Genomic DNA, 72,089 nt, shown 5'->3' with positions numbered 1-72,089 from the left:
CGGGTTCCGCAGCACGCGGATGCGCAGAAGCAATCTGCGCAGCGCACGCATGCGCAGAAGCACTCTATCGGTGCTTCGCATACATGCAGAAGAGCCCCTTGGTTTACGATGAACTCAGGGAGCGACCGGCTCCCCGGAACGAATTGTGGTCGCAAACCGAGGTATGACTGTATTGTCACAGTAATCCTGACAGCAGCTCAACATGAAAGTCCTGGAATATTGTGCTTGCATTCCAGGTGGGACGTTGGGACTAAGTGAGCTGCCTAAGGCCACCTAATTCTGGCAGACTTAGGATGTGTACCATAGATTTGCTGGTTCATACAGTTCCCTCTATTAGCCATTAGACTACACTAGTTGTATTGTCAACATTGATGCCAATGAATATAGATAAGCTTGGAAAATGTAAATATGTATACAAGCCTCTGGCCTTTCAAAGGGTACAATCCACAGGAGCTTGTTCCTGAAGGTGGACAACATATTGTGAGGTTCCCAACCTTGAGTAGCAAATCAAACAATAGAGTTCTAAGACAGAAAAATGTACATGACAGTGTATGTGAGGGTTTAAAGGGATTTTAAGGATGTAGCACAGGTGTTTTGGGAGGCTCTTCCCAACTTATAGGCCAACGAGGTAGAAAAGACCACATCTTCTGAGCAGGAGAGTATTTGATGGCTGAACTTAGGGGACCTGGAGGAGCAAAGGCAGGGATGTATCACATATAGAAGCAGAGAGATGAGGGGGGAATGAGACAGTGTGTGGCTTTGAAGATTTCCATGCAAATATTTGGAAATGATATGCCCGTTAAGAGTACCAGTCTCACATCTAACTGCATTACATACATATACATTCTGACTGCATTACATATTTCCTAATGTTTCCATAAGCATGTTCTAAATGCAACAGATGGAATTAATAACAGGATCAGGCTATTCCTTTCTGCATTGTAGGGGCAGACATTAGAGGGAGGGTGCAATACATGTCAGAGGGATAAGTTGTGAGGTGCATATTGTAATCTAATTCAGAAGAACCCCTGTATATCATTCAAGCTTGAGGACCAAGCTACATATATGATGTGTATCACATAGCTTTGACTTTGAGTGCAATATTTTCCAGATCTAGTGGCAGTCTGAATTAGGATCCAGGTATGTGAGGTAGAAGGGATGCGGGTGGTGCTGTGGTCTAAACCACAGAGCCTCTCAAGCTTCCCGATCAGGAGGTCAGCGGTTCAAATCCCTGTGATGGGGTGAGCTCCCTTTGTTTGGTCCCACCTCCTGCCAACCTAGCAGTTTGAAAGCACCCCAAAAAGTGCAAGTAGATAAATAGGTACCACTCCGGCGGGAAGGTAAACAGTGTTTCTGTGCGCTGCTCTGGTTTCGCCAGAAGCAGATTACTCATGCTGGCCACATGACCCGGAAAAACTGTCTGCAGACAAACGCCAGCTTCCTCAGCCTGCAAAGCGAGATAAGCGCCGCAACCCCAGAGTCGTTCACAATCGGACTTAACTGTCAGAGGTCCTTTACCTTTACCTTTTTAGGTGAGGTAGGAGGAATTAAACTATCTGACCTCGGCTCTGGTCCCCATTGGGACCAGACTTCCTGCACCTGTGATTTGCATTGTTCCCAATTCATTCTACATGCCAACATTTTTTGCAGGTCCCATTTGGTTTTGTCCCTAACCTGATCCTACCGTGTTTCTCCTAAAATAAGACACGTCTTATATTTATTTTTCCCCCAAAAAAACACACCATGGCTTATTTTCGGGGGATGTCTTATTTTTTCGAGCGGGAGCTGGCAACCGCGCCACCGGCCGAGCAGGGAGGAAGCACACGTGCCCTCCCAGTGTTCCCCAAGGGATCTTGTAGGCCAATCCCTCCGGACCCTCTTGGCTTTGGGGTCCTTCGCTCCCTTTCGCCGCCGTCCTCCCCGCCCCCGGGCGAGCGCCTGTCTCTCCCCAGGGAATGGCATCCACACGGCGCGCATTCCTGAGCTGGCGGAGGGGCTGCTGGGACTTGTTTTGGCTCAGAGGGCCAATTCATCCATTCAATCGCCAGTGTGCAAATCTGCCCTTGCCTGCCTATAGCCTGGCCCTCTTTTGGCCCGGGACCAGGCTGGTGACTGGTGACTGCTCCCGCCAGGTGTGCGTGTGTGTGCAAGGGATGAGTAGGCGAGAGTATGCATGGGCGAGAGGCGGACCGGGTGCGGGGCTAAGATGGAGGAAGGCGAGGAGGGAGGAAAAGGGCGGGGGCGCGCCACCAAAAGACAAACGGAGCGGGGAAAGTGGACCAACTCCCCCGGCTGCTCCTTCCAGCTCAGGAGTTTGCTCCTTGGGATGCCCGATTCCACCGCGGCAAGAGGCGGCTGCACGGGAGCCGCTTCGGGGAGCACAGCGCAGCGTGAAGGGCCTGGTGAGAGGCAGCTGCGGCTGCAGGTGAAGCCCGGGATCTGCGTGGGCGACTGGGGGTGAGCGCCCTGAGCGCTGTGGCGATAGCGAAGAGGCGCCCGATCAGCCGCCTCTTCGCCACCGCCGCAGCGCTCAGGGCGTTCGCCCCCAGTCGCCCACGCAGATCCCGGGCTTCACCTGCAGCCGCAGCTGCCTCTCACCAGGCTCTTCGCGCTGCGCTGCGCTCCCCGAAGCGGCTCCCACCCCCGCAAAACACAGTGAGGCGGCTGCGGGGGAAGTGCCAAGAGCGCCCAGGAGTGCAGCTGCAGCGACGGTAATCCCAGGGGCTGCGGAGGTGGCTGTGGGCACGCGCCAAGCCCCAAAGCATGGCGGCGGTGGAGACGGACACTGCGAGTGGCATGAAAAGAAGGTCGCCAGCAAGCGCGCTGTTGCCTCTTGCCGGCTCTTCCGAAGGCGCTTAAATGCCTTCCTTTCCTTGCCAGACCTGCTCCCCACCGGCTTATTTTTGGGGTATGTCTTATATTTATTCTACTCATGAAAAGCCTGCCATGGCTTATTTTTAAGGCCCGTCTTATTTTAGGAGAAACACTGTATTCTGTTCCCCATATGTCATCCACTGTAGGTGGTGGGTATTGTCCTCCTGCTCCAGGAATGCAAACCCCAGCAACTGCCACCATTATAGCAGTACAGCTAAACTGAAGCTTAGATCTCTTTTGAGATCCCTTTGGAAGCGCCAATGAAAGTATGGGTAAGTTGCACAGTGCAGCAGAATAGAGTTGCTTACATTTTCTGAATTAAAGTGCAATCTATTTTCTAAACTCATTTATTTATTCTTTTTGCTGTCTACATGCAAGGAAAGTGCTGCAATATTGAAATGTCATGTTCATTTCTAAGCCACGCTGAGACTTCCTAAATGAACCCAAGCAGTACAAAATGATTTGTATGCAAAACATTTGTTCCCTAATCAGACTCATAAATTCAAGTGAACATTTAATCAATTAGGTTTATTTGATCCACCAGCAGTTAGAAAGTTTCTTTAATGATATCAAAGGCAGAATAAATAATGGGCCCTAGATTAGGCATTTCCAAATTAAACAGATAGGATCAGGTTAGTTTGTATTACAAATATATGAATGAGGAATTCATGCCAGAAAATAGGATTTCATACTGTTTACTCTTCATACGATAATCTAATTGTTTTTTCACACTAGGGCCACAATCCTGAAGAAGCCATTAGGCTGTTCTATTGTGGCCTCAATATACTATAAACTAGATGTAAGAGGCAAACCCGTTTGTGTCTACAATACGTTTTTGGTTGGTTAAACATTCATATTAGAGGGAGAGAAGAAAACACATCTAATTTTATTTTAATATATGTACTGATACAATATAAATACATGAAATTGCATTTTAATTATGGTGCAAGTGGTAAAGATGTTTCGATTGATAATTGATGCCTACTGTATTTATAGTAATTACATGAAAATGGGGGAAAATGCGGTGTAGGGGCAAATATAATTAAAAGTCGATATTCCTGAGTGTTTTCTTTCATCATTCTACAACATAAATTGCATTTTATAGCTGCTAAAAGCTCAGTAGAAAAGTTATCATCATTCACTCAGTTCTAGCACTTCAAACTACTAGGCTTAACTTCAAGGGACTAAATAGGATATAGGCATAGAAATAAGATAATTTCAGATGGAGACAAAAGGGTGGGTGAAACAACCAATAGAAGCTGTTCGTTTCCTACTTCGGTCTAAGAATTTGAATGGTAACACTTCTTTGTAATACAGTATTGGGTTTTTTTTCTTCAAATCAAGATCTAAAGATTGCATCAGGTGGCTAAAGAAGTGCATTTGTTCAACAAATACTTCATGTGTTACAGGGGACTGTCCCATCAACCCCAAGGGGTCAATAACAACTTCTCTGGGAAACTCTGCTCCACACCCAAGAAGAGATTGGAGGCACCACATAAATAACTCTAAAATAACTCGAAACCATTGAAAACTTCAAACCAACTTGGCTTGCTCTAGTAACAAAGCCAAACCTCCTAGTCTTCGGAGGGGAGGAGGAAGTGGGCTATTGTAACTACTACCTATGTAACTCAGAATAAACCAACTTTACTTATCAGTAAAATCCCAAATACACAGTTTTAAGCAAGGAGCTTTGGTCTGATGCTTAGGGACAGGCATTGAGTGGGGTTGGGGGGCAGGAGTTTGGATGGGTGAATATGTGGGCTGTTCAATATATATATATATATTGGGGGGAGGGGAAACCTGGTTGTATAAAAAGGAAAGTAAATGTTTTCTTCCTTTTGTGCTACTTTATATGTGGAGCTGGCTGAATTCAGCTGCCAGTTTTTCAAGAGCCCTACCTGTTCTCCTGGCTCTTTGGAATGAAAAAGTGTCCAAAAAAAGCTGCAACAGGTTCACAGTGAATGCAAAACATACTTGTAGCATGTATAATGAACTTGTGCATTTTTCCTAGTGTATCCTTTGCATACTTGGCTGATTTTGTGTTGTGTGAAAGCACAATTACTGATGATTTCATCACTGGCTGCAGAAGCCCTCTAAGAACATAGATGAGGAGCTAACTATGAATTACCTACCAACTTTGATTCTTTCACCACTTTCTGTGCCACCCATAAAACCAATAACATAAAGTCACACTGCTGTGATTTCGGACTCTGCAGAGCACATCCAGCCCCTTTTCTACAAAGCAGACCTGCAGCCTTTTCAAAAGCATTTGCAAGCATCTGTGCTTCTGATGCTGTAAGATATGTAGTGAAAAGGGAAGGAATTTTTACCCAAAAGAATGAAATAGCTATGATCATCTTGACTCAAATAAAATGGCACCGCAGAGCTCCCTACCCTCCTGGAGTGCGCTGAATTTCATATTCAAAGGGACATAATCTGCCCTGCAATAAAGCTCAGGCATCTCAAAATAGCCTAGTTTGCACACTGAAAACCAACAAATGCTTTACATGACAATATTGCTTGCTTGGAAGACACCAGTACCCATAATAATACCTTAAACTCCTGCATGCCCATGTATCAGAAATATGGGGAGCAAAGGGTTAATTAAATGTTCATAATTTTTGATCAATGTGCTATATCCAGATTCCAATGTTCCTCCCTGTGTTTGTTCCTTCTGAGGTGGCAACGGTCATGGTGCAATCACAGTTGATCTTTATTTCAATCCGTCTAATATCCGGAAGCAGTGTGACAATTTCACAGCAAAAAAAAAACACCTAGAAATGTTCAACCATATCCTATGCAGAAATTGATTTAGCCAGTAATTTTTCCTGAAGTCTATGCTGCTCGTCTGCCAGTAGGTCTGAAGGGACATCTGATTCCAGGCTCAACTATTATGCCAAAAAGGATCTTCTGAAGAGTATTTGCCAACCTCTTCAGAAGTTGCTGGGATGACATCTACAACATCTGGAGGGCACCAGGCTGGTGAAGGCTGTATTTCTGCATGTAGGAGAGAAATTACCTCCCTATTCAAGCGGCTAGGGCAATCTTAGACATTAAAACAAACCTTTTCTTCCTTATTTACCACTACTGATGAAGTGGTCAAAGGTTGCCTCCCCACCCCTCACAATGCAAACACTTTGCTGCCCTTTCAGGCAACAGGAAAGTAGTAGTTGTTATTATTATTATTATTATTATTATTATTATTATTATTATTATTAATTATTAATTATTATTATTATTATTATAGATGCCTACCTGACTGGGTTGCCCCAACCACTCTGGGAGGCTCCCCACAAAATATTATAAACACAATAAAACATCAACCATTTAAAACTTCCCTGAACAGGCCTTTCAGATGCCTGTTAAAAGTCCAACACTGTAGCTGTTTATCTGTTTGACATCTGCCGACAGTGCACACCACAGGGTGGGTGCCACTACCGAGAAAGTCCTCTGCCGAGTTCCCTGTAGCTTCACATCTCCCAGTGAGGGAACTGCCAGAAGGCCTTTGGAACTGGATCTCAGTACCCGGGCTAGACAATGGAGGTGGAGACATTCCTTCAGGTATTGTTGTTGTTTGTTGTTTAGTCATTTAGTCATGTCCGACTCTTCGTGACCCCATGGACCAGAGCACGCCAGGCACTCCTGTATTCCACTGCCTCCCGCAGTTTGGTCAAACTCATGTTGGTAGCTTTGAGAACACTGTCCAACCATCTTGTCCTCTGTCGTCCCCTTCTCCTTGTGCCCTCAATCTTTCCCAACATCAGGGGCTTTTCCAGGGAGTATTCTCTTCTCATGAGGTGGCCAAAGTATTGGAGCCTCAGCTTCAGGATCTGTCCTTCCTGTGAGCACTCAGGGCTGATTTCCTTCAGAATGGATAGGTTTGATCTTCTTGCAGTCCATGGGACTCTCAAGAGTCTCCTCCAGCACCATAATTCAAAAGCATCAATTCTTCGTCGATCATCCTTCTTTATGGTCCAGCTCTCACTTCCATACATCACTACTGGGGAAACCATAGCTTTAACTATAAGGACCTTTGTTGGCAAGGTGATGTCTCTGCTGTTTAAGATGCTGTCTAGGTTTGTCATTGCTTCCTTCAGGTATACCTATCCTTCGGGTATACAGAAGAAAATTGCTGGATCAGACCAAAGTTTTGCCTAGTCCAGCATCCATTTCCCCAAAGTGACCAAGCATGTGCCCATGGGAAGCCTACAAGCACTAGTCCTCGGTTGCTGTTGTTGACCAGTGACTGATATATAAAGACATGCCACCCTTGATCCTGGAAGTGGTATATAGCTATCGTGACTAAAAGCCATCAATTGCTACACCCTTCATGAATTTGTCTAACTCAATTTTATAGCTCTCTAAATTGATGTAGAGCTGTTTCCTGAGGCATTACTGGGGGTAAGTGGCTTCCTCTACTGGTAAAAAGAATTCACTTCTAGGAGCCACCGTATTTTGGGTGGGTAGGTAGATCAGCCATGTGACATTAAGAAGTGTCAAAAGTGTAGCCAATAAGCACTCCAGTAGTAAATATCTTTAAATGAAAAAGTATCTCTTTCTTTCTTTTTTGTTAGCAGCACTACTCTAGTAGAATTGGACTTGAGGTAATAATCAGAATATAATTCCCAGGCCAGTGCTATACAGGTCAGACCAGATGATCATGTCTCTTTCTGGCTTTAAAAATCTATGAGCCTGTGAATGTAGAAGCCATTATCTACCCAGTCACACAGATATAATTCCAAACATTATAAACGATTTTTACTGAGAAATGGAATTGATCCAACAGCTTCAGGTTATATCACCACTCTTTCTCAGAAGATGGCTTAAAGACCTCAACCTCTGTCCAGAAATCTTCAACAGCTTTTCTTTCTTTTAAAACACAAATTTGCCATACTGTTCCCTATTCCCCTACCCACACTTTCCTTTTAAACCATGTATATTTTTGCAGTCCTGTTGTGCTATTGCTACTTGGTCAAGCAGTTCATGGTCAATCAGCTTTTATCTTCCAAATGCTCGGCCACATATTACATTACACTGTTCCTCCTGTCTTTTCATTCTGTCCATAGTTTTATTTTATAGTCATTGACATCTCTGGACATTTTTGTCTTTACACCTCTCGTATGAACCTCTCTAGTCACAATCTTCCCTGGTCCAATAAGTTCAGCTGCTGGTGTTTATTTTAGCCTGCCATTTACAGATAAGTGTAAAGCTTCATTGGAGTAACCTTATACTATTTTTTTAAAATTAGCCATATGCCACCCCTTCCCTCCATTTCCATATTCTTCCTGTGTCTCATTCTACACACATTGTATTTTATCTCATTTAATAGTGTCAAGACTTTTCACAGTAGGGTTTACATTTGGATTTGGCACAAAACAGACAATTCCTACGGCAACCCATAATTCCAATCCATTAGGTTAATGCACTGCAGCTGCTGTGAACAGTGGGCATGCCATCTTTGGTATAATGAATCTTGGTATGGCACAGAATATAATACTAAATAAATTGAAAAATGGCTCTGCACTGAACTGTGAGGAGAGTTATTTTGTTTTCTTCCCTAGCAAAATCTGGTACCTAAACAGCCAGCAGATTTTGCTTATATTTTTAATAATTGATTATTAAATCATTACATTATTATTCAAACAGAACATGTCAAGATTGCAGATATCCAGTCTAAAATGCACACATTATTTGCTTAATTCAACCTTTTACTTTTTATAATGTAATTATTATGATTACTCACTGCGACAGAGATCAAAGATCATCTATAAACTTGACAAGACCGAAACCTCATGGTTCCTAATGTTTGAAGAATGAAAGTTAAATTACAAGGATAAATACAATGTTCAGGCATGCATTTTCTGAGCCTAATTCTCTGAGCCTATATATACTAGGGCATCCATGGAGATAAGAGTAATTGGGATTGCAGCCTTGATCTTGGCTGTAGTTGATAGGTCCATGTCATCTGGTCACCCACCAGAATTAATCAAAGAGCTTGTGTGTTGGTTTTAATCCAATGCTATTATTGCATGCTATTTCCACTCCTTTGAAACAAGCATGCTACATAGTGCCATGTTGCTGTTGTTTTGAACCAATGTTATTGTAATGGTCTTGGATCTGATCTGCAAGGAATCATGTCCTCAAGACAGCGTCTGGCGTGTGTATGCATATTTCCTTGCTCACTGCATGAGTACAATAGCCCTATCCCATGGTCATTTCCCTGCAACTGAATGCTTCTGGTCCTGGAAGCAGTATGTAACTATCATGACTAGTAATCATTGGTGACCTGATACTCCATGGATTTGTCTAATTCCCCTGTAAAGTCATCTGAGTTGGTGATTATTGCCATATCTTGTGAAATCACCAGCAGCTGCTGGGGATGACATCAACCTGACCTTCTGTTGCCTGCATCACTCTTGCTAACCAGAAAGTAGAGGAAGGCAAGATCAGTGTTGTGCAAACACACCAGCAGAAGTACTGGATTGGTGCATTCGTCCCATACCAAACTTGCCATTGCTTCACTCCTCCCATTAACCCAGAGGTTTCCAGACTTGGGATGTGGGCAACAGAAGATCAGGTGAGTGCTGTTGCCCTACTAACCACTACTGGCTATCACTCAGTCATATTAGACAGTCCCTCTTTGCTTTGCTTTCCCTTAAACTAGGCACAGGCTAACTCGGCCCTCCAGATGTTTTGGGACTACAACTCCCACCATCCCTAGCTAACAGGACCTGTGGTCAGGGATGATGGGAGTTGTAGTCCCAAAACATCTGGAGGGCCAGGTTTGCCTATGCCTGCCTTAAACACTAATAAAATCAGCAACTAACTATATAATGGTCTCAAATTGAAGCAACAGGAGAAGCTCCTACATTATGGTCAGTGATACACTACCAATCTTTAATAAATAAATTTTCTAGAAAAGTCTTTCGAGACGTATTTAATGAAATTGTAACATTACTGCATGTATTGAATCTCTAATTACATTGTATCATTAAGTTAATTTGGTTTGTACTTCAATTATTGAAATTCATGATTTATCTTTATGAAATTAAAATGATCAAACATGCCAGATATAGCCACTTTTAGAAATAGATTAAGTCATTTTCTTCCATTATGCAATTATATTACCACTACATTTCATTTTAATTATTCTGAACTGCAAATAAAAATGATTTTTCCATAAGTTGATAGAGGCTAGAAAGCACTAAAAGTATGCCAAGCAATATTTAGGATTCCTCCCTGACTCCTTGAAGTAGTTAAATATCGTTTTAAAAATAGGCTGATAAAATTCCATTTCAAAGCAATCTGTGACAAAACACTTTTTTGTTGGGGAAAACTTTAAAAGTTTTAGCTGTATTTTATACTGTAAAATAATTTAGATAATTACTCCAATGTAGCATGATATAACATATACTCAGAAGATTCCATTTGTTGTTTGAACTTTTTTTCTTCACTGAAAAAGAAGCAAGATTATATTTATGGAAATATATAATTGTGGTCATCATTCATCACTAAAAAAAAATCAGGAATACATTATTGTATTGGTTTGTGAAAGCTCTTTCCCTGAGTCTGTTTCTTAAAAGATCTATATGGAGAATTATAAAACAGTCTAACAGACAATTGTCTATGGGTTGACTGTAGGATTAAGGCTTAGAACAAACTCACTGAAATCAATGGGACTTAAGTTAGTGAGGATGGGAACTTAAGTTTTATTGGTTTCAGTGGGTCTACTTTAAGTATGATTGACTCTGGCTCCAGTGATAAGTTATTACAGATGAGCTTCCCTGAAAGTCAGGTTGACCACCACATCATTTTTCTCCTGAACCACAGAGCTGTAGGGGGAGATGCTCAGGGTGTTTCTTAGTTCATTTGGGGCACAGGTAAGTCTTAACAGGACTGGTCAACACCCTGCATAAATTGAGTATGTACCCCAAAACATTCTTAGATCTTCTGCATTGACTGCACATATTCTCACCGACTTGCCTGGATCTATCTAGCTATCTATTTCTCCAAATTTGCAGACCACCTTTCATTCCATCTACATGATCCCACAGTGATTTCCAACAATACATTAAAATGCAACAAGCAAATAATATAAGCGGATGCTAAAAGCAGGGCTTTTTCAGCAGGAACTCACTGGAACTCAGTTCCGGCACCTCTCAGATGGGCACCATTGCCATTACAAGAGAACAAGCGAGGTGTTCATGGTGAGTTCCAGCACCTCTTTTTCTAGAAAAAATAGCTCACTGGTTAAAAGCAATACATTTAATAAAACATTAAAACCATTGATGGCTACTAAGTTGTAAAAAGAAAGTAACATAGGAATGATTGCTGCCTTGTTCTAATGATGTCTCTCTATGTGTAGTTTTAGGAAGGAGTCGGGGATATTCTCTTTTTCTTTAGTATGCAGTTAGCACCCAGAATGCAGGCAGAGAGTTGCATGCAAGGATATCTCTTCGCCCAACTGAAGAACAGCTGGTTGGTTCTGAGTTGAGGAAGCTGTGGTGATAGAGCAAGCTGCTGACCCTCCTACATTCAAATATTTGTTTATTTAACAATTTTACTGTCTGCCATGCTTGCTTTTCAAGAAAGTCCTAAAACGTTTGTGGCTGAGGATTTCTATAACTTTGCTATTTTGATTTTTTTGTAGATGCTACTTTGCTTCAGGAATTACACCACAGTGTTTCAGTCTCCCAGGTCTATGATTCTGTTAAATTAGCCATGTTACCTGACCATGTGAGCCACTGAGTGGGGCAAAAAAGGTAAAGGTAAAGGCCCCCTGAGCATCAGGTCCAGTCGTGTCCGACTCTAGGGTTGCGGCGCTCATCTCGCTCTATAGGCCGAGGGAGCCGGCGTTTGTCCGCAGACAGCTTCCGGGTCATGTGGCCAGCATGACAAAGCTGCTTCTGGCGAACCAGAGCAGTGCAAGGAAATGCCATTTACCTTCCCGCCGGAGCGGTACCTATTTATCTACTTGCACTTTGACATGCTTTCGAACTGCTAGGTTGGCAGGAGCTGGGACCGAGCAACGGGAGCTCACCCCGTTGCAGGGATTCGAACCGCCGACCTTCTGATCAGCAAGCCCTAAACTGTGGTTTAACCCACAGCGCCACCTGGGCCCCGAGTGGGGCAAAACTTCTCTCCTAAATGTTCTTTTCTGCCTAGCACAAAAAAGATGTTCAAGTTGGTTTCCAGTGCTGTTCAAGAGTCCAGGGAAGACTATTCCTATCTATGCTTTGGATTTAGGAAATACCTTCCTGTTTCTATGTCATGTCCTTATGTGTCTGTGTGAAGACTTGTTTCAATAAATGTCCCCAAAAGCACTCTCAAATATATGTCACACTTTGCCAGTGTTCTTCTATCATTAAAATGGGATGCAGTCTACAAATTAGCCCTGATTTGCTGTTCTGTACTGCAGTGATTCCTGGGGTGAAGCCAAAAAGTAATGGAGCATGTTGAGTCAGACAGTGCTTCGCTGCTCAGTGCTCAGCTGTTGACCATTGCCACAACATTGGTTTTATCTTGAGGCCCTGGATTATATTCTTTTTTTAATGTCTTTCTCACAATGGCACTATTTGTACATCTCAAATCCAGCTTGGAACCTTTATGCAAAGTAACCATGCATAATAAATGACAGCACAAGTAAACATTGGCCTACCATCAATGGAAAGCTAAAAGAAGTACGAGACTGGGTCGTAAAGTTTTGTATGTTGCAAAGTTATTTAATACCTCTCAGAGACCCGGTATACAGGAAGGCCCTACCTGGTGCTATCTGTATGATAATATATTGCCCTGAGTGGAGGTGAATAAATGAGGCTGTTGTAAATATTTTGTTTTCCTGTGAATTCTTCTGCTTTAAATGTACTGTAGATCTTGATTGTATTTTGTGTTTGATTTTCATTTGTAATGTTTTATTGTGATATTTTGTGAAGGTTTTCAGAGGCAGCTGGTGCCCACTAGGTCTGCTGAAGCTGTTGTGGCTAGTCTGCTGTCCACATTTAACCATGGATAGGCAACTTCAAGATTCCTGCCCCGCCCCCCTTCTTATGGTTATTTATCTTAACCAGACTTGGACAGGAAAGCCCTTGAACTAGAGGACTGCTGTCTAGCAGCCCCGTAGAGGAATGTCTTAAGTAAAGTAGGACACAGGGCAAACCTATGGTCAACAATATCAAACGCTGGGGCTCTCCTTACCTGGAATTGTTTTTGGAGCACATCTGAACCCACATAGGACTCTGTTTCATGCATGATAATGTACACAGAAATCAGTGTAAAAGTAGTCAATAACTCTAATTATAAAGCTTTATTTTGTCACAAAGTACTCTCTGACAGAAAGAAGCTGCCAGTACAATTCTGTCTACTAAGGAGAAAATTCCACTGAGTTTAGTGGGGCTTACCCAAAGGTAAGTAAGCAAAGGGTTACAGCCTAAGGTTTCTAAAGGATAGTCTCTTAGCTACCACGTGCAATGGTATCTGTTGCCTTTTGTATCATCTAGACTCAGTACTGCATAAAAGGAAGCAATGCAATAAATGAATGTTTCTCCAGCTCTCTTTCCCCCAATTATTAATACACAGATAGGGGATTTATTCTGACCATGCTAGCAGGTGATTTATTATTTTGTTCCTGGAAAAGCAGACAGCTGAAAGGGGTTTTTGAAATGGAAATTGTGACATTTACTGAGTAATAATCTTACACCACCATTTACAGGAAGCAGGTGGTGGCTGTTTACCACCGTAGACAGATGGAAGTCCTGCAGTGGAGGTTTTTTCCCCCTCTTATATAAATTAGCTTAAATAATTCAGCCCTTTTTCTGCCTGATTTGTTTGCTATGCAAAGTTAAATATTAAAAGACTATTTTGCTACTGAGCAAAATGTGGCTTACTACATAATGATTTGAAACCTTCATGAACGAGAGCCATTTTTACATACAGTGATGTGCTTTAAAAAAGAAAGAAAGAAAGAAATCTGAAGGACTACAGTGATTAGGTCCACGTGAACAATGAATGCTGTTGTTAATTACAAGAAGAAACATATTCTAGTCCTCCCTCCTGTTGCTGCATCTATATGCATTGTGAACAAAACATATGAAACAGTCAAGGAGATAATATTCCCCTTAACACCACGTCATGAAGCTCAGGAAGGGACTTGCATGGGGTTGGTTGTAGCATAGAAGAATGACATTATTTTGGCATCAATCAAATAGTGCTTACTGCTCTGTGACTGAGTGGGCCGTGTGTTTTGCCCACCCAAACTATTAGAATTTTCAAGGAGCAGGTGTTCAGTTCCTGTTTAAACATATGCTCAACAACTGACAAAAAGAAAACAATGTATTATTATTATTATTATTATTATTATTAGCTATTTTTCTGGGGGGGGGGGACAGTTGCCAGAACTCACCATGAACACCTTCCTCATTCTCTTAGAATGGCAATGGCACCCACGTGAGAGTTGCTGGAACTGAGTTCTGGCGAATTCCGGCTGAAAAAAGCCCTGTTTAAGGTGATTTACATATAAAACAGATAATAACACCAAAAAATGTTGTTGTTGTTGTTGTCAAAATAGACTAAAACCCTAACAAGTGGACACTCATGGTAAACACTGACTAATCCACCTGGGAAAGCCCATCCGAACAAAATGTCTTGAATAGTTTCCAGAAACAAGTAGGTAAAGTTCAAATAGTGGGTGCCTATTGTATCTCAGCAGGAATGCTGTTTCTGCAGAGTGGGCTTCTAAGATCTTTGGAGAAGAGACTTTCCAGGCACTCTCCCATCACCAGGTTAAAGTAAGGTCTAATGGTTAGTCTGTTTAGCTATAGCATGTGGAATGGGAGAGGATCGTCTTGTCCTTCACGTCAAGCAGCAAAATGTCTTGGATGGGCACTGTATAAATTGGTATGCCCCAAGTACTTGCAAGCTCACATCGCATGTTTGCATGCACATTTCAAAGCCTGGACCTTTGTATATCTTATTAACGCCTTCTGATTGTATTTGCTATATTGTACTATTTCTATTTTAGAGAGCCAAAAACTCAACATTCTATCTGCACAGAAATGGCAAAGCAATTGTGTGCAGCAGTATATCATTTTGTAACAAACAAGTAGGCTGTTCCATAAATAATATATACAGATTAGATGTTGCATTTTGAATCCCTCTCCGTGTGTGTGATTTAAAAAATGGCAAGAAAAGCACATCAGTTCAAAGGGCTTGAAGCTTTGTGAAGATGCTTAAAAGCATTGTTAAACCTCTAAACAGGAAAATGTTCAGAACAGTCAAGATTGCATTAAATTGACCTTCAGAGCTCACTGCAAAACCCATCAATTTTCCCTGTTATGTGGAAGAAAAGGCCATTTTTAATATCATCCTAAATAAATGTCAGGAAAATAAGCTTTGATACAACCATTGCTGTTCTACACAAGAATAGCATATCACAATAATTATTGAACACTCTGGTCCTTCTCTATAGAGAGCAAATGGGGCAATCTAGAATGCAGTACAGTTTTCTGCAGAACCTCAGCTTTCCTCCCTATTAAATGTGGTTGCACAGTCCCAACTGAGTTTCTTGTAGAGTGTGTGTGTGCTACTTTGGTGACTAGGAAATGTACTCCTCATGCAAAAAAAAATTAATGCATTCATGTAAATCATGCACTGGGCAAATTGTTGTTGTTGTTGTTGTTGTTGTTGTTGTTGTTATTCCTTGCCATTTTCCCTGACAGGAACTCAAAGCAGCTAACTGATAAAAATCAGAACAGCTAAAAACATAGGGAAAAATTAATTTAATATTAAAAAACAATTAAACATTGATGGGATTAAAACACACACACTCTCTCTCTCTCTCTCTCTCTATATATATATATACATATTTATACATACAAGTAATTAAAATATGGTGCTGGAGGAGACTCTTGAGAGTCCCATGGACTGCAAGAAGATCAAACCTATCCATTCTTAAGGAAATCAGCCCTGAGTGCTCACTGGAAGGACAAATCCTGAAGCTGAGGCTCCAATACTTTGGCCACCTCATGAGAAGAGAAGACTCCCTGGAAAAGACCCTGATGTTGGGAAAGATTGAGGGCACAAGGAGAAGGGGACGACAGAGGACGAGATGGTTGGGCAGTGTTCTCGAAGCCACCAACATGAGTTTGACCAAACTGCAGGAGGCAGTGGAAGACAGGAGTGCCTGGCGTGCTCTGGTCCATGGGGTCACGAAGAGTCGGACACAACTAAACGACTAAACAACAACAATTAAAATAAAAACAGTAGTCAACTACACAAGTCCATGTAGGAGTACCAATCAGGCCATGGGCTTCAGCTTGTACAGTTCATAGATGGAGGGGATTTGGGGGGATTTGGAAGCACAAACTGTCCCCTGAGAAACCCATTTATTTGCTGCTCCCCTGTTACCATTTTTTCTTTCTCAGCCAATCAGTGAATGAGATGGCATGGCATTGCTATATAGCCAACTGGAATGGAATCACCACTAGGGGCAAATGAAGTAACATTGTCCTAATGCAGATTTATCCAATGTAGTGGCCTCCAGATGTTGTTATATTACAGCTCATAGCACCTCTGGCCATTAGCCTTGTTGCCTGGGGCTGAGTGTAACAACAACTGGAGGAACCACGTTAGCTACCCCTGCCCTAATGAATACAATTTTCAAAGGCAACTTTTCCTGTCTTCCTACATTACACTGCTTGTCCTCTCAGCATTGGAAGACTGCATACACCAATTGCCACAAGAAGGGTGGGCAACAAAACCACTGTAACACTGTACAATAAGACAGGCAACTCACCTCCTTGTTGCCTAGGCATCCAGGCAACTCTTTCTGTCTTCCTGTGCTGCACCATGACTTTGTAATTGCCTGCTGTCACAGAGGAAAGGAATATGCATTACTTAGTTTCAAAGGCAACATACATACATTCCTTTCCAACAACAGTGGCGGATCTTGGGTCTCAAATTTCAGCAGCACCCTGTGTGATGACAAAATTCAGCATCCCTATCTCTCGCCTCATATTATGTCCTCCCAAATGCATCAACAATAGGACCCACAAACAGGACTGTAAAATTATGGGGCCTTTCCAGTTCAACCATAGTAAACACAATATCCAACAACAAATCAGCCAAACACTTCAGCCCATTTAATGCCTCTCTTTTTTTTAACTTCACTGCTCTGTACTGGGTTCAAAGCCAGTCACGGACACAGCTTCAAAGCTTCCTCATTAAACAATATTAAGTCTCTAGACCTATAGTATAAGAGTGATCCCTTCATATGTACAAGACTGCTCCAATGAGAGCGCATGAGGCCAGGTTCTCCAGAACAAAAAGATTCCAAAAGATTATCTGATGAAAACTTTATATTCTTATGCTCAGAATATATACAAATATAAGTTCACGTGTTACTAACAGCCAAGTGTATTCTTGTGTGTGAGAGAGCGAATGTCTGAGGGGGGGGGCAGCAGCATCTGTGATCAGTCGAGCAGAGCTCCAATGTACACTTCCCTGCTGAAATAAATTGCTGCTGTGGTTTCTTCTGTTCTCAAGTCACATTGCTCATGCCTGTAGCCTCCTTTTGTGAGATAGGGGAAATAATAGAAAACAAAACATCTACTTCTTAGTCCCCAGATGCACAGTTGTATAGCCATTGTTCCATAATGGAAGAGTCCATTTGAATTATTAGTGTCAGGAAAGTTGCCCCCTTCCTCCCCAGCAATAACCCAATATTTTTTGGAACCTGTTTTGTTTTGGATGGTTTGGTGTTATTGTTGTTTTTTTAAAAAATGTTTTAATGCTCTGATGGCTGTATGTCTTCCCTGGCCAGAATTGGAAATCAGTTATTTATTTCTAGGATTTATAATCCACTTTTAAGAACTGTGGATTATCTAAACAGCTTGCAACGTATATAAAACACAAATCCATGTCTAAATGTAAGACAATATAAAGGTAAAGGGACCCCTGACCATTAGGTCCAGTCGTGACCGACTCTGGGGTTGCGGCGCTCATCTCGCGTTATTGGCCGAGGGAGCCAGCGTACAGCTTCCAGGTCATGTGGCCAGCATGACAAAGCCGCTTCTGGAGAACCAGAGCAGCACACGGAAATGCCGTTTACCTTCCCACTGTAGCGATACCTATTTATCTACTTGCACTTTGACATGCTTTTGAACTGCTACGGTAGGTGGGCAGGAGCTGGGACCGAGCAACGGGAGCTCACCCCGTCGCAGGGATTCGAACTGCTGACCTTCTGATTGGCAAGCCCTAGGCTCTGTGGTTTAACCCACAGCGCCACCCGTGTCCCTTAAGGCAATATAAAACCACTTAAATCAGGCATAGGCAAACTCGGCCCTCCAGATGTTTGGGGGCTACAACTCCCATCATCCCTGACCACTGGTCCTGGTAGCTAGGGATGATGGGAGTTGTAGTCCCAAAACATCTGGAGGGCCGAGTTTGCCTATGCCTGACTTTGTTGTTGTTGTTGTTTAGTCGTTTAGTCGTGTCCGACTCTTCGTGACCCCATGGACCAGAGCACGCCAGGCACTCCTGTCTTGCACTGCCTCCCGCAGTTTGGTCAAACTCATGTTCGTAGCTTCGAGAACACTGTCCAACCATCTTGTCCTCTGTCGTCCCCTTCTCCTAGTGCCCTCAATCTTTCCCAACATCAGGGTCTTTTCCAAGGATTCTTCTCTTCTCATGAGGTGGCCAAAGTATTGGAGCCTCAGCTTCACGATCTGATGCCTGACTTAAATCATTCAATTCATAACAATTCTAAGGCTGCAATCCTAACCCCACTTACCTGGGAGTTAAGTGCCACTGAATTTAATAGGACTTGCTTCTGCACAGGCATGAATAAGATTATGTTGTAAATATCCCGTACAGAAATAAATTAAAACATAATAACAGTAAAACTTGACCAGGCCTCAGCATAAGAAACCTGAGAGCCACTACCACATTTCAAGCACCAAAGACCATGAAGAAGAGGTAGGTCTACAGAAACTGAATTTCATAATTATCTCTCTTGAATTGGAGAGAAACAACAAGTGGTTTAAAACTACTTCACTTGGATTTTCAGGTGTCATTATCTGAGTATAAACTATGCAATGTTCATCTTTTGTTTTCTTCTGGGGAGAGGTTCGCCAGAGTGAGACTTTTATCGAGCAACAGGAAATTAAGCACAGTAGTGGGGGAAAGGTAGGGCAAATTAAGGAGACAAAGTCTTCCGAGCCACATGCTCTCCAAAGGAAAGGCCGCGACATGTGAATATTCATTAAAACATTCACACATTCCTGTTTTTCATGACTAATGGGGAAAGCCCCATTCAATCCAGTCTTTGTTGAGAGGTTTCAAATCAGGGAACACTAAGCCCAAATCACATTCACTTGCCGTATTTGGGGAAATTCTCAGCTGAGTGATCTTTGACTGCCAGTATATTACATGGTTATGTCGTTTCCTTTTGCAAGAACAGTCCTGAGTATGGAACTCTTTTATACTGTACATTTTATAAATGAGGGGGAGTAAATGCTGAAGATGAAGTGCATTCAAGCCTGCCCACCACTCCCTACCATTAAGCAGTTTTCTCGTTGGTAAAGCATGGAACAACATCTGTGGAGGCCTCCATCTAGATTTACTTTGCCAGATTTTCATTAAAAGAGTGACTCAATAAAAGTGTTGCTTCTCCTAATAAAGCTCTTTGGAGCTTTGCAAATTTGCATTTAATACTCTTTAATGTCATTATGGCATTAATAATCTGTGCCTAAAGACCAATAAAAACCCTACATTATTGGTTATATAGAGGAAGCTCCATAAACTCATGCTTTTCTTTGTGACTCAGCTTTTACTGTGCCATAAAAGAGCCATAGTCAAGTCTACTCATATGCTAGATGAGACCTGACACCAGTGATTTGCATTAGTTTAATGGGATTGTGTTTATAAATTGTCCCCTCCTCAATGAACAATGGTCTTTTACAGCTAATAAATAAATCAACAGGTTTTGAAGAACCAACAAGAAAAGGGGGCAAGTTGCAACAAGGAAAATGAAGCATGGCCAGGTTAAGAAGCAGTTTATTGCTATACTAGAACAGCCATGAGCACAATATTTTTATGGCATATATATCACATCACATTTTCTTTTCCTAGTCTGCTTCAGGGTAGTTTCATGAACATTTTCTTCACATAATATTTGCAAATGCAATTTCCACCATGCCTACATTGTAGTATTGTTTTGTCACCAAAAAAGGGCAGAAACTGCTATAGTTCTAGCAGGTTAATTGTGGCATGTGTATTTATATAAACAATAGACCAATTCATCAGGAATATAAATGGAGTGGCAAGATAGCAACTATATATGTTATTTCAAAATGTCAGAAACTTGGAATTGACACATTTTTTTAGCTTTTGTGGGTGAATGTTGATAATCATCTGGGAAGAAAATGTCAGTCAACACTGGCAATGTGCATCTGCAACATTTTTAGGACCCACCTTGTTTTTTTATTGTTAACTTCTTTTAAATTGTTTCTCATATTGTGTTTTAATGTTGTAACCCACCTTGGGACCTTATGGTGAAGGGCAAGAAATAAATAAATAGTAACAGTGTTCATATATTTAGTTTTTACTCTAACATATATAGACGGCCAACATTCTCATACGAGACAATATCATAACATTCAAATGAATTTGGTTTAACTTTCAGTGGAGTAACTATAAAGCAATATATGGAAATGATGAAAACAAGGGGGCCCTGTACTATAAGGCACTGAAGTCATAAGATCTGGACCAACATTCACCCTTTTAGTGTATATTCTAAAGGTATAGCATGCAGGTAAAGAAGAATGCTTCCAATTTTTTGTCTTCTATGGCTCCTCTATGTGCTAAGAGAGATTCTAAATGAAAGGATGATTGACAACGTCACCTTCTAGCTGAAGGTTCATTTTTCTCTGGTTTGAAATTGCATCCGTTGAACTCCAACTAGCTAAGTCCTATCTATGTTTCACTTATGCACAGCGCATCATCATGCCCACACAAGACTGGGGCACATTTTTAGCCCCATCTCTGACAACACGTCCTCTCCTTTTAACCATGTTGTGTTGCATGATGTTACAGAAGAGAAAACCCAATGTGTGTGCTCTGCACAGTTGGGACACCCACCCATACAGCATGGTGCCCTGATCAGTTCACAAATTGGGCTTTCTTTACAGCTACACATGCTTGTTAAAAAAACGAAGACCTGGCATCAGTGCTGGGGCTAAAAGCATGGCCCCACTTCTGTCCATACATGATTTTGCCTTAAATGAGTAACATATGCATAGGGTTATTAAATGGCTGACAGATCAAAGCCAAGATGAAGAATATATGTAGTCTCTTTCAAATTTTATAGGATGCTGCAGAAGTGACAAGACTGACTAGATACTCTGCTAGATTGCCAATGGGCTGACAGTATACAGAGATTTCATATATTCATGGATACTGACAGAAAAAGATCTGACTTCTCATTCTGATGAGGAAAAATTCTAATGTAGCTTGTAATTGTCCCAGTTTTTTCAGTTCCATAAACTACAGTTCGATATATTCTGTGGAAAAATAAACTCCCAAGACTGAATATGGAGTATGGGTTAGAAAACATTTTAACCTCAACTTGTTTATGCTTAGTTTTATGTTCTTGATATTCGTCTGATATCAGCGGACTGAGAAATCATTTTCTTTAGTTAGAGCAGTAAATAAAACCTAGCCTGTTATGACAATCACAGTTCCGGTGGGCAGAAAACCTAGCAAGTCGTGTAGCCTTGACGATAAAGCATCATTCCATGGTGACATGATTGCTAAAATAAAAATAATGATAATAACAATAATAATAAAGCGTTATTACCCAAAAGGAGATAGCTCCCCTGAGATATTTTTGGCACCGTGTTGGAAGGAGTTTTATTGCGCCAGTAAAAGATAAATGCATTTGTCATTCAGGTAGGGCTCATTTGAGATTAGAGGTATAGTGGGAGGTTTCTATTTAAATACTAGGCTAGTTTTATGGATAATATTGATTCATTTTAGTCTGTTCCCTAGATCTGTGGCACAATGTTTTTAATAAAAAAAGATATAGTGCGAAGTCTTATATGCACACTGCAGTATAGTGCAGCTAACCCAAATCCCATTCACTGCTATCTGACAACATTAAGAACATAACTCTTCAGTGGAAAATACTGCCTTCATTTGTTTGGGGGATTCCACAAACTTGACCCCAAGATTGAAAAGAGTAGACCCACAGGCAGAAACTTCTTTTGTGCAGGTGTGGGCTGAGAGGCAAGCGGGCATGGGGGGGAGACCTGCACCCAGTTGTGCATGGTGGAGGAAGGTGCGCTCAGCAGAAGTGTGGGGAGATGGGGAAGTGGCTATTGAGGTATATTCCAAACTATTGTACTTATTGCAGGGTGATTCTGTTTTCACCTGTGAAATGTTGGAAGGAATGCAAATTGTGCTATTTCTTACTGGGCTCTCACAGGCCATATGAGGCCCACTGACACTCTATAAACTTCTCTCTGTCCTTCACATTCCGTGGGATCACATTCATCCAGTGCTTTACCAGCTGCACTGGCTCCCGGTGGAGTACAGGATCAGGTTTAAGGTGCTGGTTTTGACCTTTAAAGCCCTATGCGGCTTGGGACCCTCGTACCTACGGGACCGCCTCTCCTGGTATGCCCCGCGGAGGACCTTAAGGTCCACAAACAACAATACTTTGGAGATCTCGAGCCATAAGGTGGCTAGATTGGCCTCTACTAGAGCCAGGGCCTTTTCAGTATTGGCCCCAACTTGGTGGAACGCTCTTTCCCAGGACACCAGGGCCCTGCGGGATTTGTCATCTTTCCGCAGGGCCTGCAAGACAGAGCTGTTCTGCCTGGCCTTTGGGTTGGACTTAGACTGACCCCTGTGTTTTCCTCCCTCATGGCCTGGATTTATGGACTACTTGAAATGTGGCTGCATTTTAAATTTTAATACTGTATTTTAATTTGTATTTTAATTAATTGTTTTTATGTTTTATTGTGGTTTTGTTAGTGTGAGCCGCCCTGAGCCCGTTTTTTGACTGGGGAGGGCGGGGTATAAATAAAATTATTATTATTATTATTATTATTATAGGAACTAGCAGGACTCAGGGATCCACATGGCTCCCCTCTTAGACCAGAAGCCACTCTAAGTTTGCAATTCTATGCACCCTTCCTTTGTCAAAAGCCCCACTGACCACACTGGCTCTTACTTCATAGTCAACCTGCACAGGATCAGGCTGTAATTTATTGAACTCTCTTCCTGAGCTTTCAAAATCAATTTTCTGTAGCTGATACATTTGAGTTACATGAACTATGACTTGACTTGGCAAACATCCTATGTCGGTTGCAGCCTTAGACTGCAATCTAATGCTTACTTATCTGGGAATAAGCCCCACTGAACTCAATAGAACTTACTTCTGGTTCTGGATAAACCAATAAACTATTGTCTCTGAATATTTTAGTTCTCACCTGCTGCTCTACCAGTTCAGGGATCTGTTTTGTTTCTTTTTTCTTTTTTTTAATTTTGTTTTGTTTCTTTTCTGCCATCAGGAAGCTATGGACTCAGCAGCCTTCTCTTTTTCTGTTCTTCTCTTCCTTCAGGCTTTGTGTGTTTTCTCCTTCCTGCCTTTAATTTGCCTCCATTCACTCAGTACTCCCACTGGCTGAAGTTCCTTTTGATTCACTCTGCTAGGTCAAGGATTCAGCCAATTAAGAGAAGGAAACAAAACAAAAAATGATCAGAGTGTTTCTGCTCTCAAAAAATGGCTACTCATCTTTCTTTCTAACTCTGCAAAATTCACATTTCTGAACTGCACCTATTTCTCCATCAGAAAATCAAAATACCAAATGCAAAAGAATAATAGATAAACACAAATGTATTGCAAACCCATGCTGGTTTTTATACTAGTTTTCTTTTGGTATAATCAGCAGCACGGCATTAGCAGGTGTGTGTGTGTGCCATAAAAGCAGGGAGGGAGTGGATCCTGCTTGAATTATTTCCCTTGTATTTGGTCCTTTTATTATTCTTTCAGAATTTGGAAGCTCTGTCTACCAAAGAATCATGGGAAATGGTTGTGAGGTTTACCTTTATTCCAGAATGTGAGGAATGGAGACTTTTTTTCTCTCTCTCTCTCTTTCAAAAAGTACTGGGGAAATGGTGACAAGTTATTTCTGCACACCAGCAGGGAGAATGGAGAGATCTGAAAGAAGAATTTAATGCACACTATGAAATTGGTATGAAGAAGGGTCCATACACTTCAAACACCTTCAACAAGCACCAGATGAAGAGAATGTATAATAATTTATCATATTTATGATGAGATGTAAGCCAGAACGGTCCCTTCAAGGTATACTGCATAATATATTATAAGTCTAACCTAAGGACTCTCTCCATATTTGTTACAGTAATGTCTTGTAATATTCTGCCCTTCTCTTTTTTCCCAGGCTCACCTTTTTAAAAGCATGGACATCAGCCAGTCTAGATTAAGCTTCAGTTTGTTAACCCCATGCACTCCTGAACGGGCAACAGTTTATCACTTCCCCTGCATACTGGATAATGGCAAGGCATTTTTTATGTGCTTTCTAATATTATTAGTCAATCATTGAACCCCTGCTCTGGCCCTTCTGTCACTAGTCACCAATTGAGACCCTCCCCTTACAAATAAGGGCCTAGCTGTGATGCTGTTTACTGCTGCCCATTTAGAGATCACCTCCCATTGCAAAGACCCCAAAGCTCTGACTGGATGGCAAGGGAAAGTTTGGAATGTGGTTCTTTCCAAGCATCTAACATAACAGAAAAGGGCTGTTAGAGGCCAAACTAAACATTTGAGAGGCTATGGTTTCCATATATCAGCTATGTAAATAGAAGTGATGTTTACGTCAGGCCTCCAGCCCCCTCCCCTCCTTACATGTCTACGTCACACTTACCTGAAGCCTTGGTATCTTAGCCCAAATCTCAGAATTGTGTCACCCAGTGATTTCATGCAGATCTTTAAAAGTGTGGGAAATTAGAAGGAAACTATTCCACACAGGCCAAAGCTATGGAGTGAATCATCTCTCAGCCCCACCTTCAGTGTCTAGCCTTCCAAGTCTTATGAATAGGACCACTGAAAAGTCATACCAAGTATACCCTTCCCAGCCAGCTGGCCCATAAGAATATAATTGACAATGATACTGAAAGTGACTGAGAGATCAACAAGGTAGCCTTCTCCCTGTCCGTCTCCTGTTCTGTTGCAGGTCATCCACCAGGGGGAACAAGGCAGTTTGTGTTACAAAACCAGACCTAAAGCCTGTTGCAAATTAGTATGATCAAAACAGGAATAGAAGTTGAAAACAACATCTCAGCAATGAACAATGACTTTCATTCCAAATTTATCTCATTAAGAAAACTTTTCTTTCTTATAACTCCACTTGTGTTATAATGAAATTGGAAGAGAGTTACAGGTAGGTAGCCGTGTTGGTCTGCCATAGTCGAAACAAAATTTTAAAAATTCCTTCCAGTAGCAACTTAGATTGGTATAAGCTTTCGTGTGCATGCACAGTTCTTCAGCTAACTTCAATATTTAGGGTTACAGTAGCTGTGAGGGAAACTGACCTCTCTTATGAAAGAAGGCCTAAAGGATTTGATTGGGAAGATGATGTTATAGAAGTCTATAGAATCATGAGGAGTGAGGACAGAACAACAAGGGAGGAAATATTCACCCTCTCAAAATGTAGAAAATTGGAGATATGCACTGAAACTGTTTTTGTTAAAGGCAACAAAAGAGAATACTTTGCACAATATATAATCAACCTGTGCAATGCTGCAATGGCATGCTGTGAAGGCAAGCAGCATAAATAGCTTTAAAAATTAGATAAACACATGCAAGGTAACTATCTTCTATCCATGAAAGCCATTTCAGATGTAATGCACCTCTAAGGGCTTGTCCATATTTGAACATTATTTAGCTGTTAATCCACTTTCCCTCCATTCAAATTAGACTGGAGTAGTCCACACCTGGGCATATTTGAATTTGTATATGAGGATCCACTGCAATCCTTCCTGTTCGTACCAGTAGGCATTTCCTTCTGTGTTTGTTTATGACTTTTACTATGTTGGTTCTGTTATTTCAATAAATTACCAACAGGGCATGCATGCAAATATCTGTGCAGGCACCTTGTTGCTGTTTTTAAACAAATTCCCCACCCAAGAAGTGTGCAAAAGCAGTCACAAAATAGTAAATTTGCTTCTGAAATTTCCTAGTTTTGTGGAAGTCTGAGCAATCAAAAGTGTGTGTGTGTTCAGGACAGCTGGAAAAGAAATGAAAACATTGGGGAAGTAATGAGCATAGAGTAGAGGAAATTAACAATTTATCCACCCACCCCAAAACTAAAATAATAATAATCTGCAACCCCAAAGCGAGAGGTTTAGAACCCAACTTCCCCCAATATACCTGTACTGGCTTATCTCCATATTGGGTAAACCCAAGATTTGTCTTGTTTGAGGGTAACACCATGTGGACTGTGCAGATTAAACAGGAATGGAAACAGCTGCAAAGACACAGTAAACTCTGGTGTGGACAAGCTCTAACAGGATGGTGTGAATATTGGCATGATTGTGAATTTTACTCAATACCTCGCTAGCCAGTGTCGTTAAATGAACCACTGGCTTGTTCCAGAACAGCAGTTTTTTCTTATCTGCTGCCCTTGCCTTACGTAATGCACATTAGGGAGCCAAACTTGACAAACAGGAAGCACTGTTGTGCCTTCTCTCCATTTTCCCATCCAAAGTCTAGGTGAGATGGATGGGATGAAAGATTGAAACAGATAATGATGGCCCTTGTCTTCCAGATGAGCAGTGGCATACCTGGTGCCTTTAAGTTAATATATTCCCTCTCGCTGACAATTCAAAATGGAAACCATTGTTATACATAGTGTTTCAAAGTAGAGCATATGTTGTCCTGCCCATATGATTGGCTAGGCTGCGCATGGCCTGTTATTCCTTAGTCCTATCCCATTCACACCACACACTTTATTCATTCAAGGGCACAAATTACTCCCCCATAGTAGTGAGTGTGCCTGGTTGTTCCTGACATTGTAGGGTCGAGAACATAGCTGCCAAGTTATCCCTTTTTTTAAGGGATTTTCCCTTATGCTGAATAGGCTTCCTCACGAGAAAAGGGAAAACTTGGCAGCTATGGTCGAGAATGATCTGCTGGCTGAATTAATCTGCTCTGTATCCAGCTACTCACATGAGGTGAGAATGGATTCTCATGGCTGATTTGACATTGTAACTACTAAACAATCACTCCGGAGTGAATCCATTGATGATTAGGAAACTGGTTGTTTGCATGTTTTAATAGATCACAGACAGAGTGAGTTTGGTGCATATCTCTTCCTGGAGAGCTGAGAAAGGATATGATGAATCTGATACCAGCAAGGTATCTCTACCTCTTTTTACATCATTAGTGTACGTGTGGAGGGATGAGGGAGATTGTTTCTACTTGACCCTCCCTGACCCTTCTACTTGACCCTCCACATGTGCATAGATCCTGAGTTCATGCAAACTGTATGTGCCTGGCATAGGATGTCTATGTGTGATCTGGGATCTTACAAACTGTGATGAATGCATGGAGATTTCGGACAGGGGGTGGGGGTGGTGATCCTACTAACTCCCTCCATTGTTCACAGGATTGATGGAAATACATGAACGAGGCTTCTGCGGCTGGTCAAAGAATATTTCACTCTTCCGAGACACTTTACATCTGTGACAAAGTACAGGTAGGCTGAGGAATTCAAACTCATTTGCATGTTTGACATTTCTCAACATTTGAATAGGAGTCGTGGTTGGTATTTTCATTGCTCAAAGTAAATTCCTCCCCCATACTCACCTCCACTGCAATACCGTAGTTTCGTAATTATGCTTTGGTGCTTCAGAAAATGTATTTATGTTCACATTCTCATAGAATCAGAATCAAAGAATTGTAGAGTTTGATGTGACCCTTGAGGATCATCTAGTCCAGCTCCGCTGAATGCAGGAATATGCAGCTGTCTTTTACGGTGATCGAACTTTCAACCTTGGCATTATGAGTTCTTCAGGGTCTACATTATCAGAATGCAGGTTCCTCCTTTTCCAATGTTGTCAGTTTCAATTTCATTTACTTGTTTTTATTTGTTTTTTTGCAAATTATGTACCACTTGATTTTAACAAAACCTATGTAGTTTACAAGAAATGTTAAAATTACGAATAAAAACAAGGAATTAAAACTATTTAAAAACAATATAAACTAGCAGTATACTAAAAATAGATTAAGGCATTCCATCACCTATGTGTTGGATAGGCTTGCCTAAACAAAACTATTTTAAGCAGGTGCCAAAACGAATACTGTGAAGGAGCCTACCAGATGTCAATAGGCAGGGAGTTCCCAAGTTTAAGGGTTGAACCAGTATTATTTGTCCAGATTCAGGGACGTGGGTGGCACTGTGGTCTAAACTACTGAGCTTCTTGGTCTTGCCGATCGTAAGGTCGGCAAGTTTGAATCCACGCGACAGGGTGAGCTCCCATTGCTCTGTCCCAGCTTCAGCCAACCTAGCAGTTTGAAAGCATACCAGTGCAGGTAGATAAGTACCACTGTGGCAGGAAGGTAAACAGCATTTCCGTGTGCTCTGGCACGCATCACAGTCCTCCGTGCACCGGAAGCAGTTTAGTCCTGCTGGCCACATGACCTATAAAAGCTGTCTGTGGACAAACGCCAGCTCCTTCAGCCTGGAGCAAGATGAGTGCCGCACTCCATAGTTGCCTTTGACTGGACTTAACCTTCTAGAGGTCCTTTACCTTTAGCTTATTTTCTTTGTCCAGATGTATAAAATCAAAACCCTTAAGTCCATTCCAAGCATATGATGGAAGAAGCTCTTGCCATAACAAATCTAAAAACCTCTCAGAAAACACACAAGCAAATAGTATTGGCAGCAGCTTTTTAGAGTTTAAAGCTCCTCACAGTTTTCTTGTGTAGATGAGTACTTTTAAGCTTTGCAAGATCCTTATACACCTCTATTTTTCATTTATTGCAATACTGAGTTAAGAGTGGGAGAAAGATGCTGGAAAACAGATGTATTTTCATGTGCACTATTATGAAAGTGCCACCTGCAACGTTTATATCAGCTCACCAGCCAACAGATTATACAAATAAAATTAATTAAGCAACAGCTAATAAACTTCTAGGCTGAGTTTGCAACCCTGGATAATAACCCCCCCCCCCCCGGTTTAGCCAAAGCTCTTGAATTTTTGGTGCCTTGCCATCCTGCGATAATAGACAATGTTCAAATGCTGCTGAAGTTTAAATGTATAATTTTAATATTCACACTTGGGTAATTCTGGAATAAAGGTACATTTACTCTACAGCAGTGATATTTGCTTTAAAAAGAAACTTTTAAAAGTTTTCCAGTTTAACAAAAACAGAAATGCTGCAAACACCCTATGACAAATTCCTATCCATACCCAAAGCTGTTAGTTAAGGCTGAACAGAATGTGAATAATTTTCACACAACACTCCTGAAAATGTATTTGTAATTCAGATTTGGCTCACAATGTGCACATTTACATTTTATAATGACTTTTGCAGGCTAAAAAAGCCTAGAAGGAAGCAGATTTTCCCCAGTTAGTTACCAAAATGTAGTAAGTACAACTTCTATATTCAACTTCATCATCTACAATAAGAAACAGTGACAGTGAGATTATGCTCTGGGCACTTTAGGAAACTGAGTATCTTGCCCCCCCCTCCCTTTACTCCCCCACCTTCAATATCTTTCAGTCAAATTTTAGCTGAAATTTTGATTCCAATCTAAATGTAAAGAGCCAAACTAGATGTGATAGAAGCACTGGCGTATATTTAAAACACAGAACTTCCTGAATAACATTAAAAGAGGCTGGGTATCTGATTTTAAAAGCAAAAAGGGGGTGCAAGTCAGCCAGCCATTGGCATACCATCAGAAGAGCCTACAAAATTACTCTGTGCAGGCAAATAGGCAGCTGATGTATCAGCCCAAAGTGCAAACTTTACTTTAGCTAGCAATGTGTTAACCAGATTTTTAAAGGCCATACTAGACGCAGTGTGGCAGATCAGTCCACAATGGGAAATCTGTCTTCCTGTTGTTGTTTTTGAAGATCAAATAAGGTCCATAGCCCACCAATAAAAATCAATGACACAGTGCTATTGGAGAAGAGTATAGCACTTTTGTCATATACCATTTCTATATTGAAATCACACACACACACACACCCCAAGCTATTATTTGCTCAATGGAGGTTCAAATGTACAGTTACCCATATAGTACCTGTATGTTCCCATCATCACAGGGCAAGCAGAGGCATTTCGACCAGGAAAACAGAATGAAGGAAAGGACCAGACTTTGGTTGTGCCAGCCATTTACTGGAGACATTTATTGGTCATTCATAGGAATGAGTGAGAAACAAAAAGGGGGTGATGCTGGAAAACACAATCCTACATGTTGAAAATGGAGCCTGACTGACCCTGGAAGTGATGGTATAGAGATGCCGTATGGGGAGGGGTGGTTGCAGCAACAAACCATGGGGGAACACTGTCTTTGTCTCTGTACAAGATTTCTGGAAGGGCTGATACAGTAAGCCCATAATTTACACAGGGATTGTGTTCCAGGGATCACACCTAAAACCAAAATTATGTATGGTCAAAACATATGGGGTGTAATGGTGGATGGGATTGCCAAGGCCTTTTTTCCTGCCATTTGTTTGTTTGTTTGTTTGTTTGTTTGTTTAAAAATGTCAAGCACATAAAGCAGCCATGTCGACCTTGGTGAAAATTTGACATTTTCTTCCCCAAACAATTTTTGATTTGAGTTTCTATTGAAATGAGGCTGCATTTTAATGTTGTATTTCATCTTGTTTTTAAGCTGTATTTTAATCAATTGTTTTATATCTAGTGTTAGCTGCCCTGAGCCCGGTCTTGGCTGGGGAGGGTGGGGTATAAATAAAAAAATTTATTATTATTATTATCATCATCATCATCATCATCATCACCATGTCCACAATGCACCTGCAGCCCTATTTTCAACAAGAGCAGAAGGGTGGGATGCAGCCTCTGGACCACCTCAAACAAGTTTGTTGTGGTACTGATTCCTACAGGGAACTATATTCAATCTATACAAGAGCCCAGCAGGTATAGTTCAGGTGAGTTCACCTTACAATTCAGGCCCAATGAATGCCTCCAGCAGTCCTACTTCAAATGTATCATGTTGTATGCTCGAAGATGCTCTCTCCATTGTAGGGTAATGTAAATATGCAAGAGGAATTTGATTCGGTTCACATTTAAAGGCATATCGTGAATTCACATTTTCTGAAACAATGTGCAACCTGAAATATTGCCATCCTATGAAATGTGCATTTTTTCTGAATTTTGCACTGTTGTTTTCCAGTCAAGAACCGTATACAAAAATACCTATGCTGAGGTGCAATATGCATTAAAATGCATATATCAGTGAAACTAGCATACAAAAATGTTTTATGCTAGGGAAAAGATAAATAATTCAGAAAATGTGCTTTGCAAAAATGTGTTCATTAGGGAAAACTGCATTAAAAAGTGTGTATTTGGAGACCTCTGCTCTAAAATGCAGATGACTTTTCATAAGGACTTCTTTAAAAACAGCAACAGCCACAAACATATGTTGAAATGTGGGAACTGAACTAAAGAGTGGGAAAATGAGAAATTGAAAGGAACCAAAATGGACATTTACTCCTCCCTAGTGAGGCATCATGTACAGAAGCTCTGTTTGCACATTGGAAAACATATGCTATTGTTCATCCATGTAAGGAAGCTTTGGCCGTGGATATATAAACACTGTCAGCAATACCCTAATCTTAACAGACTTTCTATGGTGATTTTTTTTTTTTGTTTAGTCGTTTAGTCGTGTCCGACTCTTCGTGACCCCATGGACCATAGCACGCCAGGCACTCCTGTCTTGCACTGCCTCCCGCAGTTTGGTCAAACTCATGTTCGTAGCTTCGAGAACACTGTCCAACCATCTTGTCCTCTGCCGTCCCCTTCTCCTAGTGCCCTCAATCTTTCCCAACATCAGGGTCTTTTCCAAGGATTCTTCTCTTCTCATGAGAAGATTTTAGTTGCACATAAATATTAATCTTTTCAGTAGTTTTAGGATCAGACATACAGATACAGACAGAAAGCCAGACCAGTGTGCTGTGCATAGACTCGTGGTAGACTGAAAGTGTTTCCATTAGAAAGATTGAAGTGGCATTTCTAAAATTATCTGAAATTCAGAATGAAAATATCATTAGCAAAATAGAAGGAAGGTCAACATGTGAGCTTTGGTGCTGCTCGATTAAGCAGTATTAAATTCACTTCACTAAGTACATATTAATTAACCAGCAGCTACAAAAGCTCTTGACACATTCCATGTGTTGCAACGTATAGTGCAATTGCTGAAGGCAAGTTAGAAATGTAATTTGTTTCTCACATCTCTAGCCCCTGTAAACTTATCTTTCTTCCCAGTGTCCATCCTAAGTGCCTCCTCATATGAACAATTAATTAAAATAGAGTTCCGACCTTTTCCAAGTGTTATCTTTCCTGAAACACAATTGCTATACAACAAGCCACCTGTAATTTGTCAAGTTCAGAGGGAGAGGTTTGCAGGTTGAAAGCAAAAGGTTACCTCTCAAGTATAACTGTAATTTCAGAGTCTTGTGGCATCTTAAAAACGAACAAATGTTATGGGGGCATAAGCTTTTGTGCACCAGTGTCCATTAGATGAATGAAGTATAATCCTCAGTTCCAGGCATACACATTGTCATAATGGGGTGCAGGAGAGTTGTATGCAGTGTGGTCAGAGGGTAATGAAAAATCAGAAGGAGAAATAGCAGTGACCAGAGGAGGAATGACCACTGAGAGGAACGCAGAGAGAAGAAACGCCATGGTGCATCTGCAGCAGCACTACTGGACACCTTCATCTGCCCCAACTGCAACAAAACATGTCCCTCCCTTATTGGCTTCTGCAACTACAACAGGCACTGCTACCTTCCAACAGTTTGACTTCATCACCAGAGGCGCACTTTTCCATTGTCTCCCAAGACAGACTGATGCCAACACCAAATAGTGACAGTTCATTTATACTAGATTCCACTATCGACAATTCCAGCTTACGGCTCTAGACCTCTCCATCTGGTCCTTGAGATTCTTTCCAGCCCACACCTACTCCCTCCAGATTATATCCTACACCAACCCTGCTTCAAACCCTCTATGTGCATTTTTTGCCTAGACACAATGTGTCCTTGGTCGTGTTTCTTGCTGGCCTGGACGGAGGGTAGAATGAGATGTATGAGTGTGTGTAGAAGCTAGGCCACTGTACAAAGGTAAGATTTGCATTTGTTGCTCCGCCCACCTTGCCTTTGGTCCTGCCCACCATGCCATGTGAGCTCTGGAAGGTTGACCATAGGAGAATGCAGATTTCATGCTGGAAAAGGCTCCCCATTCCTGACTCACAATACAGGGATAGGACTGCAGGCATCGTAGCAGCAGCATGTCCATTTGAGAACAAGAGTTCAGACTAAAGTTGCTGGGATTTGTGTAAAAGAAGGCATGTTTTATTACACTACCAAGTGTCAAATGATTGTCTACTGTGGATTCTCTCAGTACATAAATAATCTTCTGGGCTCTGGAGGACTTCCGGTCGATTGCGCAGCCATTTTCGGTCACAGGCGGGGGATACCACTATAGTGCAGCAGGTCCCCTCAGAAACCCCAAATCAAGCTTTTGGGGGACTTGGCCGTCTGGCGGCGCAGATTGCGGGCTCCCCCCTCCCCAGAAAGGCTTTTTTTTTTTAGCCCCCGAGAGCAAGGGGGTCGGAGCTGCAGCGCAGAATGGATACATCACTTCCTTTGACAGCGCGAAGCTGCAAGACTGAGTGGCAACAGCGATCAATACTTCCAAAGGACAATCAATAAAATACTGCACTGTGAGTAATTTGGGATTTTGTAATTTGAAGAGAAATTTGGTCATGGGAAAGGGACTTTTAAAAACGGAAGCCGGTTCCTACCCACTGATTAACGTAGAAAGCAAGAACTTCTACCTGAAGCCGGAAAATACTTTAAGAAGTTGCTAAACTTCCAAAGGCAGGACTGTAATCTTCCCCCAGAAGCAGGGGAAGGGGGAAATAATGTTATAAGACTTATATCCCTGTGAAATCTGAGGATTTGGATTTGAAATTGACATCCTTTGTCAATGCTGCAGGAAAAAAATTGTGACATTTTAAAGGAAGGATACATTCCACTTTCGCTTTTTACTTGGAGACATTGAATGCATCTCCCCATATCCAGTTTTCCCTTTGCAGTGACCTTCAAGATGGACAGATGACAGCCATAATAACAGATGGCATTTACGAGAAAGTACTGAACCTAATTTTGGAAAATTGAAAGCATGTTTCTATGAAGTGAAAAAAATGGAGACTGTTTCAAAAACTCTGAACTGGATTCTGAAGAAAAAATGGAAATAGAAGGAGGAGGGAGGAGATGATTTACAGAATGGAAAGGAGGACTTAGAGGAGAAAAGAGCAGTGATGGATTTTACTTTCATTCAGAAAAGAGGATTTGATGTGCAAAAGAGAGGAGAAGAAGAACTGGGAATGGGAAAGGGAAAGGGAAAGAGGACTGTCAGGAGAGAGCTAAAGGGAATAAAGGGGAGGTCTGGGTGGTGGCAGGGTGAAGATGTGGATGATGGGGAGGAGAGACACTGGAGAATGGGAGTGGGGTGAAATTTAAGGATAATAACATGGGGATTTTGAGAATGGAGGAATTTGCAGTTATGAAGGGGATGGAAGAAAATTGTGAATAATTTAAATGGAATTGGAGAATTAGTTTAAATATAGATGCTTATGGAGAAATTTGGAAGGGGTGTATAGGCTAAAAGGAGGAAAATATTATTTTAATATTTTGTAAATGGTATAGAAAAATAAGATGCAAAGTAGAATAGGTTCATTATGGTATTTTAGGTGGAGTGTCCCTACACCTCCATTCGTCTCCCCCACCTTGGTCCTTCTAGTGACAGGGGGGTACTGGGATGGGGGGTGGGGAGGCTTCAAGTATAAAAAGGACTGCTTCTTCTGTCCTACTTCACCTGGGGATTCCTTAGTGGCAGGGGGATGCCTGGGATTGGAGTGGGGGGAGGGGTAGGATGTTAAGGAAAGAGTAAGAAATGAAAAGGATTAATAAATTATGATAAATGAAATTGCTAAAGAGGATTGTTGTTGTTTAGTCGTTTAGTCGTGTCTGACTCTTCGTGACCCCACGGACCATAGCACGCCAGGCACTCCTGTCTTGCACTGCCTCCTGCAGTTTGGTCAAACTCATGTTCGTAGCTTCGAGAACACTGTCCAACCATCTTGTCCTCTGTCGTCCCCTTCTCCTAGTGCCCTCCATCTTTCCCAACATCAGGGTCTTTTCCAAGGATTCTTCTCTTCTCATGAGGTGGCCAAAGTATTGGAGCCTCAGCTTCACAATCTGTCCTTCCAGGGAGCACTCAGGGCTGATTTCCTTAAGAATGGATAGGTTTGATCTTCTAGCAGTCCATGGGACTCTCAAGAGTCTCCTCCAGCACCATAATTCAAAAGCATCAATTCTTCGGCGATTAGCCTTCTTTATGGTCCAGCTCTCACTTCCATACATCACTACTGGGAAAACCATAGCTTTAACTGTACGAACCTTTGTCGGCAAGGTGATCTCTGCTTTTTAAGATGCTGTCTAGGTTTGTCATTGCTTTTCTCCCAAGAAGCAGGCATCTTTTAATTTCGTGACTGCTGTCACCATCTGCAGTGATCAAGGAGCCCAAGAAAGTAAAATCTCTCACTGCCTCCATTTCTTCCCCTTCTATTTGCCAGGAGGTGATGGGACCAGTGGCCATGATCTTGGTTTTTTTGATGTTGAGCTTCAGACCATATTTTGCGCTCTCCTCTTTCACCCTCATTAAAAGGTTCTTTAATTCCTCTTCGCTTTCTGCCATCAAGGTTGTGTCATCTGCATATCTGAGGTTGTTGATATTTCTTCCGGCAATCTTAATTCCGGCTAAAGAGGATTATGAGTTGAAAATCAGTAGGGGGGGGGGAGTCCACAAGATAATGATAAAGAAAAATTGATGTCTAAAAATTGATGTCTAAAAGTTATATTTGTATTGTTTGTTTGCTTTTGGCTGATTCCTTTTTTCATTTTTTCCCTTCTTTTTCTTTCTTTTTCATTTTTGTTGTTATGTGTTATATTGTTTTATTGTGTTTAGATGAAAAAAAATTGAATAAAAATTATTATTTTTTGAAAAAAATATCTTCTGGGCTCTGGATGTACATCTGAACTTGCATGAGGGACAGGAAGCAGGATTGTCTTAGACATGCTTCTAATGTCCCAAATATGAGTTCATCCTTCGTGTCTCCTAGGTCATTATTCCAAAAAGACTTTAAATAGATGAAAATACCGGTATATATATATAGCCTAATCTTGTGCATGTTTACTCAGAGGTTAAGCCTACAATCCTAGCCCCACTTACCTGGGAGTAAGTTCTACTTAATTCAATAGAACTTAATTATTAGCAGATGTGGTTAGAATTACAGCCTAAGATCAATAGGGGCTTTATGTCCAAGAAAGTGTACATAGCATTGAACCTCTAGTGCTTCAACCTAATTTTAATCATGGGCCTGGGTTGTGGATTTTCACATTGTTCAAACAGAGGAGCACTTGCCCTTCCTTTTCTCATGACAATCAAAATCTCATATTACACTCTGTCTAAAGGCTGTAATATATTAGGTGGCCATGAAAATCTAAGGTGTTATACTTTTAGAGCTAAATTCATCTATTTATCTGAAAGGCTAGACACAGTGTCTATAAAAGTATTGCTTTTTTTCTGCACCATGATATCTTCTGGGAGGTTACACTAAATTAAAAAATGTAGAACTTTTTGGAAGCCGATTAAGAGGAAGAAGAAAAGGAAGAGTGATAGATTTTCTTGAATTATTACACGTATGCTGACGGGTCTGTGGTTTATTCATAAATGACCAGATAAGGCATTAAATGAAGGCTCTTATTTCAAATTTCTCTTCCTTAAAACAAAGTTGTGGCTTTAATTTTCAGGGTGTTGTACAATATTTATTTGACTACAGAAAGTACAGAAAGGTGGTTTGTTTTGGAAGGTGGTTTGTTTGTCTGTCTATCTCTATGTCTAACTGTCTCTTCTCTATGAGTTCAAACACCTCTTGAGATATCATCACCAAACTCGGCCCAAGGTTTCCTGAGGTGGGGTCGGTCATGATCAATGTTTAGACACTAGCTGCCATTTTGAATCAAGATGGTGAACCGAAACATCACTCTGGTGTGACTTTGCCCATTTGGAGAGCATAGGTCCAGCCACCTCTGTAGATACTGTGGCCAAAGTCTGCATGAGAGTTCACGAGGTGGGAGTGGCAGTCTTCATTGATATTTGGATGCTAGGTGCCAATTTTTTAATCAAGATGCTGTACCTAAACATGACTTTGGTGTGACTTTGCCTGATGTTTAGCATGACAGGTCCAAACTCACAAATTACACCATCCGTTTAAAACACACAATATTTTCTGGTTTCTATATATTCCTGAGCAGTGTTGGGCATCCCTCACTAGTAATAGTATAAGAGCCAGTGGCCAATCTCAAACAGCATCCTGTTGGCATAGTAGCCTATGGGAAGCATGCATGCAAGACCTGAGTGCAACAGCACTCTGCCCTCCTGTGATGCCCAGCAACTGGTATTCAGGAGCATTACGTTCTCTGATATCCTTATTTTACATGGCAATCTCATGGTTCTCTGAAGCAAAACATCTTGTTTATCTCAAACACTTTCAATTGAATGTTAATAACATCTGAACAAATTGTGATGGAATAGTGTAGGCAGTGAGATTTTTTACTTTCTTGGGTTCCATGATCACTGCAGATGGTGACAGCAGTCACGAAATTAAAAGACGCCTGCTTCTTGGGAGTAAAGCAATGACAAACCTAGACAGCATCTTAAAAAGCAGAGACATCACCTTGCCGACAAAGGTGCGTATACCCTGTTTCTCATATTTTAAGACATACCCATAAAATAAGCCATAGCAGGATTTTTAAGCATTCAAGGAATATAAGCCATACCCCGAAAATAAGACATAGTGATAGGCGCAGCAGCAATGCCGGACGCGGCAGGAGGAGGAGGAAAAAAATAAGACATCCCTTGAAAATAAGCCATAGTGTGTTTTTTTGAGGAAAAAATAAATATAAGACATGTCTTATAATATGAGAAACACGGTAGTTAAAGCTATGGTTTTTCCAGTAGTGATGTATGGAAGTGAGAGCTGGATCATAAAGAAGGCTGATCGCCAAAGAATTGATGCTTTTGAATTATGGTGCTGGAGGAGACTCTTGAGAGTCCCATGGACTGCAAGAAGATCAAACCTATCCATTCTTAAGGAAATCAGCCCTGAGTGCTCACTGGAAGGACAGTTCGTGAAGCTGAGGCTCCAATACTTTGGGCCACCTCATGAGAAGAGAAGACTCCCTGGAAAAGACCCTGATGTTGGGAAAGATTGAGGGCACAAGGAGAAGGGGACGACAGAGGACGAGATGGCTAGACAGTGTTCTCGAAGCTACCAACATGAGTCTGACCAAACTGTGGGAGGCAGTGGAAGACAGGACACGACTAAACGACTAAACAACAACAACAGTGTTATGCCACATACATTTATGTTCTGGATCACAGGATTGCATTTTAAAAAATGAGGTTTGAATCTGGACCCTGTTTGTAATGCTATCTTTCAGCAAAGTGTTTCAAACCCTTTAATCTCTCATTAGAAGGCTCTGATTTCTCCCATATTCACGAGCACCCAGAATGCAGCATATAAATCTGCAAATGTTAGTCTTTCCACGTTCAACATTCCTTTAAGAATTGATAATGAAGTCAGTTCCTGCTGCCTCTTTACTGTGTCATATTCCTACTACATAAAATAGAGGGAAAGTGCTGCTATAGCATTTGACTAAATAATAATTTGAGTGTCGGCTTTCCTCTCAAAAGTCATGTTTTTTATGACAGCAATGTTATCCTGTTGCCATATGTTGTCTTAAAAATGTGGCATAGTTTTGTGCCAGAACGGCATCAGAGCTGACATAGTGGATGTGACTCACAGGTAATTGAGGCTGCCAAAGATAGTTTGTTGTAGCAGTGTGAAGTCTGTCCTTTTGCGGACTATTATTATCCCTTCTGGAGCCATTGCCATGAAGAGCCACTGTATATTTTGCCAAGAGAGAACTTAATACGGCAGCTGAATTATGTGCACCAAAATAAAATAGCAACCGTATTTAGCCACTCATTTCATCTGCTAAATGAATCTACTGATTTTAGATAGGGAAAAGATTGTTGAAAGCTTAATATGTGTGATCCATTTTAGAAGAAGGTAGATTGTTTCCTCATCACGGAGGACACGTGTTGCGGTGAGATCACCAAGGCTGACCTCACCATTTGTGCGGCTGGAATCGTTTGGATAGCCACAACAACCCAATTGGGTCCCTCGGTTGCAGGGGCAATTCTGGCCAATGGGGTTGAGAGAACTTGCAGCCGGGGGAACCTATTTATACCGCTGCACGTTGCGTCAAGCTTCCTCTTAGAGCCCCGTGCATCGGATCACCCGCTCATCCTCCTGATATTTAGGGTCTTGCTATGACCTTGCTATGCCATTGTGGGTCGTCTGCTTTTGGGGCACGGGCCCAGTAGGTATTTTCCCATTCGGCGGATTGGCTGGTGCCACTTGGGTTTCGCCTGCTGCGTACCAATTCATCACAACTTTGTAAGGTTTGGCGGTTAGGCATTGGTTCAATGTGGAGTTGAGGGGAGGTTAGGGCCACGCCAGAGCACCTGGGAGCATTTTGGGGTGAGGTTGGGTCTTACTGACTTCCGCCAGTGTCCAGTTGTCAGTGCTGCCCTGCCGGAGGTGTAGGTGCAGCTAGTCGAACCAATGCCTAAGCAAACCACTCACATTCTCTAATCAATAAAGTTGTGGCCAAAATTATGCCAATAACCTTAAGCTAATATTGGTGTCAACTGTGTCTTTCTTTGGGAGGTCTTGGGGGTCTTCACACGCAACAAGAGTTTGATACTTGTAAGGTGTCAGGTACAGGTATCAACAGCACTGTAATTTTAATAGAAACTTACTTCTGATCTTTCCAGGAGAATGATGTGGCAGCAACACAATGCAATTAACCCCACAGTGCATGCACAATGTACCTATACACTGAATAGCAATTGCAGCCATTTTTACCATCTGGAAAGGGAGGGAAACCTGTTCTGAAGCTGTGCTATTTTTTTCTGAAATGGATACCACATAGTCAATAGGTATTCTGTTATACGGCAGCAAAAAAAATGGTCAACTCTGTAGCTGTCATCATTCTATTTAAATCTTGCTAATGAGGAATGAAATGGAACATTCTCCCACATTTTCCCCATTTTCCAAATCTATTTACCTACTGAAAGTTTCTTCCCATACCTGACATAAACAATCCAGTGTACCAGTAGCCCACATTTGTCTGTAAATGAGTGTTGATTATAGGGTTGCCAGACTCAATAGAGGACAGGACTTATGTGCCTTTAATTGCCCTGCTCTCTTTTGAGTCTGGAAACCTTAAAGAGAAACCAGCAGACCCTTTGTTTAATTTCCAAGCAAAGGGTCTGCTGGTTTCTCTTTAAGGTTTCCAGACTCAAAAGAGAGCAGGGCAATTAAAGGCACAGAAGCCCTGTCCTCTATTGAGTCTGGCAACCCTAGTTGATTAACATATTTTCTAAATGGAATTAACTATCTCTTATTATATTCTTATTAAGTGGTCAGAAGTCAGCATGGACTGATTGAAAATTCAGCTGCCACAGATGAAATGGAGTTTAGCAAAGGCCTTAGTTTCCAGGTGTGGGAAGGAATATCATAAAGGGTGATAAGCACATATCTGAAGCCCCATTGAAATCAGTGAGGCAAGTTAACCTTCCCTCAATCGAGGCTACAATTCTGTATCAATTACCTTCAGGATCAGGGAAGAATAATAAGGGAAACCAAGCCCTGACTCTTTGAACCTATTAATTGAATGTCTCCTGAGCAAGACAATCTGGGTGCATTTTTAGTTGGGAGGTCTTCGTCAATAGAAAAAAATAATTTTCCTGGCACTCTCTCCTCTCACCTTCTCAAGACTTGTTACTGTCAACCGCAGAGAAGGGAAGTTGAGCCGATGAACTCAAAACTGATGAGAGCTAGTGAAGCAACACAGGTGCCTGTCAAACCACCTGGATCCTCCTTTCAATCACAAAGTTTCCTGCCTTGCAGCATAAGGGAAGGACTATTTATGGGTAATTGGTATTTCTCTGTTTCCCCCTTATTTTTCCCCATGTGGGAGTTGATTTTGCAAGATAGAAACTATTACTTACTGAATGAATGAACTATTGCATCCCTGGTGTCAGTCCTTATAATCATATTAATCTTAGAATAGTTTGACTTCTTTCTAAAGGTGACTTGATGTTGTGATTTTATTTTTTTAGCTTTGTAAAGATTTTCTACACAGAGCCTTTCCTTGCATCTGTGGTCAATGATCCACAGATACACTACAGCTTCTGCTGACATGCTGGAACAGGATGCTGATTGCTGGATAATGATATGCCCTGGGCAAATAGCAGAAATAACGTATCATGCTAACAGGTGCCTTTATGAGAGGGAAAGAATATCTTCCATGAGCATACCTTTCAATTTCAGCAAGTCAACTTAGCCTTGCTTATGAGCTTTTGTGGATACTAGCAACAAAGAAAATAAGAAAATGACCCCTGATGTTCCTCATCCAGAGATGGCCAACATGTGGCTTCCAGATGCTGCTGTGTTTAGGGAAGTAAGAGGGCAGTGTTTTCCTATCTGTGCTGTGTACATCACATGCAGCACCATTCTGCTCCCATTTGTCTTCTTCCCAAAACAATGGCTGCTTATCCAATTACAAGGTGTGGGGCTGTTGCAGTCCATTGCAGTGGGTTCAGATCTCCTGGGATCAATGCTGGGGCTACGTGACCAGCGGTTGGGGAATCCCTGAGCCGGCTGCTTGGATTGACAGGCTTTCCTGCCACCTAACATTTGAATCCTGGACCAATCTGGCCAAAATGAGTGGGCAAGACTTGGGAGCAGACCGGAGTGGAGCAGGCTTCACCCCGGTCTGCCCAGCACTTTGTCTTCTTCCCAAAGCAACATTACTCCTCTTGTTGTCCACTGTGGTGAAATGATGTAACTTACAGAATTAATGATTAAAATTATGTTGTTGTTATATTATTCCACCCCATATTTCATTCATCTGCAAGGTCTAGGAGACTGGGGGGGGCAGCTGGTCGTAGCAGGAGGGGGAGACTCCCTGGCTTCTCCATTCTGCCTCTTGTCCGCCCTCCTCTCCAATCTCTACTTCAGTGTCAAAGTCAGAGTCTGGACTGCTCTCTGCCACAGTCTCTTCCTGTTCATTGTTGTCCCACCACCAATCCCCTAGCTCAGAGCCTTCTTCCCCTGAGGGTTCCCTATGGGACTCCCCTGTTGGTGCCTCCCACTACATACACCTCTACATCCAGCCAGTCCATGACATATATGGATCTGATTTGACTTTGTTTGCATGCAATAACATGGATGCACTTTTACTATATCAGTGTAATTTAAATTAGAAGATGAAGCAATGGTTTTTAATGACAGAGAGGTATATGTGAATGAAATATTTAGAAGGACTATAAAAAAATAGTTCCGCACTGGGACAAGTTGCCTGGGAATGAAATCTTAATTGGGTCTTTCAAGAAAACACCGGGCAGCTGTCACAGTACCTTCGGATTAGATGGATCCATTCTGTCCATTCCAATCCCCCTCCCAATTATCTGATTCAAATGTCCTTGATAAATGGTTGAAAATATAAACTACGGTCATAATTCCCGGCAAATTCTCCTGTGATGAATTCCTTTGACAAAATATCACTCAACAATTTATTCTACCAGCAAGAACAAGATGGTGAAATGAAGTTTTCTTAAGCATTATTAAAAGATGGGAAAAGATGGGAAAATTTAGTAATGTCATAATTGTAGAATTTGCTATGAATTTATTAAGCACTTAAAATTATACTAAGTAGTAAGAATCCACAGTACTATCCTATATGTACATGTCTACTCAAATTCTATCGAGTAGTGGCCTCAATAGCAGCTATGAAGACAAAACACATTTAAAACACACACACACACACACACACACACACACACACACACACAACCCAACAATCCCAGGAACTGTAGTTTATACCTTTACAGAGTACAATTTCATCACCATTTAACTCCTGAGGTTCTTTGCAGGGTAAGATGTGTTTTAAATGTTCAGTAAATGTATGGTGTGTATGCAGACTCCATATCTGTGTTTTGTTTTGTTTTACTGCTCTTAAAAATCTGCTTTTTATTGAAATGATACTTGAATATTGGCACTAACACCTGGAACGGCAAAGGAAATGGGAGGGGTGTGTGTTTTAAAAATGTATCCTTTATTAAAGCAAAGAGGCTCATTAAGCTGGATAGAGGCCATTATGAAGTGCAATGCAGATGAGAGTTCAGAGTTTCTTCAAATGTATTCTGCATACATTATCTATATTCCGCATACCAAGCAAGATGAAAAGAACTTGCAGGAATGTATTCCAGCCCTGGCTAAAATTAGTAACAATTTTTAACAGTTTCTTAAAAGGATAGAACCTTCCTCAATATAGTAAGGTTCCCCTTTCCCTCTTCTTTTTTTAAAGGGTAGTTTTGAAATTCTGAAAGGAGAAGAGGAAAGAACTATTTCAATGTATAATTAATGAGTGGCCTGGCTAACTATAAAGCTCTATGAAAACCAGAGATGTTATTTGCCCTTCAGCTGCAGCGAGTAGCAATGGCCTTCTCACCACCAAAGAACTGCCCCAAGAACTTTTGCTTCCTGAGGCAAATGACAAGATGTTGGTGCCTCCCATTCCATGTCCCTAAACCAACCAGAATATTAGTTTAATCTTCAACATGAGGGATGTGGCCAAGCATCATACTGAAAGCAGCTGGCTAGCTTACAGCAGGCACACACAGCTCCAGCACCTTATTGGTACTCCCAGTTCCTTGCCTCAACTTCTGCTGCTGCCTCACTCTGCCTAATGATAGGGCTGGACTGGGCAAAGTGTAACAAAGTGTAACATCTCCAATCAACTTGTACCACTGTGCTACCCTAAGAGTCTCCCCATGCTCATTAAAAACTGCATTCCACAGCAGTTTCTACGTCAGAAATTCAGCAAGGTCCTCTGTGAGCTGTTGGCAGTTTTAAAGGTTTGTTTTGTTTTCTGCAGTTGTATCCTACCTCTCATACAAGGAGCTCCAGGCAACATATGTGATTCTCCCCCTCAATCTGTTTTATCCTTGTCTCAGTCCTGTGAGTTAAGTTAGGTTGAGAGATAGTGACTGGTCCATGGTCACCAAATGAGATCATGATCAAGTGAGGATCTGGACCTTGGTCTTCCCAGACCTATTCTTACACACTCACTACTTTACCGTATTGACTTGCCATTACAGTGGTACCTCTACTTACGAATAACTCTACTTACGAATGTTTCTACTTACGAATGGAGCTCCGTCCGCCATCTTGGATGCGGTTTAGATAGGATTTTTTCTACTTACGAATTTTTAGATAGGGTTGCTTCGACTTACAAATTTTTTCTCCCAATGCATTCCTATGGGATTCGACTTACAATTTTTTTCTACTTACGAATGTGCGTTCGGAACACATTAAATCCGTAAGTAGAGGTACCACTGTATTGTTTTGTCTCAAAGGGTCAGTATGCCTTCAAATCAAAGGAACATACAGTACAGATCATTTGTGCATCAAATTAAGAGAAAGGAACTGTTGTTGTTTTTTCTGGCTGCACAAGAACAAGACTAATTCAACCGGTGGCTGGAAACTGGCTCCGACCAGTGGAGCAGACCCAGAAGCAGCCCACCCTCTGCAGGCACTTTTGACAGGTGAGTGGGGCCACCCACCTGTCAATCATCTGATGCCATCTGATATCAGATTATTCAACTTCAAAGGAAGAACCGGGAGCACACTCTTTCTTCAGGTCAGGACTGCAAAGTTCCCTGCTGAAAGCAGGAGTTGCATTCAACAGGAGCCATTTCCACTTAGAAGCACTGACTGGGAGCTCTGGAGTGGAAGCAATCCCATTTGGGTGCCGAATCTGAAAGGTGCCAAATGCAAGAAGCCCTGCTTTCAGAGGAACCATCTAGAGCACAATTGTTCCTCTGCAGTCAGGGCTGGCCTACACCTGATAACTTATGACATCAGGTATGGGAATGATGGACATGGCTGAAGGGAATGAGGACCCATGGTGGGCCAAATTTGACCCACTGGCTGGGGGGTCCATATCTCTGAATTAAACCAACTGAAGCCTTTTCTCTGGAGCTTCACAATAGACTCTGACTCTTGTCTACTTGATTTGTTTGTTTATACAAGCAACTTTATAGAATCAGCAATTCTGGAGCAAATAACAACCTAATCCTGACCTATTTTCCAAAGACTATGAATATAAGTCAAGGATAAGATGCAAAAGGCAAAAATAGGCAAAAAATAAACTAATAAAAGCAAAAATAGAGAAAAGACGCAGGCTGGAAAAAATCCTCCAGGAGACTTTATAATCTCTCATGAAAAAGCCTTATTAGTGCTTTCCAACTCATCCTTAAAAATTTCACTGTGGAGTTTCTAAGCAATCTTTGCTGCCTTTTGATTAATAAAATAGGATATATGGCTTTCATTAAGTGCAATGAGCTTAAAATGTATCAGTGTAATACGACATTAAGGAACATGGAACAAAAGCCTCTTATCTATAGTAGCTTTATAACATGACTTTATTATACAGTATAGTCAAGATACTGTAGGCTACAAAACGTTCACTGAACCATCGCAATCCATCCCCATTAATTATCACACATTATCATGTATCACCATGCAAGACCAAGATAATTGCCTTTAAAGTGATCCAGAATGAACTGCAGGGGGACAAACTGACCTTCAGAAAAGGGATCAAAAAACCGAAGATGTGTGGTGGCTGGGCAGCCATTTTGTATGTGCTGAAAGTTAGAAAATTGAAGTGTATATGCAGAGTCCATGAGGAACATTTGTGAACTGTTGTGTGCTGCATTTTAAGGACGAATGGCACCTGCAAGCTTCAGAAGGGCTAAAATAGGCTAGAACCAATATCAGCCTATGAATGAATGCGGCTGATAACGGTGATTTGACAAATCTGAATTACTTTCCCATGTTTTGTAACCCTGTCTTGTTTAACCATAATGTCCGTGTTATAAATAATTGCACTCCCTATCGCCCATGCATTCACATACCTGTGATGAGGGAGGTATTTTGTTTTTATTCAACATTGATCTGTAATTGTATATGGACTCTATATATTGTTATTAGATCCTGTTTGATAACATTGTATTTTACAGAATTTTGTACATTTTTTTAAGGAATAAGCAAAGAGGAGGAGGAGGAGGAGGAGGAGGAGGAGGAGGAGGAGGAGGAGGAGGAGACATGACCACATAGGGATCTGATTGCATAAGTTAGTCAGGTTGTGTGGGAAAGCATGTGAAAATGGACTTGTTGGGATTAGGAAAGTGATGGGAAATGCACTGAAAAGCATTGCTTGCGCAACTGGCTAATATAAGACAAAACAACAGCCCATATAAAAATCTGGGTGAATATTCATAGTCATACAACTGTTCTGCAAGCAAATCAGAGCAAATGCTCAGTAAAGACAGGGCATAATCTAACTTCCACATAAACTTTGTGCAAGCAAATCAGAATGAATGTTCAATAAACATGATGTCGATGGAAGAGACCTTACTCATTTCACACCAAGTGTTAATAATGTGCAGTGCCAGCTTTAGGCTTTTGTGGGGCCCTTGGGAAAGATGGACCAAAATCACCACCACCATCCCCCATTGCCCTCTCCTTCTGACCCCAATGTACTACTTTTTGGAATCAAACAGCAGGGCAAGTGAAGGCTCCTCCTCTTCCTCGCTCTTGTCACTCTGGAGACAAGGGGTAAACAGGCAGAGGCCTCAAGGAGAAAGTGGGATTTTTACTGAAGTGTGGACTCCGGCAACTGTACAACAATTCCAACTCCTAACACCAGTCCTGATAATCTGACATGTAAAGGATATTGGATTTTGCTGCAGTGAAAAATACGTGCTCTAACTCAGCAGCCCAAATAACCAGTGCAGTCACATTGTTTTCAGCTGTGTGAGAGACAGTGGATAGGGTGGCCCTAATATTCAGCCTTCATCTGTTTTTGACCTTTGTAATTCCAAAGAAAAGCCCAGTTACAGAATTCAGTAGCATCCCCAAATGATGTGTGTATCCCATACACAACTTTCTCCAGTAAGAAAAGTATTGATGGCAGAGCTTAGCTTCTATTTTTTACACACGTTCTTGGGGTCTGGAGACTTTTTGTAATCTGGTTTCAAAACAGGATGCTTCTGAATTGTTTCCACTGGGGGTTGCAATGTGCTGCTGTGCAAATTTGGGGCTGTGAGTGCACTGCACCTGTTCCTACTTATATAAGGCTGTTCAAGAGTGATTGCAGCTTTTTACATAATTTCAACAAGGGCTGGGTTCTAATCAAGTTTGGCACTAGGCTGGGCCTGGAATCTAGATGAACACTGACTTGTGTCTCTTGCCAACTTGCATCAACCCAGAATATTAAACAGATGCAAGAAACTTGGTCTTTATATTGAAGTAAGCATTAAAAATATTGAGAATTTGGGATGTCATGCCCACATGGATGCAAGGCACATTAACACGTCATACATCACTTAGTTCAAAGTACTAGATGTCTACACACACGTCACAGTACCAAATCCTCGATCCTTATTTGAGGCTGGCATATGGACTCCTTCCATGGCGTTACTGGCAAGGGATGTCTGAGAAAATCTACTTTGCTAAGTGTCTATCAAAAGATGGAGCAGTGAATGGGACAAGAGGAATTGCATCAGCTGTAAATCTCAGAAACAATCAATGCAGCAAGTGGCAACATCTCATAAGATCCTTGGGTCCTTCAGCAGGAGGTATAGGAACATTAGATATACAGCCATTAGCCCAACGATGGGACTCTCGGGGTGCTACATCAAGGGCTTGGCAGGGAGCACAAGACTGGGGGAAACGGGATACCAACACCAGCTCTGGTGCTGCAATAATCATAGAGGACATAGGACATTATATCAAGACAGACCATTAATCCATTTAGGTTTGTATTGTCTACACTGACTGGCAGCAGCTCTCTGTGGTTTCAGAGGGGGGGGATTTCCGGGTATTTCCTCAGGATGCTGGAGACTGACCCAGGGCCTCAGGAATGCAAAGCAAGTTCTCTATCGCTGAGCTACAGCCCTCCCCCACAACTTCCACTGGCCTTGGCATTCCCAGTGTAAGGATCTCTGGCAGGCAATCAAGCCCTGATAAGAAGTAATGACTCCCTGGCAGTTTTATGTATGTTTATTTACAACAAGACACATCCAGAACATGGCTTCTCGCCTGCTCACATTTACAATAGTTGGTCAGTCTGAAATTTTGCCCTTCCCACAGCAGGAAGGATGCCAAACTCCCGCCTTTCCCCGCTTGCCCTTCCGTTGCCATCTGATCTTATCCAGATGCTGGATCCACTAGGGCTGAGAGACTGGCCTGCCCCCTTTCCACTGCTACTCAACCCAAACTCAGACCTCTGCTTATCTGCTGATTGCCTAGCAATGCTCTGACTGCCTTCCAACTCTCCTTCGTCTTCAGAGCTAACAGTTTTCCCCAGGAAGGGGGGTTGAACTGCTCTTTCTCGACTCTGACAGCCAGCTCTCATCTGCAGAGTCTGCCCCTCATTTGCTTAGTTCGATTTCTAAGTCTAACTCTTCTCTTGCGCTCTGGAGGGCCATGTTCCTGACACCCAGAATGCTGCATGACACCTTTGGATGGGGGTCGTGGGATTCATTTTCAGAGGGGGAACCTCTGTACTTGATCATCTTGTTTAAATTCTCGTAGCCTGCCCTCCTGGAACCTTGAGGTGAAGAATGGGTAATAAATTGTAACAACAACAACAACAACAACAACAACAACAACAACAACAACAACAACAACACAGCTGGTGGCGCTGTGGTCTAAACCACAGAGCCTAGGGCCTGCTGATCGGAAGGTCAGCAGTTTGAATCCCAGCAACGGGGTGAGCTCCCATTGTTTGGTTCCAGCTCCTGTCAACCTAGCAGTTCGAAAGCACATCAAAGTGCAAGTAGATAAATAGGTACCGCTCCGGCGGGAAGGTAAATGGCGTTTCCTTGCACTGCTCTGGTTCGCCAGAAGCAGCTTAGCCATGCTGGCCACATGACTCCAGAAGCTGTCTGCGGACAAACGCCGGCTCCCTCAGCCTATAGAGTGAGATGAGCCTCAACCCCAGAGTCATCCGCTACTGGATCTAACGGTCAGGGATACTTTTACCTTTACTTGCCATTAGTCCTAGAGACTCGTTGGGGCATAGGGAACATGTAATTGAAGAAGCAATAGTACTATCTTCTACAGGTATAACTGTATATCCCCATCCAACTACTTTAAGAGGCAAGTCAGGTGGTTTCTTACATGGTTGTGACTAAGAACAGGACCTTTCCAAAAGTTATAATCTAGAACTCATAGAAGATGGGGAAGCCTTGCATCCCCCTCTGTATAGAACAGCTGCCAAAAATGACTTCTTTCTCTATGCTCTTCAATTAGAGCCCATGTAGGTCAGCAATACACACCTCACTCGTATCTTTGGAGCTGTTAATAAAGCAAGTGCAAAGTCCTCACCAAAGAAAATGTTGAGCAGGTGGCTAAATAATTGGGTTCACAAGGGAAAATAAAATTATTATAACAAGGAGCTTCAGAATAGGGGAAGTGTTCTAAAGGATAAGATGGCATTTCCATAACATTTCATGGCTCAGTTGGTTCTACATTAATGTTCTACGGTAATGAGAATGGGGTTAGTGGGGAGGGGGAGAATGTGGGCTAATGTATAATGCAGGAAGAACTGATCTGAAATTAGAGAGCTTCTAACAACGAGGAATAACTTGATGTCCACACTTGGTGAAGTAAATATGTAAGCAAAGCGAGTACCTCTTTTCTAACGTTCTCCTTCATAAACACACACAAGGCTTTTATAACTTTTAAAGCAATGCATTATTTGAGTCTTTTGATAAGAGACATTCTACTCCCACAGTTTAGAAAGAGACTCTTTGGAAGAAATCTTGACAAATTAGTATTCATACAATTTGCTTCCTACGGCAACATTAGAAATGAAATCAAATTAATTTTCTAAAGAAAAATTATTATTATTATTAACTCGACAATTATTTCCCAAATTGGTTCTTGGTTGCCTGCTCTCCGTTTCAGCTTTCCCTTCGCTCGGGTTGAATCCTAAAAGAATGAATGTGGTTTTGGCATTCTGTTCTCATCATTAATTAGGATATTTGTTGTATTTGTCACTTTTTCTGTTCATAGGAGAATGTGTCGGAACAGAAGGGGAAAGCAAAGTGATGAAGTGTTTAGGCAACACGTACATGTATTGCGCAGAAACACAACACACAGCTGCTAAAATTGAAAATTACCTTCCTTTGGCGATATATTGACTCAGGATTGGGAACTCTTATAGCTGACGTTTGAAGATATATGGCTGTAGAAGAGAATAGAGGGTATGGATACGGCAGAGCTAGGCAAACTAGAGAAACTAAACTGGGAAAGACTTGCCAAATAAATAATAATACGGTGGTTCTTTGCCCCAGAGCCTTTCATTTCATTATTTCCTCAAGAGCTCTGAATCAGTAATGAAGGAGATTGGTCTATCCAATGGGATCCAACTGATTGAGCCACTCTCTGAACACTGTAAAACAGTCCATTCCACATTTTAAGTCTTTAAAGGGTGTGCTGTCAGACCTGGTGATGCATCCAGAGAGTCAGTATGCTGTGATGGTTAGGAGTGCCGATATAGGATTGGTGTGAACCAATATTCAAACTCTCATTCAGCCAAAACACTCAATGAGTGAATTTGGGGCAGCCATGATCCCTTAACCTAATTTCCCTCAGGGTTGCTGTGGAGATAAAAGCAGCTGAGAGACAGAACCTTGTATGCTGCCCTGAGATAGAAATTGAATGCATTGCCAGTTGGCCCTAAAACTTCATCTCTTATAAACTCAAGGGAGAAATTAGTGCTTGAGGCATTGGTATTTGTTCCACATTTTCCTACATTTTTCTAAACTTCCTTCACCTATCCTTCCACAACTTTGGTTCTACCCTGCACAGCCTCTGCATTGAGTTTTGGCCCCTCCTTTCTCCTTCCCAATAACCTTTTCTAAGTGGCTCCTCTCCTTCCCCAAACCTCTCTGTTTTAAAAGGGACACATTTTTCCTGTGTGACATCCAGCTGGTTTGTGTCAGCTAACCAAGGAATTTCTTGTCCGGCACAGTTCTGCAGCTACGGTAGTATTTTCCCTTCATATTACCCAGGGGTCCCCAGACTTACCGTGCGGCGGGCCGGAGGGCAGGGGAGTGTGCGCGCGGCGGGCCGGAGGGTAGGGGAGTGCGCGCGCAGCGGGCCGGAGGGCGGGGGAGTGCGCGCCCGTGCGCATGCGCACACGCACACGGGCGGGGAAAAAATCGCCGAAAATCGCTTGTGCGCATGCGTATGGGCCTCCCCCGACCCGGAAGTGCACCAGAAATGACCTCTTCCAGGTCGGGAGAGGCCCATACGCATGCGCACAAAGGATTTTCGGCGATTTTTTGCCGATTTTTTAGATCGTCGCTGCGCCGCGCGCCGTGAGAGCGGGCGGCGGCAGCGGGCGGCGGGGGTCATCGCGGGCCGGATTGGAAGGCCGATTGGGCCGCATCCGGCCCGGGGGCCGTAGTTTGGGGACCCCTGATATTACCAAATACAGTCAAACCTCGGTTGTCAAACATAATCCATTCCGGAAGCCCGTTCGGCTTCTGAAATGTTTGACAACCAAGGCACAGCTTCCGATTGGTTGCAGGAGCTTCCTGCACGCAAGTGGAAGCCACGTCGGATGTTCGGCTTCCAAAAAACGTTCGAAAATCAGAGCATTTACTTCTGGGTTTTTGACGTTCGGGAGCCTAAACATTCCAAAACAGAGGCATTTAGGATCCAAGATTTGACTGTACTATCTAAATGCTACTGTTTCTTAATTTCTACCATTTACTAACAGACTCTGGTACCCCAGATCTAGGGCATTATCCCCTTCTATAAAAAGGCATCAAACTTCAGATACTACACACAAAGAAATAACAGTTATTAAGGCATTTAAAACGAATCAGCATCAAAACAGATCATAAAAGCCATTACATTTTTAACCCAACCCCAATACAAATGGACGCGGGTGGCGCTGTGGGTTAAACCACAGAGCCTAGGGCTTGCTGATCAGAAGGCCAGCAGTTCGAATCCCCGCAACAGGGTGAGCTCACGTTGCTCAGTCCCAGCTCCTGCCAAACTAGCAGTTCAAGAGAAGTCAAAGTGCAAGTAGATAAATAGGTACTGCTCCGGTGGGAAGGTAAACGGTGTTTCCGTGTGCTGCTCTGGTACGCCAGAAGCAGCTTTGTCATGCTGGCCACATGACCTGGAAGCTGTACGCTGGCTCCCTCCGCCAATAACGCGAAATGAGCGCCACAACCCCAGAGTTGGTCACAACTGGACCTAATGGTCAGGGGTCCCTTTACCTTTACCAATACAATAACAGCTCATTTCTTTTCAGCAATTTCCAGTCCCTAAGAACTCAAGCCTCCCTCTTCCCCATGGCGCACATGCTCTAACCATCTTTTTGCATGTCAAAACACCTTACCCAGTCATCCACATCCTGGCAGCCCAAAGATTGTGAGTTTCCAGGACATGTTTAAGCTAAGATTGCAAGCCTCAGCGGCAGAGCTGTGTTACCTGCAGTCTCCTTCAGTTTTCCCTGGCACTCCTGTAGTGCAGGGCAGATGTCAAAAGCACACATTTTCCCTTTATCTGTCGTACACAGTTGTGCATACACAAAACCCTCTGAATAATTCCTAAACAGCATTAACAGTTTCCATCCTTGTAACTTGCAAAAAGCACATCCTTAAACAGGGAAATTCCAACAGTCACCTGCTACATCCTACTGCCAGCAGCATGCAAACAAACAAACAAACAACAAGAAATCACATCACAGAATTTAAAAATCATTGTTGAACTTGCAGGCAGAGTCCCTTTGTAAATCAGTTCGCAGTCCCAAGAGCAAACATTTCACTACTGTCTGTTGTGACATCATGTCCCAACACCTTGGCAGCCTCCCAAATTTCCTGTCTCTGTCCACTCCTCAGAGCAGAAGGGGAGGATAGCTCCCCTCTGGTACCACAGATCTAGGATAATATGATCCTGGTTGCAAAAAAATCATAGAATCTGTAGAGTTGGAAGGGGCCCTGAGGATCAACTCGCTGCAATGCAGCTGTCCGGTGATCGAACCTGCAACCTTGGCATTATCAGCATCAATCTCTAATCAACTGAGCTATCATTTGCTTCTGGTATCTTCAGAGTAGAGAGTTAGCCCAACTACCTATCACTCCGCCATCTTTTGCTGAAAGTTTTCTAAGTAACTGTCCAGATTGTCAGGATATGCCCTGAAGACCTATTCTATCCGTGAGCCTTTTCATTATTTTGAAAGCTTCTGTAATGTATCGGTTGTTCAGTGCCAGCCTTTTCAGTGCTGGGCCACCAAGTGGCCCAAGAACCCCCTCATGCTGCATCTGAATACTGCACTCTGCAGAAAGTCATTTATTAGATAATCACTTCTCTATAGAAAAGCCTAATTACTCCATGTTTCTCAAAAAGGAGGAAATGGAATTCCATTTGAATGCTGTATTGGGATGCAAAGTAAATTCCTCATGAGGACTGTGGGATTTCAGAAGGTTTTATTTATTGCCCGCTAAATGCAAATAGTTAAATGAACTTATACATTTGGGAAAATAAAAAAATTCCTTCAGTAGCACCTTAAAGACCAACTAAGTTTATATTTTGGTATGAGCTTTCGTGTGCATGCACACTTCTTCAGATACACTAGAAACAGAAGTGTCAGACCCTATATATATACAGAGGGTGGTGGGGTGGGTGGGAATGGGAGATGGGCTGATGGGAGTGGTAAACCTGTAGATGGGTGTTAATGGCTGCTGATGGCTGAAATTAGTCCTGGGCTGACTAATTGCAGCCTCAGCAATTAGTCCTCAGCCCAGGACTAATTGCAGCCATCAGCAGCCATTAACACCCATCTACAGGTTTACCACTCCCATCAGCCCATCTCCCATTCCCACCCACCCCACCACCCTCTGTATATATATAGGGTCTGACACTTCTGTTTCTAGTGTATCTGAAGAAGTGTGCATGCACACGAAAGCTCATACCAAAATATAAACTTAGTTGGTCTTTAAGGTGCTACTGAAGGAATTTTTTTATTTTGCTTTGACTCAGACCAACACGGCTACCTACCTGTAATTATACATTTGGGGTTAAAACAGACACATAGTCTGCTGTAGAGAAGTTACCTTTTTTCAGAAAAAGCATGAATTTTACAGTGTTTTCTAGCTTAATGCTAGAGTGAGAACACAAAATAATTCATGATAGCTGCAACATAAGCTTTTTGTACTGTATATGGAATTCTACTGCCCCCTGATGGGCATTTGAAAATATCCCCACCACCACTTTATTCCAGAAACAAGAGGAATAACTGTAGTCGACTTCTTAGTAATCAGTGGTTGTGATTACTGTAGTTATCTTCACCATCACCATCCTTTTAAGACTTGTTCATCAGTTCTAAACCAGACTCTAAGATAAGTGCCATGTAAAATTGATGTAGAATTAAGTACAGCGCATATGGACAGAAAAGCATAACATTTCCATTAAGACTTTTGGGACTTTCTGCCTAGATGTTCTTCTTGAAGAACAAATGGATTTTTCCATATTCTGAATTTGTGCATAGAAGTCTGCATGAATTACGGTCCCCCGTGTTTTATTGTAAAACAACGTAATTTTTCCAAGTAGGTTTGAAAAGTCTGAATTGTGTGACTCAAAAAAAACCCAACAACATACTATTCTACTTTTTCCAAGAAGAAAGACACTGTAAGATGTCCCAGTGGAGACTGGCTCATTAGAACAAATGGGGCACTGCCCCACCAAATGCAGTCTTCCTTCATCCTGCCAGTCTTCTTACAACCAGCCCAGAGTTGGCATGGGCTGTCAGCTTCCTCTCCTTAGGCTATGCCCACACTCCCCTTGACTTTGCATCCAGAGTACTCCCACTGCTGGTTTGGGAGGTAGCATACACACAACATTAGCCACAATCCCATCTATCCTTTCTTTGTCATGTCATTTCTTATAAACGACTGCATTTTGTGTTTTCCCCAAACCAGCTTTGACCCAAACTGAGAAGAAATGCAACAAGGAGCTTCTTAACCACCGTCCATGCAGGATAGGGCAAGACTATCCTTCTGTAACCAAAACACTTGGCACAATTCCTTAAACTTTGGGTTCTGCTCAATGTTGTTTTGAAGCTCAGTTAGATCTTCCTCCACTACCTGAACTTCCTCAATATCTGAAAATGGATTTGATCACTCATCAAATCCATTTTCACATATTTGATGGAATGTTGTCCATCCAAAGAAGACCCTCAGATCACTCAGACATATCTTTATGCAGGTCTAGGCTCTAGCCTGGTCAATCACAAAGAAGCAGTCAATGCACTTGGAGAGGCCCACCTCCAGTGTCCTCCTGCTACCCACTTGCCTCTTAGTGCCTCCCCAGTAATCCCCTTCCACAGGGATGGTGGATGGTGGGGAGTGATGAAGCATTCACACATGGACTTCTATGCAGGTAGACTTTCTGGATCCTAGAACCGTGTACATTTAGGACTCCACAATCTGGGGAAGCCTCAATACATAAAGGTGTATGCACAAATGCTTCCAAGCTTTTGATGGATGGTGAGGACAAGAGGAGTCCAAGCATGGCCCCACAGCTGCTGCTTTCTATGCACTTTGTCCCTTTATTCAGGTACAATAAGGCAACGGGCTGCTGAAGACTGCACTTGGGGCCTTTTGCACACAGGTAATGTTTTGTACCATTAAGCCAAGGCTCCTCCATATTTTTCCTCCATTTATATGGGATTTGCCATCCTCTTGATTAGACTTCAGATTACTTCTTCTGTTTTTGTGGTTTCTTTTGTCCTTGCTATCTTGCCACTCCTTTTCTTTGGATCTCTTTCTTGGGAAAGTACTGTATCTCTTCTCCTTAGCCTTCGGATCTCTTCTTGGCCTCTCCTTCTTTGCACCCCTTTCTGTTTTGTCCTCTGCCTATTTGTAAATATCTTCTCTTTCTTAGCTTGTAAAAATCTTAACTTTCTTAGACGGATAGCCCGTGAATGGGATCTGCTGCTGGAATTGAATTTCTGCCCATAAACCTCTTTCGCAGGCACATTGTAAATCACGGTGGTGGTGGTGGTTAGAGGCAATTGCTAACAAATGAGCCTCAGAACTCAAGGCTGATTCCCACCATCTTGTATGTTTCTCATTTCATTGGCCATATTGACTTGTGTTCTAGCAACTCAGAGTTTGAATTTGCAAAGGAAAACATGTTGAGTTTGCCGTGTTAGGAATGTTTAGACAAACCCTCATCCATTCAGTGATCATGTGAAGGGGAAGCATAACAGCTAGCCACACTTTTGCTAGCCATGCCTCTGAAGCCTCACATCTGGCTTTAGCGTTGTTGTTGTTGTTGTTGTTGTTGTTGTTGTTGTTGTCATATCATGATGCTTGACTATAGGTGGGCCATTGATCTGATCCAGTAGGGTCATCTTATGATGATCCTTCATGGGAAAGAGAACCTTGATTGTCTAGGTCTGAATGTGCATAGATCCCCTTTCACACGAATGCTGAATGGGCAGTGGAAGAGCAGCATCCTGCTCTCCCCCCAAGACGTTCACTGAATGCATGGTGGATATTTATAATGCCCTATCGAGCTTGCACATGACAAGTTGTGGAAGCAGGTTAGGTACATGCTGCATTAGAGCTGCTACAATCTGGTTAGGTTACGAATGTGCAACTGCCCCTGAACTGCTATAAGACTAGCCATCATTTCACACAAATTTAATCCTAAACAATAAGGAAAAGGATCAGTCTTTTTGATAACAAGCCCACGGAAGCCTTCTTTGAAAAGGCATTCAGGTATGAGAGTTAATATTTCTTTAAGCTATGTAAGATATATTTTAGTCCTCGTAGCAAGAGATATATTCTGCAGTGAGGAGATAACTTGGCAGAACAGACACAGAAGCATAGTTCAAAAGGAAATGCCCTTTTACAGAAAGCCATTTCTTCAGATGATCCCTTGTCTGTGTTAAAAGCCTAATTATTCAGTCATTAGACAGTGGAACTGGTGCTGCATTTAAATTTTGCTTGGAATCTGAGCCAAAATCCAAAGGAATAAAGGAAACATTTTGCAGATGGCTTTGTATTCAAACTGCACTGCAAGACATTCTGCCTGTTCCAGAGAGAAAATGATGTATTAATCTTTACCCATCATGGATCTAAGAGTAAAGAAACCGGATTTGTTTCCAACTCAGAAGCAATCGTGATATCAAAACCTGAGCAATTTACTTTAGTCCCAGAACACGGTGGTGCTTGCCAGCTTTAGATGGCCCCGTTTTTAAATGCACAACTTGAGACACTTAAGCATGCCCTGAGCATGCAGAAGATGGACTGCTTAACGCAGCCAATGATACGGTCGCAAGTCAAGCCAAAATTAATACTTTACCCGTATTCACACCCCATCTGCCTCAAAATCCAGGACCACGCTTTGGGGAGTCTGACACCAGTGATAGTTCAGTAATACGGTTTTTAGCATATTTTACTCATGTGGCTTTGATAAAGGCAGTATCTGCACAGGAGATTTAGGACCTTGGTGTTATATCTAATAATCAGAAATAATAATTGTTTATTGGCCAATATTTTCTACTAGACAGCCTGAAACTATGATCAGTGGGCCACTGCTGCTGAATAAGCTCCAGTCATATGGTCCATGGAAAGGATGCAAAGGATGCTAGAATATCTGTACTAGGCTTTACACTTGACATATTATTATTTTTCTGGTTACAGGTAGGTAGCCGTGTTGGTCTGCTGTAGTTGAAACAAAATTAAAAAATCCCTTCCAGTAGCACCTTAGAGACCAACTAAGTTTGTCATTGGTATGAGCTTTTGTGTGCATGCACACTTCTTCAGATACCACACGAAAGCTCATACCAATGACAAACTTAGTTGGTCTCTAAGCTGCTACTGGAAGTAATTTTATTATTATTATTTGACAATTGTGATTTTTCAGACTGTTTTGACCAAGGCCATATCATCCAATAGGCTAACAAGGCCCTGGTTTAGGATCCCTAAGTGTTCATAATATGGTGCTAGCATATTAAAATACTTTTTTCCTTAAAAAATACCAGTTAAAGGATATACCTGTTCTCAGTGTTCTGACTTAGGGCTCATGATTTTCATAATACTTCACTAGTTTTAACAATAATGTCCAAGTGTTATTTTTCTTCATATTTAATTTGAACATGAATTGTCCCTTTACCTCTCTCCTACCCAGAATAAGAGAGTAGATACTATTCCAGGAAACTGAAAGTGTGCCTATTCCTTTCTGAAATCTTAGAATCATAGAATTGTAAAGCTGGAAGGGACCCCAAGGATCATCTAGTCCAACCCCTGCAATGCAGAAATATGCAGCTGTCCCATAAGGGGATTGAACCTGAAACCTTGGTGTTATTAGCACTATGCTCTAACCAACTGAACTATCCAGTGCTGATGAAATATACTTTTTTACTTTTGTAAAAAGACAAGTTTTTCAAACTCTTTTGCACAATGAAATCCTGATACAGTAGTAAATATAAAAATAACATCTCTTAGAGGCTTTTCCATAGCTCTGTGAAGCTGGTGCTAAATTTGTTATTTTTGTTAACTGCTCTTTATTTTTATTGTAGATGTGAGTGATTGTACAAAGCTAAAGATACCGGTACTACAGGCCTCTGTCACCAGAACACAATCTCGGTGCTCCAGAAATGGGTGCTGCCAAGTACCACTGCCAAGAAGCGTGTCCCAGATTGTGCTATATAAACAATTTCAAGAGGAGGGGCAGCGAAGAGCAGAAGCTGGGAGTCTGTGTTGTGAGGAGAGCCCAAGGACCAAGGCAAGCCTTGCATTCTGGAAGGGAAGTTACAGAGCTGGGGAATGAAAACTTGGTGATGAGTCAGCTCTTCCTAAGGCCTAAGCCAAGGTCAAGGCTTTGTGATGAGTCAGCAGACCTTAAGGTGAAAGTTGGAAGGCATTTAGCTCTCACAGTGATTTCAGAAATCCTAAACAGACTCTGAGCCGTCATATTGGAAAGGACGTTTTTGCAAAAGGGAGATGTGCAATTGCTGGTGGGTGCCAAATATGTTGCTCTTAAGAACACATCAGAAGCATCAAATGAAAAGCTTCCAAGTCATGCACACACTCTTTTGGTAGCACAATAGACAGCTGTATCTGCTCATTAGTCATTACTGCAATATTGAGGCAAACACATTGGCAAGTGACAAAAGAAAAAGAGCTGCAATCCAGTTCTTGTCATGCATAACACACAGGGGCCTTAGTTGGGAATGTGCATCCTTATTTGCTTCAGGACAGTCATCCAAATTAATTTTGAAAGGTCCATGTAAACATCATGATGCAGAGGGGGAGGGAAGCATTTGAATAAGTACAAGCTGTGCCCGCAGAAGATGACCTCTGCATGTGGGTCCCCCATACCTAGTCAGAGCAAATGTTACGTACATAAAATTCAAGGAGAATTCAAGGAGCCATATAGGAAGGCTTTTCACTGAAATTAATGTGACAATTTTTTCTGAGTATATTTGGTTGGCTGTAAGCAGCTTTTGAATAGTATGACCTGGTTCTTATTTTATCCCATGATATCCAATTTCCAAGCATTAATTTGCTTAGTCAAAGACAGGGGCATGTTTCTCTTGACATATTTATTCCAAAGGGCACACAAAAAGTCATCACACGGGTGCATATTTTCTTCCAGGCATGCACTACAGCTTTCTACATTTTAAATTTTTGACACATCTGGAAGGTGAACACTCATCTGGATCTCAAAGATTTCCAGCTTAACCTCTCTCTGGCTATTCCTATTCCGAATGGCATTTCTAAAGAGGCATGAAAGCTTTCTTGTATAGTTCAAAGGACTTTAAAAGCAAAATCACTACTTGGCTTTAATATACACACACACACACTTTCAGCATTTTCATTTCTCTGGGGCACAAATGAATTATCCAAAGTTTGAAAGGGATACATTTCCTAGTCAGCCGGCAAAGAGACAGTAGTGGCAGCTGTAGAAATAATGTTCCGAAACGATAGCCTGGAGATGCTGGGGATGAATTTCCCAGTGCTTCAAAACATCAGATCACAAGAAGTCTGCAGCATTCTCAGATCAAGGCAACTGTGCTCTGTGCAAGACCACCAGAATGATGCTGATAATTTTGGGGGTGTTAGAAGCCAATGCCATAGCCAGAAGAGAAACAGCAGAAAGGGTTATAGTCTTAGATGGAACTGAAGGATGGAAACAAATTTACAAGATGTGCAATATGATGGTGATGACTGGCATATATCTCATTGGTAACAGGCTTATTACCCTCGATTATTTGATATATAACCCTAAAATCGATCAATAATCAAAACATGGAATTATCAAAGTACGTTGACACATTCTAGGCAGGCAAAATAATTGGAGCAAGAAGTGTGGTCTTGGGAGGGGGCAAGAACAGGTGAGAGTGTTGAGAGCCAAAGATCTGAGGTTGCCTACTCCTGCCCTAAAGGAAGTTGGAGAAAGAGGCCACCTAACTCTTCTATGACCACATTCACACCATTTAGGCTGGCCATATTTAAAAAGTAAGGAAACCTCCAAACTTGTATGGAAGAGAACTGGGGACACCCCCCACCACAAGGGAAGGGGAGCCGAAACCACGCCAGCATGTTCAGAATACCTGGAGATGGACGTGGGGGAGAAGCAGCCCTGAGAGTTGCTGGGCAGGAATGAAGAAGCCAAGGAGAAAGAATTGCCCAACGACCCACGTGCCATCCTGTTGGTTATTTATATATCGCCCCTCACATACAAAAGTATCATGAAGGACTCACACTTTTATTCTGCCTCAAACTCAGCCGCGGGTGCAGGCGGTGACTCCCTCCTGCTGCTGCTGCTGCTGCTGCTGCTGCTGCGAGACAGCCCAGAAGGGCAGCAGAATTCAGCGGAGCCCCACACCCAGCCCGAGGTGGCAGCCCCTGCCCCACGTTCAAGGGGCTGAGTGTGGAGGCCCTGTCAGAGCAGCAATGACAGGCAGGACCTGGGTGCCAAGGTGGGAAGGAGACGAAGGTGGGAAGGGATGAAGGACCAAAGAGACCCTCAAGGAGGGGAGACGACCCTCTTGCTGCCTATCCCAGGAACCCAGAGAGAGAGAGAGAGAGAGAGAGAGAGAGAGAGAGAGAGAGAGAGAGAGAGAGAGAGAGAGAGAGAGAGAGAGAGAGAGAGAGAGAGAGAGGCACCCAAGGAAGGGAAATGCTCCACTCCTGGTGCAGGCCCTCCCCGCCAAGCACTTCACCTCGTCCGTCACTCTCTCTTCCCTCCAAAGGCAGCGGGGAAAATATGGCGGGCAGGGCTAGTGCAGTGGGCCAAGCAAACATGCTGGGAGGCAGAGGATGGGGCTGAAAGGGAAGCCAACGGTGGCGCACACTCCACACAAAAACAGAAAACTGGGAATGAAACCCGGGTTGCCATAGCTGGGGGAATTCCGGACAAAAATTAAAATTCAAAAAATTCCCCCTGTCACCATTTTAGGCATTCAATTTCCATACATGTCTAGAATTTTCCAGATGTATGGCAAGCCTAACACTATTCATTTAAAGCACTATAAAACCACTTGGCATGGCTTTCGCCAAAAGAATTATGGGATCTTTAGTTTGCTAAAGCTTCAGTTTCCAGAGTTCTCTTTGAAGAGGGATTGAATGTTAAGCTGCAATGAGAATTAACCCTTAACAACCTATAGCTCCAAGAATACTTTGCTTAAAGTAGTATCATAGTGTTTAAAATATGTGGTGTGAATGCAGCCTGTAACTGTTCACTGATCCTTATACAGAATGGGTCAACACAGCTGCCAAAATGTTTTGACACTTCTTGAGGACTGTCTTGATGAGCTCTTGGCCTTACCACCACTGTGCTTGTGTGCTCTCTCGCTCTCGCTCTTGCTCTCTCTCACACACACCACACCCCTAGTTGTTGTTGTTGTTGTTGTTGTTGTTGTTTGTCACTACAGGAATGCTCTTTCTTGGCTTTTACACACAGCCTTCTTTATTCATTTTCCTTAATCTATTTTCTGAAGCTCAATCAATTTGGCACCTCATCTTCTGATCCTTTGTAGCGTGAACAGAATATTGTCAAATGTGGAACATCTAGCATTCTCAATGTGACATGAAGGCTGGCAACATTAACCCTGCCATGCAGGAATCCATTGCAGATAACTGCAGCTGTTACCATCTGCAGCAGCACAACCAGACACCTTCATCTGCCCCAGCTGCAACAAAACATGTCTCTCCCATACAGTGTTTTTTCTTCTGGGGGTACGCAGGGGTACGCATACCCCTAAACATTTTGTGAATCTAAGTACTGCCTCACTGAGGGGCAGTATGAGTAGGAAAATGAGAGTACCCCTAAACATTTTTTTAGAAAAAAAAGCACTGCTTCCATACCTGTCTCTACATCCACAGCACATGCTGTAACTCCAACAGTAACTCTCTAACTCCCAAAGCACAATCTTCTATTGTCTTACAGGAGAGACAGAAATCAATCAAAATTCCCAAACATTTTATGGTGATTATATGATTCATATTAATGAAATATATATTAAATAATGAGACATTGTAGTTCTGGGAAACTAATTAAAACTGACTGAGAAAATAAGATAATATTCTGCTAGTTTATCTTTGAAGGATTCTGTTCTACTGGCTATGAAATATCACTTTAAAAGAAAATTCTCATTTCAGTGTGCCAATGCAACACTTTGCCACATTCTAGTTTTTTGGAACATTAAATCAAAAGAGAACCTGACAAAAATGTAAGATGGAAACAAGGCAATCTAAAGGCAAGAGATGGAATGCTAGGCCAGAGAAATTTCCATGAAATGCATTGCATTATACCATGAAAGTTGTGTGTCATGCAGCTTTCATAACCTTTTTATAAAAAACAACTGTTCACTTCTCCAAACTCTTTTTTCAAACCTCTCTTTATTAAAAACAACAACAACTCCTGCTGAATTTATTATTTTATATTAGGAGCAAAAAGTATTTCATTGTGAGAGCTGCTGCAAGGTTATAATAACCATGCTGGAATCCTAGCATGCAGAAATCAAGCAACTTTTATATAAAGCATTTTTGGTTTAAAAAGCTAAATATAAATCCGTTAAAAATTCAAAGGCATTATAAATTTCAAAGGGGTTTTATTTGACTTGTAGATTTCCAAAGCCTTGTAGCATTTGACAATTGACTGACAATTTCTTATCATGCAAGTTCTTGCCAGTTACACAATTGCATTTCAGATCACTCTATTGACAGGAGGTGGTGTTTACAAGAACTAATTTGGTAGATTTTTATTCTCTGGCTTTGGAGGAGATGCCATGAAAGTAGGAGATATGGAATGCAGCCCATGTTGTTACAAAAGGAAAGTGGCTTCTAGGACCAGAAATATCAGGTCACCTATAGAGGGATTCAGCCATACAACAGGTGTTTGTTTGTCCTGACTTTTCTCCCAAAGGAGCCCAAAATTTAGACCTGCACAATTAAAGTGCTCTTTCTCTCTAGTGCAACAAATCCATAAAAATACAGACTTTTGCAGTTAGGAAAGTGCTGAAGAAATGCACTGAAAAGAGTGAATGACTGAATAATGGGGAAACATATAAACACCATGAAAGTGAGTGGAGTTGAATGCTCAATAAAGACCATGCATAAGCTATCTACACACTATAACCTTAAAGCACAGTCAAAGCACATCTTCCCACTCAAGGAATTCTAGGTACGGTGGTTTGTTACAGGTTGGTAGGAATTGTAGCTCTGTGATGGGTAAACTACAGTGCCCAGAATTCTTCAAGGGAATGACTGTGTTTGAATATGCTTTAAAGGTAGTGTATTGTGTAAGCTTTGTGCAAGCAAATCAGAATGAATCAATGAACAATAAATAGGTTGACTGGTAGAGCGTTCGACGCTACTGAAGACTGTCTGACTTAGTAGCAGTTGTCAAAAGCCTCTGAGCGGCGACTCACATTTTCTAAGACCCTAGGAAGCTGCAGACATGAGTGAGCCATGCTTGTATCTGCACATTTGAAAACGGAAGCGCATGGAAGAGACGGAGCATGCCGAAATAGCTTGCACATCTCCCACGTGGATTCCTATGCAAACATTGGAGCAGCTGTGCTGTTCCAAAAATAACCGAGAGACTTCAGCTCCTCTACCTTTCAGAATTAAAAGCTGGAAGTGCAGTTCTCTTCCCCCAATTTCAGATAATGTGCAAAGCACAAAAAGGGCAAAGGGGCTGAAGGTAAAAGTGACATTTTATGTCCACGGACTCCACAATTTTTTGTTGCTGTTGTCGTTTTTCTCTCTCAGCCTACTTTTATAATGAACTAAAGTTCATCCTAGCACCATGGCAACTAACATTTAGAACAACTGCAAAGTTCTAACAACATACTCTGAAAACTAAAAAGAAGTGCCCGTGGCTCTATATTCATTCTTACACCATCTGGCAAATGACTTTTACATAAGACTCTTGATTTTCTTCTCCATTTTAAAACTGTTTTAGAAGGCAGCCCCCTGGAACCACTGCTGTGGCCTTCACAATCAGCACGCCAGACTATCTCAAATTCATAGTCAGATCTGTGCATTCTCCCAGGGTAGTTTTTCAGGGGTGTGTTTGTGTCTGTGTGTGGTTGGTGTTGTTGTTGCTGCTGCTGCTTGTTCACACACCAATTCACCATTTTCAAAAACAGGAAGGTAACATTTGAGAACAAATGAAAATGATCTAGTATATATTTTATTTCTGTGTCCTTTAAGACAGGGGTAGGGAGTCTCTGACCCTCCAAAAGTTGTTGGGACTCCTACTCCCCTCAGCGTTGTAGTCCTGCAATATAATAATAATAATAATAATAATAATAATAATAATAATAATAATAAAGTTTATTTATACCCCGCCCTCCCCAGCCAAGACCGGGCTCAGGGCAGCTAACACCGAATATAAAACAATTAATTAAAATACAGATTAAAAACAAGATTAAATACAACATTAAAATTAAAATGCAGCCTACATGTCCCCATACCCACCCACCCACCCGGCCACTTTAAGAAAAAACCTTGCTTAACAACGTTCAGAAGTGGCTTCCTGGGGCAAAGCCACCCCACTAGCTTCCTGGCAGGCAGATCACTGTTGCTTACTGGGACGAAGGTAAAGTCAGTGGGGAAGTTGGTGCAGTGAAATGCACTGACAGGAGCACCAGATGGGCTCCACTGATGTGTCTGCACTGCACCAACCATCTCACTGCCCTGCCCTCCCCTCCCTATCATCAACAGCAACCCACCTGCCAGAGAATTAACATAATGGCTCTGCCCCACCCAGTGAGCCACTTCTGACCAAGTGTATTGTTTTCATGTTGAGAAAGGCGGTTAGGTGAGCTATCTTTTCTGTAGCCCTGGCACATCAGCTTGTTACTTGATATACTTTTATTTTGCAGAATAGGGAGGCACCTGTGTATTTTCTGGTTGGGGAACTGAACATGTTCAATGATGACCTTGAATTCTGGCAAGACGATGACACTGTGGGTGAGTGGTTTCCATGTCTGGGAAATTCTGAGCCTAATTATTTACTCTAAGCACCAGAAATGAACTGCAAACCACAGGCCTCCCACACACAAAAACCACCCCAGGTTACTGCTCTCCTAACTCTTGATTTCAGCACTTTAATTTTGTTTTAAAAAATGATAGCAAAAAATCCTTCTTGATCTACTTCAAAGGACCCCAAGATCAAAGGACACCAGTAGATCTACCTTCTGTCCATCCCTGGCTTAGAGGTACCACTTGAAGCCCTTTTGCTGGTAATTTGGCTTCAATGAGGAGGAGGAGGGGTAATTTATTATTTATACACCGCCCATCTGGCTAGGTTTCCCCAGCCACTCTGGGCGGCTTCCAACAAAAGATTAAAAATACATTAAGACATCAGTCATTAAAAACTTCCCTAAACAAGACTGCCTTCAGATGTCTTCTAAAAGTCAGATAGTTTAGTTCTTTGACTTCTGATGGGAGGGCGTTCCACAGGACGGGTGCCACTACCAAGAAAGCCCTCTGCCTGGTTCCCTGTAACTTTGCTTCTCGCAGCGAGGGAACCACCAGAAGGCCCTCAGCACTGGACCTCAGCGTCCGGGCTGAGCAATGGGGGTGAAGACACTCCTTTAGGTATACTGGACCGAGGCCGTTTAGGGCTTTAAAGGTCAGCACCAACAATTTGAATTGTACTCGGAAACATACTGGGAGTCAATGTAGGTCTCAAGTATGTCCATTTCCCATGCTTTTCTTGATTGTTTATATGACTTTCCATCCATAATCCATCCCCCCCCCTTGGCCTTACACTTATTAAAAAAACTGTTAATTAACAATAGAAAGACAAACTTTAGGAAATGCAAGTTTTTGATGGCTCATTGCTTTAAGAGAGAGACAGAGACAGAGAGAGAGAGAGGCTTAAGATACTTCCCTCTGGCAACATGTTCTGAAACTACAAAAGCAATGACACCTCTGAAGTAAGTTCCCATTCTGCTTCAGGGTATCCTTAATGTTCAGTGAGCTCATCTGAGTATGGATTTAACAACAGAGCTTTCATCTCCTTATAGTCTGGTTCACACATCTCTTGCAAAAGACTAAATAAGCTGACTAAAACAGCCCCCATCTTTACAATTGCAAATTGAGGACTAAGCAGTTGGTGGCTTGGGTTTTTTATATTTTAAAAAAAATGTCCTTGGGGTGCAGTTTCTTTCTTCTCCTATCAATTTTGAGCAGGTTTCCTTTCCATGTGGATTTGTACAATTCATTTTAGGATGATGCACATGTTAAGCATGTGCTAGTGCAACAAATAAGATTATCTAATAAAAGGATGGAAGCTGTCAACATGATTGCACTCTTTAAATGCTTTCATTTCGATGTGTTTCAAGTGTTTTCACAGCCTTGCAGCAAGATATCATAAACACCAAAAAACAGCACAACAAAATTTTGGCGTATCTCTGATTGTTTAGGCCAATAAGATTCTTGAATTCCAGAATTTATTTATTTTGGGGGAAGGGAGGAGAAATGAACAATGCACAGAACGATGCACTTTGCTACTATTGATCTACCTTAGAGGTTCTGTACATCCAAACCCTCCTCTTCTAATAATGGAAAACGTCAGCATGGGAAGCTGCTTCATATCAGGTCAGAATATGTCTGTTCCACACTGACTGGTAGCAACTGCTGAGGGTTTCAGATGGGGATCTTTCGCAGCCCCACTTGGAGAAAATTCAGAAACTGAAATATGTGTTCTAGCACTGAGCGACATCCAATGGTTCTGTAGAAACTTATTATTTCTGATAAAGTAAGTGGATATACAGGATATGAACGTCTTCTTGCAGCTTCACCATGATCTGAACTCAGCCATGGGTGCAACATAAACGCATGGTTGCCATTCTTTTAGCTTAGATCCTACAATATATCACAGACACCCTCAGAGTTCTTCCATTGTATCTGATGCACTGGATGTTTGGTCCACAGTTGCATGTGATTTACTACCAGCTTTACAGTGTGCATAGGATTGCATCCTCAAGCTTTTCTCTTTTCTAAGTCTTACTACATATATATTTAGGGACGCGGGTGGCGCTATGGGTTAAACCACAGAGCCTAGGGCTTGCTGATCGGAAGGTAGGCGGTTAGAATCCCTGCAACGGGATGAGCTCCCGTTGCTCGGTCCCAACTCCTGCCCACCTAGCAGTTTGAAAGCGCATCAAAGTGCAAGTAGATAAATAGGTATCGCTCCAGCAGGAAGGTAAATGGCATTTCTGTGCGCTGCTCTGGTTCGCCAGAAGCAGCTTAGTCATGCTGGCCACATGACCCAGAAGCTGTACGCCAGCTCCCTCAGCCAGTAAAGCGAGATGAGCACCACAACCCGAGAGTCGTCCGTGACTGGACATAATGGTCAGGGGTCCCTTTACCTTTTACATATATATATTTGCCCCAACATGACATTCGTACGGTTTCAATCTCACCTCCATGTTCAGCCAGAGAGTCCACTATACAAAGGGTAGCTGGAAAAACCAAAGCAGTCTACCCCTTACTTTGCCCATTCTAAGAATGCACATTATCAATTGAACAAATACCTCCAGCAAGAAGGGTTTCTTTGCAAATCATTGCCACTCTGCATTGAGGTTAGACCCATCTACACAGCCAACCACCTGCCCCAAAGTTTCATACAGTTGGTTCTCAATAATAAGCACAACACTCACAGCTCCGTCTTGAGTTATGGCTATCTAGTGGGACACATGGATAAACTCATTTGCTACCACTTTCTAGGCAGCACAGTATTTTCTCCCTCTGCCATGTTTCTGTTTGTCTGTCAGGACCTCCATAGGTTTCCTCCCCTGCTTCCAAGCATGCTACTTTCTCCTGCCAGTGCAGTGACCCTCATAGGGCAGTGTCCCCTTGTATATTGGATCAGCTACCTATTCCTTTTCAACAGCTGAGATGCACAGAAGAGGGGATTAGCCAACTATTCTGCATGCACAATTAGATATTTACTTGGGATGAATTCAGTCTGGATGTTGCTTCTGTCCGATGTGAGGCTGAAGTATGAGTTCAGCTGTCTGCCGGCACACAGTACTCAACATCTGTTCTGAGGAGGAGGGCAGAAAGTGCTTAGTTGTCTCCTGCATGGTATTCCATGCAGATGTGATCCCTGCTACTTAGAGAAATACCTTCTTTTTCCAAGAAGCAGCTGGCAAAATCTTCAAAGAATTAATAAATTCTAAGTATTATTTCATTCCACATCACTAGTTGCTTCCAGAACAGCAACTTTTTTTTTTTGGTGCCCATTAGCCATTATTCCAGAGTCTGGTCTCCTGTGTAAGCTTTTCAGCAGGTATATCACAGTACTGCTCAAGCCCACTAATTGTTCCCACCATTACTTATGTTTGTTCTTGAAACTGCCAGCAGATGGGTAATGTTCTTCCAATGGAACAGTTACCTCCAGGCATGCATGCTGGCAAAGTACCATAAAACGCTTTGTTTGTCCCCTTTACTGCTTCTTGATGAGGTGGAAAAACTGTCTCAAAGTTTAGAAAAACTACTTTGATTTCCACATCAGTTGCAAGCACAGGAAGGACAGAACCCATGGTCAGAATCTCATAAAGGCATTCTTAAGATTCCCCCTAAAATTTCCTGAAATCCTTATGTTATTTCTCACCAAAAGTGGGTGCAACACTGCCACACAGTGGCATCTCTATGGCGCAGCCAGGGCAGAAAAGATTTGAAAGAGACGGCAGCCAGAGGTGCCAATGCAGTATCCTATATGGGCTATTTTTGTGGCCCAGAAACTGAGATGGATAACACAACAGATTTGTAATGGTAAGTTCACTTGCTGAGCATTCTTTGCGTAAAGGCTGTACAATTCAAAGTGCTGGTGTTGACCTTTAAAGCCCTAAACGGCCTTGGTCCTGTATACCTAAAGGAGTGTCTCCACCCCCACCGTTCAGCCCAGACACTGAGATCCAGCGCTGAGGGCCTTCTGGCGGTTCCCTCATTGCGAGAAGTGAGGTTACAGGGAACCAGACAGAGGGCCTCCTCGGTAGTGGCGCCCGCCCTGTGGAATGCCCTTCCATCAGATGTCAAGGAAATAAGCAGCTATCCTAATTTTAAAAGACATCTGAAGGCAGCCCTGTTTAGGGAAGCTTTTAATATTAATGCTGTAATGGTTTACTATTCAATTGGGAACCCCCCAGAGTGGCTGGGGAGACTCAGCTAGATGGGTGGGGTAAAAATAATATATTATTATTATTATTATTATTATTATTATTATTATTATTATTCTGCAGTGCCATCAAAGGGGAAAGTGCTCACCACTGGCTCTGGCCATGCAGTCCACCTGCCCGCCCACCCTCTTCCACATGTGGACCTCAGGTGGCGGAGGGTGGTGGTGGAAGGCTGATTGCCCTGTTATATTGCAACTGTAATGTTTCCTGACTCTCTCTGTCTCTACTATAGCAACAATCATAGTGTAAGCTGTAGGTACAGGCATGAAGGTATTTATACAGCCTGTATATGAGTTGTGCCCCTTCATGGATCAATGCCTTGTCGTGACGAAGGGGCTTGAATAACTCAGAGAAGCTATGAGCTATGCCATGCAGGGCCACCCAAGATGGACAGGTCATAGTGGAGAGTTTTGACTAAACGTGATCCACCTGGAGAAGGAACTGGCAAGCCACTCCAGTAACCCTGCCAAGAAAACTCCATGGACAAAGACAACAGGCATATAAAAGTTATGACGCTGGAAGATGAGCCCCTCAGGTCGGAAGGCGTCCAACATGCTACTGAGGAAGAGCGGAGGACAAGTACAAGTAGATTCAGAGCTGATGAAGCGGCTGGGCCAAAGCCGAAAGGACGCTCAGTTGCGGATATGCCTGGAAGCGAAAGGAAAGTCCGATGCTGTAAAGAAAAATATTGCATAGGAACCTGGAATGTAAGAACCATGAGTGGAGGTAAGCTGGATGTGGTCAAAAATGAGATGACAAGAATAAATATCGACATCCTGGGCATCAGTGAACTAAAATGGAAGGGAATGGGCGAATTCAGTTCGGGTGACTATCATATCTACTACTGTGGGCAAGAATCCCGTAGTAGAAATGGAGTGGCCCTCATAGTCAACAAAAGAGTGGCAAAAGCTGCAATGGGGTGCAATCTCAAAAATGACAGAATGATCTCGATACGAATCCAAGGCAGACCTTTTAACATCACAGTAATCCAAGTTTATGCACCAACTACCGGTGCTGAAGAAAGTGAAATTGACCAATTCTATGAAGACTTACAACACCTTCTAGAAATGACACCAAAGAAGGATGTTCTTCTCATTACAGGGGATTGGAATGCTAAAGTAGGGAATCAAGAGATAAAAGGAACAACTGGCAAGTTTGGCCTTGGAGTTCAAAATGAAGCAGGGCAAAGGCTAATAGAGTTCTGTCAAGAGAACAAGCTAGTCATCACAAACACTCTCTTCCAACAACACAAGAGACGACTCTACACATGGATATCACCAAATGGGCAGCATCGAAATCAGATTGATTATATTCTCTGCAGCCAAAGATGGAGAAGCTCTATACAGTCAGCAAAAACAAGACCTGGAGCTGACTGTAACTCAGATCATCAGCTTCTTATAGCAAAATTCCAGCTTAAACTGAAGAAAGTAGGAAAAACCACTGGGCCAGTAAGATACAATCTGAATCAAATCCCTTATGAATACACAGTGGAAGTGAGGAACAGGTTTAAGGATTTAGATTTGGTGGACAGAGTGCCTGAAGAACTATGGATGGAGGCTCGTAACATTATACAGGAGGCAGCAACGAAAACCATCCCAAGGAAAAGGAAATGCAAGAAAGCAAAATGGCTATCCAACGAGGCCTTACAAATAGCGGAGGAGAGGAGGCAAGCAAAATGCAAGGGAGATAGGGAAAGATACAGGAAACTGAATGCAGATTTCCAAAAAACAGCAAGGAGAGACAAGAGGGTCTTCTTAAATGAGCAATGCAAAGAAATAGAGGAAAACAATAGAATGGGGAAAACCAGAGATCTGTTCAAGAAAATTGGAGATATGAAAGGAATATTTCGTACAAAGATTACCATAATCAAGGACAAAAGTGGTAAGGACCTAACAGAAGCAGAAGACATCAAGAAGAGGTGGCAAGAATAC

Source organism: Zootoca vivipara, chromosome 4 (genome assembly GCF_963506605.1).
Source record: "Zootoca vivipara chromosome 4, rZooViv1.1, whole genome shotgun sequence".
Lineage (NCBI taxonomy): Eukaryota > Metazoa > Chordata > Lepidosauria > Squamata > Lacertidae > Zootoca > Zootoca vivipara.
This window is presented reverse-complemented; position numbering follows the sequence as displayed.